This window comes from Chamaea fasciata, unplaced genomic scaffold, assembly GCF_029207755.1.
Source record: "Chamaea fasciata isolate MVZ Bird 193981 ecotype frontalis unplaced genomic scaffold, bChaFas1.0.hap1 SCAF_6, whole genome shotgun sequence".
Classification (NCBI taxonomy): domain Eukaryota; kingdom Metazoa; phylum Chordata; class Aves; order Passeriformes; family Sylviidae; genus Chamaea; species Chamaea fasciata.
Window position 1 is genome coordinate 63,144,139 of NW_027094091.1, and position 72,089 is coordinate 63,216,227.

Here is a 72,089-nt window from a genome sequence, read left to right on the forward strand (position 1 = left end):
ACAGACCTTTTTCATAAAATTCTAAACTACGTGTACTACATTAGTGTCAAAGTAGTTGTATATGTTGGCTTTTTTGTTAATGTACACATTTCTTGAGTTTGCAAACCAGGAGGTTCATACTTGAAGCTGCTTATGAGGTATTAAACAAAGCAGTAGACACTGCTGGAAAAAGCAAAACTGCCAGTGATCTCTTGCTAATAAAAAGGATAATCATTTATGAGAGGTTTGGGCAATTATTAATATAATTTTACGTTAGACTATCTATAGTTGACTGTTGAATCAAAAAAATGCACCTAGTTTTTCCACTGACCTCTCTGCCGAAATAAAGCTATTACTGTTATCAATCTGTTAGACTTCCTTCACAGATCTTGGTTATAACTTTGCATCACCTCATAAAGCACAGGGGGAAGCAGCAATCTCTGAGCCATGTTATGTTTGTCAGTTAACAGCTTTCCAATAAAATTTCCCATTTCTTCTGGAGAACTGTTCTACACATATCACCTTAGGAGCTAAGCAGCATTTAAACCTAACAGCCTTAACATTTACTGAAATTTAATATTGAAATGTGCACCCAGAAGCAGGGCTTTACCCAGAAGCAGAACTTTACACAAATACAATCTACAGAGCAAACTATTTTAAAAACAATAAACGAGCACACTGCAGATCAGCAGAGAGCATGCCCCAAAACAACCATTACCCTAAAAAGAATACATTTAGAAGCAGGTTTTTAGACTGTACCCAACACCAGACATTTGTCTGTTTGTTATTTTACCCTTACACTACCTCACATGCATTTACACATCATTCTATTTGAGCCAACGTTCTTATTTCTCCTCCAAAGACTCTCCTATGCTTTGTTGCAGCAGGCCTGAGGTATCAGTGACTATGGAATGCCAAAGGATCCTGCAGAAGGTAAGAGCAGAGACCTCAGGATGTAGTGGGAGAAGGTGAAACACAACAAAGGGTTCTGGGCCTTCACAAGTGCAGAACAGAGTGGAAACCACCCAGCCTCTTTACTGTGCTCTCCAGATGTGAGGTTTAATCTTCTCTAGTTCAAGTATTTCTAGCTACAACTAAAAAAGCCCCCAAAAGTCTTACTTCCTCTTGTGAGAGGTGTGGAACCAAAACTCTTAGTGACTGAAAACTTCTACCTGCTCAGACAAGAGGCAGACCAATGTCCTTCCCTGTTCTTCTCTAACCAACTTTATATGGGGAAAAAACTGAAAGGTAAAGCATTTGAAGCTCATAGTCTATAGGAGGAAAAAAATTCTTAGAGTTCCTTGAACAATACTGACAAAGATGACAGATAAATACCATTTGGCCACTCCTGTGTCTTAGGAAATTAAGCACTAATATTATCTGAGCAACATTATGTCCTTCCAAACCATTTGGGCTTTTTTTTGTCATACATTTGACTTCATAAATAATCATTTGAGGTATTCAGGTTTGGAAGCAGCATTGCAAGCACAAAGCAGAATTTGAGCACGTACATGGTTCAGTCTATTGAATTTGACAAGACCTGCTATACAAAACAAAACCATTATTCTTCCTCCACCTGACATTTTCATGTTTGTTTGTGGCCATACTGACCTACAATATTTTAAAATCAAATAATAGTTGGTTTTTCCTCCTGAAAGTAAAGCAAGATTATTATTAATATATAAAATATTTTCTATTTTCCTGAAAAAAATTACACAGCTGGGTATCTACTATACATAAGGTATACAAGGGAGTATATCTGTTTCTTGCACACAATACAAAGGTATTTTTAGACTTAAGGTTTTGTTAAAATTACCAATAATTTAAAAGGTAAGCTATTAGGACAATATAAAAAAAAAAGTCAAACAAATTAGTACATGAATAGAATATGAAAAACTAGTTAGGATTAATGTAAAATATTTCCAGACATGGAAGAACAGACATGAGAGGCATCAGCTTGCTCCTGTTACTGATTCTATGCATTAATCATGAAGACATGATAAAAGCTTTTTAGTGACCAAGGTACTGGCTTAGAGAAATGTGATTTTAGAAGATAAAGATTTCCTTTTTCCTCCTGGTGTCACTACAGGGCTGAGTTAGGGTTGGGTGGCTCGAGTCTCTGCTTCTGTAATTTAAATCCATTCCAAAACTTCTTTCTAAAACACATTTTAAATATATTAAAAACAAAAGATATCCTTGCCAATTTTTTAATATAAATTCTTTTGCCCAAGTTCAGTTTTGAAAGGTCTTATCTATTTTTTTCATTTTGAAGGACAACAAATACATCATTCTTCTCCTCCCACTCCAAATTCTGTATTTTCCACTTTATTTCTATTTATGTCTCATCTTTCCATGTATCTATTTTCATTAAAGATTAATTCAATCATTTGAAAGCTCATCAGTTAAGACATTAGTTCATTGCTCCTTTGGAGTATTCCATTGCCCTGTGTATGCACAGAAAGCTTCAGCTTTCTACAGCACCTTTTTACTGAGGAAATCACTACTTAAATATTTTGTTTCTACGTTGATGAAGTAGTGTAAAATATCCAATAGAAGTCATAAGGTTAAAATTTATCAAGTGTAATTTTGAAAGCAGTTAAGTGTTTTGATGCAACCTCAGTTCAACATGTTTAAAATGAAAAAAAACCAAACAAACTATATTCCCACCTACATGTTTGATAGCAGGCAATTGTAAGCATTTACAGTTACCTTAAGCAACCAGCTAATGGAACTTCAAAGCCTTCAGGAAGAAATCAAGGCATGTTTCTAACTCACTAACTTGTATAAAAAACATGAGAATAACAGCAAATTATAGTGATAGCTTGAATAATATTAGTTTTAGTTAGAAATGTACTGCATTAGTTAGACATGTACTGCATAAATAAATTATTCAAAGATTCTAATTAAAGACTATTAAGAATTAAAATATCTTTATTTTTCTTCTGAAAACTTCAAGTTTCCATCCTACCACTCATATTAATGCTTTTATCATTCCCACTAAGAGTTGAATACTGCAGTGTGAAAATGCACTTTTCATCAGAATACATAGTCAACTGTTCCACAGCTGCAAACCTGAGACTCAGAAGTCTCAGCTATAACACAATTACATATAAAAACCATAAAATATCCATATCTCAAAGATTTTCAATACCTGGCAACATGAAGTTAACGAAATTACAGTATTTATTACAGAAGTTGCAGGACTTCAAATATTGCTCATCATTTATTGTATTAAATGGACCTTTTTTATATATGTGCTTATACTGATAGTATTTAATTCTTAATTAATTGTACAATTAAAAATAGTTGTTATATTTTATCTAAGACTTTGGGTTTTTGTAACTGCAGTTTTAACTTTGTTTCTAGTTATCACTTTCTCCCAGAAACCTGTCTCTTGTCTACGGAAAGTTTTCAATAGGGGCTTCATCTAAGAAAATCAGCCTTTGCTCAGACAGGACTCAGTGCTGGTTTAACTTATGTTTACTTACTCCAGGTTACAGAAAATGAGACGATATGTAGAGAGGAAAAAAAATTGTCTGATGATGTTATTTTTTACAGCATGGATAAACAGAAAAAGCAGTAAGGTAGAAGTTCTGAGTATGAAGAGATTGAATAAATTTTGCTATTTTTTTAATGAACAAACAACAACTCCAGCAACAAAGAAGCATCATAATTTATGAAATTTGGATTGGTTTTTTTTTCCATTCTGATTAGTACAAAGAGGGCTAAACACTGCTGGTCAGTGAATTAATATGTCCAAGACTATATGAATTAGAAACTTTAGCTAGTGAAATGTTTTCCAGTTTCAAAAACAGTTATTGCCTGAACAGTCTACACTTCTCAATATCATACTCCATAATTTACATTAAAATCATAATTGGCAATTATACCATAGTTTATATATTTATGGGAGATACTTCCAATTGCACACCTTGAACATATTCACATTTCAAGTGATCAAAGAACAGCAAATGGTTACAACTTGCAAGCCCAAACATGTCAGCAATGTCATTCAAGGGAAGTGGCTTTTAAATGAAAAATTGCAGTAAATGTAACGCCATATCACTCAAGAAATCAGTCAGAACATCAGGTCTGGTACTACCCCAAAAATGACTGGTTAGCAAGCATCACATCCTGAAGACAGCCAGTAATGGAGTGCTTGTCTTAATCCCATTTTTGTGGCTGTATTGGGCGTGACTGGCAACGTCCACCCTTATGTGTAACAGAATTGTCAGAAATGCACAGAGCTGTTTCACTCTGATGCTGAACATTGTCCAGGCCTATTAAAAATCATGACACAGTTTTGGCTTGCCTGGTCGATAACCTACTTGGATAGATGACAGCTGCATCTACAAATGCCCAATGGATATTCATGCTTCCACTGCTGAGTGCAAAGAACTGTTGCAACTTATTTCTTGTAATTTTAAAGACTGACTTCTTACAAGAGAAGAGAGGAAGTAAACCCCCTTAATGAAAGATAAGCAAAGTATAGATTAAAAAGCGTGGATCCTCCAAACTTCAACTCCTTTCCATGGGGGAGACCTGACATCACAAGGTTAAAAAAAAAATAGAAAATAAGATGAAAATACAGGTTGGGTTTTCACGGTTCTCTATTTGTACCTATGTAAAGTTTTTCAAGTCCTTCCATTCTGCAATCTTGTGAAGGGGAAGTAAAACCCAACCAGACAACAAAAACCCAACCCCAACGCAACCTCAACGCAACCCCCCAAAAAAACCAACAAAAAACCACCCAAAAAAAAAAAAAAAAAAAAAAAAAAAAAAAAAAAAAGAACAAAAAAGATTTTTAATTCCTTAGCTACTTTTTAATTCTTTAGTTACTGTATGTTGAAGAAGCCTGAATTAAACATCTAACCTCATCCCAGTCTGTTCCTGAACTCAGTGGCTCAGGAGACTTGAGTTCAGAACTGGTTTGAACAGACATCAGAGGGTTTACATATTGAATATATACAAAGAATACACTGCTTGGGGTGTTGTAATGTGTTTGGATGTAAGGGACAGTCTGGGAAGTGAAACTTGCTGCAGTGACCAGAAATGCCACACCACAACACTGGGGAGTCCCTGAGTCCTGATCCTGAATGATTATTGTATTCATAGACATATGAAAATTCCTATGAGGATTTGGACATTGGAGTGATAGAGCACTGTTGTAAAGCTTATAGTTGTGTCAAAACACTACTACTTGGTCTTCATAACAAACATTTTTACATTCTTTGGGACCTCTTTAAGAGCCTCTCTGAATAACCTGGTAACTCAGAAGTTTGGCAAAACTGGTGCTTTTTTTGGCCTTTTCAAATAATCCAAGAATCTAGAAGCTCCTATAGGTGAGTCTTCATACCACCTGATAGTAACAAAACAGTTTCCTGTACAAGCAAAAATTACAGCATCTAATTGGTATGTCTGCTTTCCATAAAATAATAAAAAACCTTCTCAGAACACTAAAGGCAAAGTGGTTTATAATAATTAATCCTAGAATTTTTAAAGATAGAAACCTACATACTTTATATTTTGATGCTGAAATCCACTTGCCTGAGAATAAAGTTATCTTAAGTAATCTCAGTATTTCATTTTATGAGAGCTATCATGTTATTCAAACATAAGCACATAAACAACTTGCTAGCATAAACTGAGAGGAAACACAGCTAACACAGCTTGGAAAATCTTAATATTTCCTTTACTTTATACTGCCATTCAAACATTAACTTAAAATCCAAGTCCTCTGCAGAAAACTGGGTGTTTTACCTGATTCACTGTAATATTACTACTGCTATTAATCTGCCTTAATACATTGTTCATCAACATGAGGCATTTCCACTTCCAAAAAGTAACCCATTTTTCATCACAATATTACAGCATGTAGCAGTTCATTTCAAATATTTAAACTGGCAAATTGGCTTAAGTTTTGATTCTCTAGTAAATAAATATTTTAAAGCTCTGAGACTGTGTAACCAAAAATTAGGAAAAAAGAAGAGATAAGAAGAGAAGCCCATATGATGACTTTTTTTTGAAGATAGTTTTTTTTTCCTATTCCTCAAACTAAACTACACTACTTATATTTAAAGTTTGGAATAGCTGTTGTGAAAATTTTAATTTCCAGACTATAAACTTATCAATCTCTTTAAGACATATGGAGCCCTTGTTTAAGTTATGTAAGAGATGGTGAGTTCAAGCAATTTTCAGAGATAAACCTTAAGTGTTTGTCCACTAATATCTTCGATGACAGATTCAGTAGAGCTCCACTGTAAGGAAATATTTCTTTCTCAGATTTGGCAGAGGTGGCAAAAAAACGGACTGTACAAAGTATTGGAAAGGACACTGAGCTATTTTGCCTATATTAAAATAGACCTCTCTTGTCACCAATAATATTTCCTATTCCAAGGATAGGAAAAATTCCTGTTCTCAGTGCCTAGCAGGCATTCTTCAAGTCACGTCCCAGTCCTCATAGCAGTAAGACATCATGATTGGAGGGGCAGAAAGAAGGACAATTTCTTTGCCCTCCATGCTAGCCAAGGAACAAAAAAGCCAATGAGTACCTACCTTCTTTAATGACAAAATGCCCAGGCAAATTATAGTGAGAGTCCAATGTCACAGACACACTTCATGGTATACACTTCAATATTTCATAAGTAAGACACAGATGAACACTGAGATCAGAAGTCACTATGCTACTCCTTCACACATTGTTGCTATTTTCTCCTGGGGCACTAGTAACAGTCCAAAAGGTGTGAGGAGGTACCCTTAAAATAATATTTGTGTCTGCACTGAGCTCATCAGCGCAGATGCTGGAGGATATAGAATATCAGCTCACATGCCTGACTAGGTATGCAGTTTATGTGAGCAATAAATGGAATCATGGAATCATTAAGGGTGAAAAGGGAGTCCAAGATTATGAGTCCAACCATTAGCCCAGCACTGCCGTGTTCACCACTAAACCATGCCCTGACTGGGCATTAAACAAGGTGATATTGTGTAAAGGTATAAAATCCTACAACTCAGGAAAACTTGAGAGTCATAACTGACAATTATTTTGGCAGAAAAAGAAAATAATCTGAAAGTGCAAATAATAAAAAAATAGATATTATTACAATGTAAAAACTATAAAAGTTACCTTAGATACAGAAGACTAAAGCAGAAAAAAATATAAAATTAGCAAGCCATATATCACTATTTTCCAATGCTTACATAAATTAATCTATAAAACATCAGTGAAAATAATTTTTCTATGCACAACTTGCCAAAATAAATTAAAATTTCATTAATGCTTTGGGATTTTGCCAAAGAAGTACTAACTAGACAGCTTTATGTTTGTGGCATGAGCGTGAGATATTTAGGCCGACAAGGTATAGAGTGATGGGGCAAAACACAGTATGTTTTTCTTTTCACATGCATAGTACATATCCATTAAAATGGATGTGGACAAAGAAAGTGTTTTTGAGGAAGGGAAGAACATTTTCCCCATGTTTTACCTACTCAATGCTCAAGTACCTTCCTCCTGCATGTCTCCTCTAGGATACCTCCCCATCCTAACTGCATTGATCTCACTTCCCCAGCTCCACTTCACTTTTTAAGTACCCTCTTAAGTCCTCTTTAAAATGCCAGAAGTGTCTTTTCCTTTCTCATTTCCTTCCTTTCTGCTTTTATCATTACTTTCTCATCTTTGCAGTATTTTAAAGGGATTCTATCCCATCGTATAACCGGATATGCGAATTTTTGTGCTTGAAAATTTTGCCCCTTTCGTTCTTCATGTGGGTGTGACTGGGACAAGCCCCATGGAAAGGGGGGGCAGGAAAAATGCTCTCTTTTTGCTTTGAATATACTCCTTTAGCTTTCCTGATTTGAACAACTAATAAAACATTTTTAAGCTCACACGAATGAAATCAGATATTGTACAAAAGGACTGAATCATCTTCTCAAGCACAATCAATCTCCTACAGGAAAACCAGGTATTTATCAGCTACACTTCTTTTTACACTCTATTTATCAATCACATCTTCACACGGTTTCAGGTCTCAGCTTTGACTTAGAATTTTAGCTGTAGACTTGCAAAACTTTTTCATCTATCAACTTCCAGCCAGTGAATTGAAATTATGCGACTTCCCTGGATTTTCTGCCACCAGTTTTAAAACAGAGCTGCGGGATTGATGCTTGTTACAGTTTTAAAGCCAGTTTCCCAAAAACTTTTCTGGAATTGCATTCTGTGCTTATTGTCCTTAGGATGCTATGATTTATTGGTCAATTTTAACCCAGTTTGAGAGAAGGATAGAGATATCAAAAAGACCAAGTGCCTACACTTTGGCTGAAAAATCAGTAGGAGGCTGAAAAACTGATACAGGGAAAATACCCACATATTAAAAGTTGCCAACATGAAAATGCAAGCGTTAAACCAACAGCCAGCTGTGTCTTCTGGGCTCCCAGTGTCAACAACTATGCTTGCTAACCAGGCAAAGGATGTACCCTTAATTAAGGGACACAAGAACAAGCCTTGAAAAAGGCTGTGAAAGGATAACTGGGCAACTGGACTTCAAAGGGAATAAAGGAAGAGGTGGAACTACTGCAGTACAGGGATCAAGGAAAATAGGCTTTCCTTTCTATGTTTCCTGTTCATTACCACCTGATGCAATGTCTCACCTTGATTGAGATACCAGGCCTAACACCAGTGAGTGGCAACTCCTTTAACAAAGCAATTTCTCCACTGTCCTACGTTATAGATAAACAAACACAAAGGAAAATTTGGAGTTTTTTTGTCAAAAACGCTACAGGAAACCCATGTATGCTTATAATACAAGGAAATTCCCCATTTGTGGATGAAAAGTGTATTCTGCATTGGCAAGGTCTCTAATATAAACTTTATTTTCATTCACAAAACTTATTTCAAAGTTTTGCTTGTTGTCAACATTAGGCTAACTTGTTCTGAATTTTAACCTCATTTCTAAGCGCACCAGATGAATTCCATTCAAGTAGAGTACTATGGACCCATGATGATTTCCAATTACTAAGAATTCAGAGAATTTTTTTTTCAGGTAACTCCTCAGCCCACTCTGATTTTCTCCACATTATCTTGATCTAGATGTGTAGTTAATTTAAATATTCTAGACCTATTACTCTTATTGCCCTAACAGACATTTCTCTGTGATCATACCAATGACCACATCATCACCAATAATTTAAAAATTAGAAAGAACATAAAACATTTCAGCTTCATATTTTTCAACCACTATTTCCTTATTCACTTGGGTAGGCACTGGAACCATAGTTTCCTTTAGCTTTCCCTGTCTTTAAATATGATTTCAGAATATTTCCATAAATCTTATTCCTTATCCAAAAATTTTAATGCTATTTTTTTTATATTCATTCCCAAGAATACCTGCTTCCACATTTCTCTGCAATTATGTTTTGATGTTCAGGTCACCAAAAAACCCTGGTAAATGATAGATGTTGGGTATCTTTCTGTTCTTTTCAACACCAAACAGGCTGTTAGTTTGCTTTTAGGATGTTCTCTTTCCAAAACTGCCACATGACCCTGTGTTATTTTGTTCCAGGTAAGTTTTCCTCACAGAATTCTTCATACACCAAGTAAGAGATCCTAACTTCAACTAATAATACTAACTTCACAGGTTGTTTTCGTAATCCAAATTTTTTTATTGTTCTAAAGCTTTTATTTATCTAGCTATGCTGTCTAAGCTCTCACAGCCACTTCCAATCTTAACTATTAAAATGTTTAATGGTAGATAGTTCCTCAAGAAGTAAGTCTCAAAATTACTTCATCCTCAGTGTCATTCCCAAAAGCAGAAATGCTCACCCTCTGTATAGGCATGTTACTCAACTCTGTGACACTGAAGTTGTTTTTGTATATTCAGAGAGATTGCAGTAGCAGCAAAGTTCACCCATGGACAAGTTACCACTGAACACAGTGCAAAATTCTACATCAATACTTGTTTAGTGTGGAAGTGCCTTTTCTACAAACCAGAACTGTTCAAATCAAAACCCAAGATGTGATACAAAAACAAAGACCACAAGTGCTTCGAGTAATAAAGATGATTAATTCTCACAACATAAGGTGAGAAGTGAAAACAGAAATTACAGTACTGAGATAGGACAGCACCTGCACTTTTCTTGGTACAGTCTGTTCCTAAACAATCCTTTGGCAATGTGGAACTGTAACAGGGTCTGGGTGAACAAAAAAAAAAAAAAAGGTGATAATTAAGTAATTAAGCACCATCCTGCTCTCCAGGCTCTTATGTGCTTGATATATTCAGTGAGACTAACACATTACCTCCTGTGACACCCAGGATCTCACCACAACTACCAGTCCTGTTGACAGTAGAGCACTCAGGTAGCTCCATATGCACAAAGTGAAACAATATTAATTGTAAAGCATGACTGGAACATAACTGCAGAGCCAACTATCTGTAGCTGATGCAAACCAAGAAACAGTAAAAACTTTATTTCATTCTTTCTTTGTAATTTCCTTCAGCAGTTCCAATAAAGGCCCTAATTTTCAAATTTTACCCCACCGATGGCTGAAAAACTATAAACACTCTTTTCTTCACAAGCAAGACTGACACTCAAATTATGAATTGAGAGTTTACTACTTTGATGACCTCATTCTCAAGTTTTCCTCATGCAATCCACTCTTGGGAGAATGTTCTGGGGCTGACTGTGTAATTTAAAGCCAGGCAAAGTGTAAATGATAAACCTCTAGCCCTGTTTCACACGAGGAGATAATTACAATCTAACACTGGTTTGCATCCACTGTGAATAGATGTAAAAACTGAAGAAGTTATGAGCTTATGGAAAATATAGCAAATATCTTTTTCTTTTCCCCACAAGTCTTTAGTCTGATGTATTGAGAGGTTAAACAAACTGTATTTCATCAAGCCAAAAAAAAAATTAAGATGAAGACCTACTGCAAAAAAATCTAAAGGAACATTTTTTTATTCACACTTATAATCTTCTTTAGTATATTTACTAATAGGGATTGTATTTGTTTCATTAATAATGTTTTAAGAAGAATGATGGTAGTAACAACTTTCAACTGAACTCTGATGTTGCCACTTTTATCAATTATTTTTGTCTGCTGACTCATTCATTCTACATCACAAAAAGAAAGCATAGAATGGTTGGGGATGTAAAGGATCCTAAATATCATCTAGTTCCAGCCCGGTGCAATGGGCAGGGACCCCTTAAGATACTCCATTTCCTTGTTTGATCAAGGTGCAGAAAACCGTAAATAGTTTATTGTTAAGCCTTTGTTAGCATTTTTCACCCTACCACAGACATACCTTTTATTTAAAGAGCCCTGAAAGATGTGGTCTGTTGTCCTTTTGGCAGAGAAGAGCTCCCAGGGAGGGCTGTGCCTCCTGCCACAGCTCCTTCTCCTTCACACTTCCATGCACAGCTGTTTACCACCTCACACCAGCTGAGCAATTAAGGAATTAAATGGGCATGAGTACAGGACCATGGGAGAGCAGTACCCTCCTAACAGAGACAAGGTCTTTGAGAATGACTCCCTGTAAAACAGGGGGTCATGCAGGACTCAGCCTAATCAGATGGGTTTGTCTACTGGTGCATTTTATTTGTGCTCTGCCCATGTGCTGTGGTTTAACCCGAGTCAGCAGCCAAGCCCCAGGCAGCTACTCACTCACCGCCCCCCCCCCCCCCTCCCCCCAATCAGGATCTGGGAGAGAATCAGAATGGTAAAAGTGAGAAAAGTTCTGGATAAAGACAGTTAACAGGTAAAGTAAAAGTGACACACACAAGCAAACAAAACAAGGGATTTTTTCACTACTTCCCATGGGCAGGCAGGTGTTCAGACATCTCCAGGAGAGCAGGGCCCCACCACAATAAACGCTTACTTGGGAGGACAAATTTCCTGCCTCCTCCTCCTTCTTTCTCACATTTTATATAAAGGGCATGATATCATAAGGTATGACATATCCCTTTGGTCAGTTGGGGTCCCTTTAATTCTTTCAGAAAACATGGGACAGAATATATATTTTGAGATGTTTAGTCCTAAATTATTGCCCATGAAAGAATATTCCTATTTACCAATAAAGCCACAGGAATGAAGGGGACACAAACTCAATGAAGTGTTTGATGATGATGAGCTGCTAAAAAGATACCACAAGGAAATTCTGGACATGTAAAAGCAGCTGGAGGAAATATGTAATATGGAGGAAATAGGTAATGCTAAGAAAACTAATGTGCTATTCAACATCCAAAAACAAAAGGTTGTTAGTCAGTGTGGCTCAAGCAAGGGGCTTTCACGAAGGCAAACCCAGCTGAACTTCCTTTGACAGTCCCACCAGTAGCACAGCTGAGCAGGGGTATTAATTTCTGAGTTAATTGGACAGCAACTAATGAAAATTTTTCAGAAGTATGAAGCAAATCCACCAATGTGATTTTGCCTCACAGAGGCAGAAGCTGATCATGACAAAATCAGATAATAATCTAGTTTGGAAAGGATATCTGTATGCCCCCTGGATAGACCCTATGCTCAGAGCACCATCACTTCAGTCTGAGTGAGCATTACAGGGATGGACCGTGGAGATACCAATCACAGGGCCACACTTTATCCAGGCTCGGAGGAAAACTCTGGCACCGTCTCTGAGGAAGCACGTGGAGGAACTGTTCACCTTTGCCTCACTTTGTATTGTCCAAGCATGTGGTGGCAGTTTTAGCTAGCATACTTGGGTAATATTTGTCAAATCATCTCAACTTGTATCCACAATCTTTGGGAATGGACTCATGCTCTGTGATCTACTGGATGACTGGCCCAAGAACCTTTTTATGATTACATTTCTTGAGCAATTAAAGCTATCTTTTGAGATTGATATCAACAAAAACAATTACTGAAAATTCTTACAGATAGCACATTCTTTTTCTGCACACATTTTTCATATTTAGCTATTCATTAAAACAGCTGGAGCAAGCAGGGAAAGCATAGGCACAAGCATGTGCAATTTAGCATATTGTTTTCCTCAGTGTAAACACATGAGGGGTTTTTTTGAGGCATTTACTCAGATGTAATTATTCTAATCTTGTATTGAGAAAGCATGTGTAGGAAGTGTTTTTTCAATCAAATGATCAAGAAAGATAATCCAAAGTGCTCTACATCCAATGTTGCAATTAATTCTCTTAATCTTTAGCTTTATTCATGTTAAAAGCACTTTGTAATTCTGTGAACTATACTTCATCCTGCTGCAGGTATTTTTTTTTTTTGTATATCACTGCTGGAACATAAAGCAATGTATCAGTTCTGTGTAATACTGAAAATTATATGAACACAGTTAATAATTTCTTTTCATTTAAATAAGCTATATGGACCAAGATGCCGGTTTCCAGCAGACAGTACACCTATGAAAGCCTGTTGTGATGACTAAGTTTTGAAATAAAGAATGATACAACACGACAGACCAGCATTTGGAACAATCTCTTAAAAACATATGCAGTAAAAGTCAAAACATGCCTAGAGCAAAATTTTGCCACAATGTTTTTTAATTAGAAAAGCAAGGTCTTATATGTGATTTGGGTATATATGCCATGTGTCTTTCAATATGTCACAGCAGACAGAACATTTTATAACCAACGTACATGCCCCTGTGTACACTACTAGAGAATGATAAATGTGTTTAATCAAACTGATCAACTTTTATGACACTATTAACATTATAAGATGTCCATGTAAATGGATACATATGCAGATAAGTTCCTTCGAGGATGTCAATTTATGTTTTCAGATGCTCTATATACAGCCGAATGTTAGCCTCCTTTTCAAACATTAAATTTCATTTGGAACAAGCATACCACTCTGTTTTAAATTGTTGACCTTAAATAGCTGATCATTAAAGTGTCAGCCATTTGTCTGAAAATACTAAAATAGATTCTGGATGGCTTCCAGAATCTCAAAGAATTATGTGACAATGTAGAATGGATTATGTATTTTTTTCAATGATGAGTCCAGCCTGTCAATTTCATTATTTCTCTTCTCGCTGTGTACCCAGGACATACATTATGCTTTGGAAGCCTAAAGGTCAGCTTTAGGTGGTGCCAATTACACAGAAAACTCACAGTGCTGTATCGGCCCATTTGTTCTGTTATTTCTGCTGGCAATGTTGAAAATGAGTAACACTTAGTGCTCTGTCCAGTATTGAGTTTCTGATTCACTCTGACAGGATACCATTAGCAGTTATTCAGGCTTTGGCTGGATACTAAATTTTGTTATATCATCTTTTAAGGTAATACTGAATAATACTGAACAATTTTCCTGGAGTATTACATGCTGCTCGATTTCCTCTGATGTGAATGCAAGTCAACGTGCAATAAGCCTCAACAAGACAAAAAGCTTTTGTTCTGCTTTATTCTGTAAGAATATTTAAACAGGAACAATCCTTTAAAAATAATAATTAACAGCATCCTGTGCTATTAACTAATACAAATAACTATATAATTAATAGAATCTACACTAATAAAGATAGCTATGTATTCTTTTGTTGATTAGGGGAAGGAAGAAAAGGGTTTTAGCTCTCAAACCTTATATGCAGCTGAAAACGTTCAACAATCAGAAAGAAAAATTGGCCATGTAATCAACATAGCAAAAACATTGTACCAGACACAATATTATTGTCTCACATGCACTGCAATTTATAACATCCTAAATATTCTATTACATCATACAGCAACTATTTCACAAAGTAAAATTACAAAGCAAGAACCTTAACCTCAACTCTTGTCAGAAAGGCTTTGCAGTTACAGAAGAAAATGGGTGGGAGAATCTAAAGAGAAAGAAAAAAAAGAGAACGGTCTTTTAAACCTTTTTGCATTCTCCTATGGTTAGGTTGTACCAATATGAGAAGACTGTAAATACCTACATATGTATTTAAATACAACAACTTTTAAAAGGCCCAATATGCCCCTAAGTGTTGACATATTTTTAAAGAACTTACAATTTTTGTAGTATAGAAGTAAGAGACAGTATCAAAAAAAACAATAAGGAAAGTATGTCACACACTGAGGCATACAGTATAAAAAAAGGGTTTGAAAATTTTGTCAAGTCCAATCCCCGAAGACCTAAAATAATTTTCTTGACAGCTTGTTGATTTTGGGGAGGAAAAAAAAAACCACTGGAAACTATTTGAAATTGCTATTATTTACCAGTCATACAGAAATACCCAATTTATATAGAAATTAACATAAATTTAAGCTTCATAAGCTTTAAGGACTACTCCTGACTTCCAGATCCTGTAAGAGAAAAATTTTTGAGGAGTACCTGTCCATATAAACAACAACAAATAATATCATGCCTATCTGCAGTCTGAATGCATTATCTCAAAAAAAATTGCTTTCTTTTAAAGAAAGGGAACAAACAGTCCTTCTTCAGAAATGGGTTTAACAAAAGAACTGGTACATCCCACAGATCTCTCTCATCTCATGAAAAGAAATGTATGGTTTCTTTTCATTACACACTACCTTTGCAACCTATTAAGTTGGGGCATATTTACTAATCCATATGCACACATAAGTGTTTCCAGCCTCCCAAATATAGAGAGACTGTTGATCACCTGTTGGCACCAACAGTAAGACCTCAGTAATGCATTATCAGGTTACTAGCTATTAAAGTTTACAAGGATCAAAGCCTCTCCACTACTACCTCACTACTTTTAATCTCTTTTATTTCTGGTAAATCTGAAAAGGCAGGTTTATAGCTAACTACTCCTTTAATCTCCCACATTTTGTCCCAATAGCTAAACACCACATAATTTTGACCTCCAAATAAGAGTAATTTTCAAGCAGAGTTAAAAACAGTCAAGTGTATCTGAAGTTTCATTAAAAAATGGGCTTTCACCAGGATGTTTACTTCACTATAGGTTAACAGGACTAATTTGTGAAAAACAGTTAGCAAGAAATTCTGTAAACAAGAGTTAACTTTACAGACTTGTGATTAGAGGAGATGTGTGAACAAGGTGCAGAAAAGCCAGCTAGAGGCCCTAAACCGTGCAGTCACACTGATGAAATTAAAGCAATTTTGCAAGAAGTGCTTATTTATGCTGACACTTGGCAAAAAACAAACAAACAAACTTGGTAAGTGGTATGCAGAGAGAAAGCACATATTTCATTAGCATTGTGCATGCGTGTGCACCTGTACTGCTCCACACATGTGGAGTGTTTGCCAGCATATCAGGGTTTTTTTCCCCATGAATTACAACTCAGCTTGTAAAAAGGGCTAATAACTCAGAAGGAAGTATGCAACCACCACACCATAGCAGCTTTTATGTTTTAAGTAATGACTGCATTACACAAAGCCACAGCAAAACATTAGTACACTGACACCAGCTTCTCCACATTCCCCCAGTCAAGTACAGACCCATTCTGAACCTGCTGTATATTAATATGAAATTCTAAAGGCAAGACGTGGCTTACACAAAGGTGACAGAAAAACAATGTACTGTAAAACTGTGCCAGACCATTATTGATTTTTATCAGTTTTGCATTGCTGGAAGCAAGGTAGTGAGACTGCATCTAATCAGTAGGGAAAGAAACCTCTGCCATTCTTTAACACAATAGTTTCTAGGGTATTTGGGGAAGCAAATGGAATCAAAATACAACCAGGAGGTGGAGGGTAAGAAAAAACCCAACAATGTAATTTATAGAAATGTGCATTAAAACCATAGCTTAGAAAACCCAGTGGAAGAGACAGCACTGCTGACTCTGGTTCTGCAAAGACAAAGCCAAGCAGGATCAAGAAAAACCTGTTAGAAGTGAAATTGGATTCCTGGATGAGACACCACTGGCAAAGCAAAAACCTAAGGCCCCAACAATGGTCACATCATCTAAATATGCTGACGTCCAGGATCCAGCAAGACCTGGAAGAAGGCCATTACCTCTTTTTGGCAAAGGGAAGCTTATCTAAGTCTTTAATTCAGCAGAATAAAATTTTTCCTAAATCCTCACGGAAGCATAATAAAACTGTGCTTCTCTCAAACCAACTTTTTTTGGCTAGGAGAAGAGCAACGCAAATGTTTTCCTTAATTGAGAAAAATATATTTTATTACACGGCATGAAGATTTCTTCCTCAAGACTATTTTAAGAAGTGGTTTAATTTCTAGCTTGCTATAAAATCAAGATAATTTTTCTGTATGAAAATATGAAATTACTAGAAGCACCAGTGACATCTGTACCTCCCTCATCCTATCCCCCCATCCTGGAGAACGTATTTCCAAAACATTGCTGTAATCAAGTGCACACATGTGGTACTGATCTTTCTTATATTTAAATACATTCCTTCTTTACTATATATTTGCTACTTCAAAGACTTTTAAGTTGCAACAAAGGAAAGGGGGGAGTCGGGTGGTGCATGTAAGACCTTTCTTGGAGAACCTCCAAGGCAGTCAATATCAGAGGAAGATTATTTTAGTTACACTGATCAGATTGGAAATAGACATGGATTTCTCCAAAAATATTAATTGGACATGTTAAGCCTTGTCCAGAAAACAGGTATGAGAGACTTCATACATTTCATCATTTTTCTGATCTTTTAATCCATATTCATGCCAGCAGTCCCATTACAGAAAATGGGATCAGAGTGCTTAGGTGGGTAAAAAAGATTAAAAACGGTTTACTAGCTTGTACTAGGATTACTCACTCAAGAAATGAGTTCCATGATTATAATCATACCTAGTAACATTCCTCATGTGCTTGAGAATTTCTATGATCTAGCCTTGGACAACTGGATGAGCTAGGGATTTCCATAATCTTGTCATAAAAATCAATGCATAAAAGATTAGGAGATGATTTAGCTTTGATCAGTGAGGCACTCTGGCCACTACCCCCTCCCAGCGCCCTTCTAACAAATAAAATCATAATACCTTAAGACAGATTTACCTCTTTCTCTTGTCATATTGGCATTAAGATGGCTATCTTCATAATGCCTTGGAATAACTCTGAAATTAAAGATTAACTTTCTCTTTTCCTCTACAGGATCCTACCTTTCCAATTTACCAGAAGGACAGCACTAGTAGCTACAACTTTACCTTTTAAATGTGATATCAGCAGTAAGAGAAACAATTTTATATTCCTAATTATTAAATACATCCCCAGAAGTTAATTCCGGTTTAGCACAAAGTTTCTAGAAAAACGTTAGATCAAATTTTTTTGTCTCCCTCAATCCGCAAAGAAGAAATTATAGTTAGAAACACGTTGCTTCCATAAAATTAGGTGATCTCTTTGAGTAAGCACCTTTTTTTTATGTTTATAACCTTTTATGTTTGTAACTTTTCCCTTGTAACTAACAAAAAGGTACCAGTGTCAAGTAGTTGTAGCTACTGATAGACATAGTTGCTTTTTTCATCTCTTCACGAGAAGTTCTGCATTTTGACATTATACACTAGTGCCCAGAAGCTTCTTCCATTAGTCACTAACAAAGTGCTAAATTGATCAATAAACACATAGTAAATATTAAACCTTGAGCATTCAGCTTCAAAATTACTTGCAAAATAGTTAAGTCAAAAAAATTTCCTTTTCTCAAAAGCAGAAGCATTATAAAATACCTGAATCATAGACAGCACAAAATTCAGTATAATTATGCTACAGAAGGACACATAATAAAACCTCCTTACATTCTGGCCTATAACAGTTAATGTCTCCTTAAGCTTCCTCCATATTGGTTCCTGCTGTACAATGCCCCTGCTTTTCTTTCATATCATTCTTAATGAACTACTTAGCCATAAGTTGACTTTCCTTAGTTGATGGAGGAGGTACAACTGACACCAAAGAAAGCTTCCAGCACCTTGTTATCTAAAAGTCTCTCATACCTTTTCTCTGCAGCCTCCCATGGGCAGCTCCACACAGCTCTGGCTCTTTCTCTCCTCCTCCTCTCTTTCTTCTGCAATTCTAGCTAGCTCCTTCCTGTCCTTGGCAGGGTCACCTACCCCTGTCTGTCCCTCACATGACCTCCCATCCCTCTCTCCTCACAGCAGGGCCAGCAGACCCCAACCACCTCACTCACTCTTTTATCACACCCATGGCTGTGAGGGCAAGGCTGTTCCCACTCTTTGGTAATTAACACAGCTGCAATTTATCGCGGGCAAGATTGCATTCAGCACCATCTCTGTCTGTCCTCCCACAACTAGTGATTTTCAAGGGTCATCAGAACCATCAATCACTCTGAAAACTAAAAAGGAAATTAGACTGCAAGAAAAAAAAAGATAAAATTGAAATAATCTGATCTTGGATGTCATTCCAGGATATGCAAGGAGTTGGCTGACACAAACTCGGAGCTGCTGGGAGTGCTTGGAGAGCACACAGAATATGCATGACCTGTCAAACGACTGGGCAAGGGCAAAGACACGTCTTGTGCTAACTCATGAAATAAAATATCTCTACTGATAGAAATACTGATCAGAAGGTAAAAGGAGTTCTAAAAATCCCCAGAATAATACTGATTGATCAAAATGCATCAATCTAAACTACTTACTGTAGTTCTTAAATGTTGGTTTGGGTTTTTTCCTCTGAGATCCCTCAATTGTCCCAGTCACTTGTTCTCAGAAGCAAAGAAATGCAGATACTAAAATGTATTAGGGATGTGACTAGGAGCTAGAGATCTCACATCCTGCATAAACTGTTCAACTTCCCAGTTATCTTACTAGATCACAATAAATCTGTCACTCCTGCTAATAGTAAAAATATATCACACAACGTGGAAGAGACTTAAGTCAAAGACTGAACACACCACCCTACCTTGATGCAAAAGCAATGGTAAAACAGGATATGAAAGCAGGGAGGAAGTAATTTCTGGTGAGAAGAATGTCTAAGAACTCTACAGATCTAGAAGAAAAATAAAGAAAAAGTAATCTAAGTTTTGATATGGTAGAGCATCAACTGAAAAAGCAAAAAGTACAGAGAACCACCAAAATTTGCCTTTTAAAGTAGCAAGAATATCAAAACAGGAGAGGTATGTGGGCAGGAACGTGTTAAAAAAAAAAAAAAAGGTAGAACTTTGTTGTCTTTATAAGCTTTACTGACTTTTGATGACATCTCACATCTGGATTCCCTAGAGTCAAGATAACTCTTGATATACTTAGAGATTAAATTGTAGATCTAGTATTTTAGTTTTTTCTGTATCTCTCCATAACCTACAGAGCCCAACAGGCATGTCTCTATTTGGAATTCACTTATTTTCACAGTTTATGTACGAAGGTCCCAAAGAACAAAAGCAATGTGAACTAGCTTTTCTGTGCACTAGCCTGAAGGAAATTAAAAAAAAAAATAAAGCCTGAAGAGACGAGAGTCCTGAAGGGCCCCTTAAGCTGTTCTAGTAACAGAAAATAAAATTATTGTTAACTTCTGCTCTTTAGCACAAAAAGATGCACGCAAGAGAAGAGACTGCTAAACACTAAAGTATTATGTATGTACAGATGTATTTTTTCCCAATGAACGACTATTTTTGTAGCTTTTAGATCTGCTTCTTACTTTGGAAGCTCTTAGAGATAATTCATAAATGAGTTAAAGCTGGGTCTAGAAATGCTGATGGTTTATTTCAATAACCTGCTCCACACATAAAACACCTCACTTGATATCACAGGAGTCAGCACAACACTGGTTTTGTAGGAATTTTATGGGGGTTTTTTTAAATAAAAGTAAGATTTAAGTTCTGCCATGAGAGCCAACATTCTCAGTAGATCTCATTTTGCTTAAAATGGGAGCAGTACTAGACTGAAAAGTGGCCTTGCTCCATACACGGCCAGCAGGGTCATTAGGGAAGCAGGGCCAGCTTTGAAAGCCAGATGTTGGGTTTCTCATCCTTGGTGACTGCTGGAACCCTGGGCACTGAGAATTTTAGACTTTCTGTGCTCACAGGTACTAACTCCCAAGAAAACACTGCATTTGACCTGAGACCTTGGAGAAGGCTTCCAGAATTGACTGATAGCCCTGGGGTTATGGGTGTGTAGTTGAATAGAAGTGTGTAATATCACATGGTGGAAAACTTCGAGTTTAAGGATTTAGAATATAGTAACATATGTATGTTGGAATCCTAGAAACTTAGAATTTGGGGTTTTAGTGTATAGTGGTACATGTGGATCAGGATGGTGCTATCTTTGTCCTTCTTCTTTGCCTTCTTTTTCCTTCTTCTTTGTGGGTTTGGGTGGTTTTCTCTAATTGGGTGAAAAACGTTGTCGTTGTGGGTCTTTGGTGGTCATCATTGGGTCGAGGGTATGGATGGCATGGATGTCACCTTGTTATTGGGTAATTATCTCCTGGATAACCATGGTATGAGTTAGAAGCACACCATTTTACCTCATTTCTCTAACTTGCTAGTTAAGATCATGGCTTGCGAGCCTGTAAATACTGTGAATAGATAAGATACAATAAACATTCCAAGTCCTAACTTCAGCTTGGTGTTCCCTGAGTATTATTCATCCTGACTTTGGCAGAGAAGAAAAAAGCCAAAACCCTTACATATATAGAGAAAGATGGAGGTTTTAGGGTTTAGGCTAGTCCTCCTTTTTCACCTTCTTCTTCATGGGTCTAGGTGGTATTTTGTAATTGGATAGAAAAGTCTGCACTGTGGGCCATGGGTAGTTGGTTATTTGGTTAAAAGTAAAAATAATTTAGGTGTCATTTCATAATTGGACAGTTTATCCATAAAAGGCCTTGTAAAGAAAGAGATAGGGGCTATTTTTCACTTTGTTAGCCAGAACTTACAACTTGTGAGACTGTAACGTAGATAAGAATTAATAAACATCTGAATCAGAGCATTTAACCCTGACTCTAACAAAAAAAGAAGTTAAAAAGGAAAAGGTAACCCTTGGTTCACTTTATACCTTTCCAGGGACTTGTGTCTCCAGACCAGCCACAGCCTGATCTGCGCCGGGGATTCACAGCTGCTCCTGTCTGGGGATATGCTGCATGTCTTTCCACCAGACATGGGATGAGAAAGAAAAAAACAGATCAATAACACCAGCCATAGGTTAACGGTGCAGATTCTGCTTAGACGCCATTTTGAGTATTTTTTCTTCCTGTAAGAGATGCGACTTCTATGTGTCGTCTCACTTGACAGTTATAGGAATTTATTAATCACCAGCCAAACAACCCATTTCATTTTCCTTTCTTTGGTTACCATACCCACAGCCAGACAAGAGACAGCAGTTTCTCTGGCCAGCTTTGCTGGTGATCAATCTCCGCTGTTATTGTAGCCTCCTTGGTTGTAATGCTCAGCAGGGAGCATGTGTTCCTACATGCTCTCTGAAATATTAATACACAAAATTGTACTGAGGTTTCTGATAGCAGCAGATTGGTTTCTCTGAGGTTTTCTGATTAGAGGTGCATTGGTGATTCCGAGAAGCCAGTGGCGCCAAAATGGGTTAAACCTAATAAGGTTTTGAAAGCTGATAGCGTAATTTAAGAGGGCTCAGAGTCACAAAGCTACAGACCTATCTGACCCCAGCAAATTACAGTGTTTGTTAATGTTCTGTTACAGACATCTTCTAGTCAACCAGAAGCAGATATATTAAGTGAAAAATTGACTTGTGGCCCACAAAGATAGGTTACCCTTTCTTCCCTTTTTGTGCCAGTTGGTCGACTAAAATGTAAAGGGAGGGGCACCATGGTTTCTTTTTTTTTTTTTACCAGGGCTCTTGGGAATGCAGTCTTCAAAAACATTAACTTCAGCTTCCAAATAAAGAAACATAATTGCCTTAAAACCTTTATCGTCATAATCTTGTATGATATGTGCCCCTTGGGAAATCTAAAAACAATTTAAGGAATTGAAGACATGGGGAAAAAAAATCCTTTTACTTTGAGCATGATGATTATAATCGTACAAGCTTTAAAATCAGTGCAACTGGAATATAGAGTGATTAAAAAAAGCACTAAAATTTATATTGTGCTTTCAGAATCACTGTTAATTAAATGAAGTGTTGGCCAACTCACAGTGTTTTAAACTGAATCTTCTTACTAAATGTTTAATGACAATAAGTTGGCTTAGGAATATTTATTGCAGTCTTTCAAGGAGGGTTTTATTGAAATTCTGTTTCCAACCAGGGCAAGCTGACAGCTTTAAGAACCCAGTAACTGAACAGGGAAAAGGGATTTTCATCGTTACTAAGTCTAAATTAATGCAAACAATGAACAGAGGTAACAGTCTCATGACTCCTCTTATAATCTTGTTATGTTCTGAAGGAGGTGTCTGAATTCCCATGCCTCCCATATTCAATAATGAAAATACTCTCCCAGGCATAGACCAGCATGAACAGCAGCCAGCAGATGAAAAGGCGCAGCAAAGTAGGAATAAAGGTGCAAGATGTCACTGGTGCACACCTCTGGTTATACGTTAGCTGACATTCTTGAGACAGAAACTACAAGGCCTCTGCTCAGACTATTACATCAGCCCCACCATTTATTCACCAAGACTGTTTGCTGGAGTTCAGTTTATAACTTTTATTACAAAACAATAGTCTGAGTTCAGGCAAGGCGAAATACTCCATTTGGGCAGCTTTTTCAAGCCCAGAACCTTGCAGTCCTGACAGAACTCTCTGAGGTAGATAATCCCTCACAGCAGAGGCAATATTTTGAGGGGCAAAAGTGAGTAAGGGCTAAAGTCACTTCCTCCAGGTGTGCTGCCTCTGCTCTCCCTCCCCTCCTCCCTTCTGTTGCCTGGACTAATTGGACTTTCCCAATATTAGAGAGAAACCAGAGTTCACAGGGAAGCAGGGGATGTTCAAAACTGTCTTGGGAAATGTGCGGAGATGGGGGCCACCTGGCAGAGGAAGGGCCTCCAATGAGTTTAAAATGTGCCCTGCTGCTGTGTGATATGATAATGTCTCAATATGTATTCCCCTCAAGGTGTTGCTCCAGAGGCAATTGACTCAGATGTAAAACACCCTTCAGTAAGTAACTTTGTGACATGTCCCTTTTAGGAAATGAGAATTTAAGTACAGTAAGCAACATGAATCACCTGTGATGATCACAGACAGAATTTGCATGTAAATTTGGATTAAAATCTGTAAGTGTCTGACTGTCAGCGCTGCCTCTTCATAGAGCCCACCTGCTTTAAGAAAAGGGAAAATACAATGTGGCATCTGCATTCTACAAAAATAGCATACTTTGTGAGATTTTTATACCCATTTGCTTTAAAGTTTTAGCCCTCACCTGAATTCACTGCATTCATCTTCCATGCCAGCCACTACACTGTCACTGCTGTGACCACAGTGTCACAGTTCTTTTAATGGTCAAAATATTTTTCTCAGAGAATGCATCTAGGGATATCATAAAGATGCCACGCTTAGCCACAGTGGGGAAGCTTACAGCTCAGCTCTTAACGGTCTGACATTCCAAGGTAAATTTTAGGAGAAGGCACCTTGGTCCACAAGTACCCACAAACTCTCATACACTTCAGAGACCTAGGAAGTCAATTATCTTTCATGTTGTTACTTGTTGGTATAAAAGTTAAAAAAAAGAAAGAAAAGTTTTAAATAATCCGTAATTTTTCTCATCAGTATGTGGGGAGTATCTGTTGTATCTGTGTTTAGAGAACCCTCTAATACAGAAAAAAAAAAAAGAGCATTAAAAAAAAAAACCCCAAACAAAATAAGCCCAAACAATATCCCACCCCCTCAAATAAACCAAAAAATCCAACCAACAAACCAAACAAAAAACCTCATGCTACAAGTGAAGACTGAGTGCTGCCAATTGTCATTATGTAAAGATTTACAGAAAAACAAAACAATTACATAGAAAGCCTTTAAATCACAATGCCGTTATTAAATAATCCTAATTTTCATATAATGGCAAGTTTCAGTAGTAGGTCCACTTCTGAGATTGTAAAAACAGCAGGATAATGCCACAGTGAAAGATGAGATAGATGTGTTGACACACTATTCAATGACTGAATTCTCACTCCTCCAGGTTGCAAATTGTTGACTGAGCAGTGAGAGCAAAACCCTAATTATCTTCTTGAAGCCTTAACTTGGCACAGTATTTTTTCCCTTCATTTTTTTAAGTTTCCCCCTCTTCTCATAACACAGATGGAAAAATTAGCACTGTCCTGTTGGTGATGGAAGCTCAGAATTTAGTACCACATTGAGACAATGCAATACATTTCAGTGACTATCAAATGAAATATAAAATGTTAAATCAAGTTAAAGAGAAGTGTGCTTAAAGCTGTAAAAGCTTACTTTGTGTGAAATAAATTTAGAAGATAATATATAAACCAGTTAGTTGGGTTTTTTTTCTATTTCTGCCTGAAAATATGCACTGTCAGTGTGTGACTATAGATTTTTAGTCTCAATTCATAACCACAAGGGACCTTCTACTGTGAGCTAGAATAATGGCAACTTCAGTGATAAAAAAACCTACCAACAAAAACAAAAAAACCCCAGCCAGTCTGATTCCGAAGAATTTAGAGTGTGATAAAAAAAAGTCCCATGCTGTTCCTCTTAAGGCTTACTATAGGATTACATCAGGATTTTTCTTCTTCTTATCTTCATAAAAATTCACAGGCTTAACAGGGAAATCACGAATCAAGGATAGCTAGAAAGATAATGTCAGTGAATTAATACTTCAAGGAGAGGATAACTGGTGCTGTAATCCTGAATTCCAGAGTGAATGCCTGAACACCACCTGTGTAATCTGCATGATTTAGACACAGCCGCTTTCAGATGTAACTCCTGACTCGTGATAAAGTTTTCATTTGAGAGAAACTGAAGTTCAATAATTTAATGTATTTTTACATGAAATAGACATAATGTGAATAGATAAGGGCTGGACATCAAGACAGCTTTCTCAGGTTACACAGCCCAGCTAATGCTGGTAATCTTTGCCTGACAGGTCTTGACTTCTTTTAAGTAAAGTGGAACAACTTCAGCAAAATAAAGGCGGGATAGATCCCTCTGTTCTACAGATCAGCATAATTAGGGTTCTCTGGACAGTTGGGATAAACGGGATTAAGAGGTCTCAGACAGAGGAATGATGTGAATCCTGCTCTGGGTGATGGTTTCAGCATTAAGATGCTGCATGAAAAGCACCTCCACTCAGTGATGAGCTAACAGAAGAACAGTGGTTGTAGCTGTGGTCTGAGAACACCTGGTAAACCAAGATTTTTATAGCATCAACTAATTTATTTCTGCTAAAAAATATAATTCTGCAAGGTCTGGCTGCAATGCTGAAAAGTCTACAGGAAGAAGAATCTTGAAGCTCCCTGCACACTCCACCACAACAGCTAAATATGTATCTTTTAAAATATAAGTTTACACCACTTTCTCATAACTTTTGAAGCTGCCTATCTGCTGTGGAAAAAAAAGGAAAAAATTAGACTAGGAACTGAACATGTCCTTAGGCATCTTTCTAGGAGAATACACACATCTTGTTTAAGGTGAATGGATAATGCATTTTATTTTCATGGGGGAAAGAACAGAAAGAAAATAGATTTTTTAGGTTTACCATTTTCTCCACAAACATAAAGACAGGAAAGAATGTATTGACATTTCTTTGGGTTTCAAGATCTGTGAAGTTTTCATAAAGCATAGAAATTATTAGAAAATGTCTAGTAATAGCTTTTTCCATCATTCATTTTCTCTTCATTCTTCTGTGTCAGAACTTTACAAAGAGCAAGTCTGTTTCTTCTGCTGCAATAAGAGCTCCTATCAAAAAATTATTAGCTTAGCCAAAGGGAAAAAAAAAAAAATTAAAAAAGGGGAAATGCATATAGTCCAAAAAAAAGCATGAAAATTTGCACATGCAGCTGGTGCTCCCTAAATGGGCTGCAAAGGAAACTAGACTGTAAATCTTACTGTGTAAGAACAAGCAGCTTTAGAAAGATTCACCAAAGGGAATTTGTATTGCAAATGACAGTACAGATCAAAATAATGGGTTGGTTACTGTTGCCAGAAAGAGCTGCAGTGAACTGACTGGAATTTCACCTTGAGGTCACCTCTGGTCTCAATTGTCTTCCTTAGTAGTACACATACTATTCAATAATCACTGTGATGCCAGCGACATTATCCCATCAGTATTGCAAAATTCCCAGTGCACTCTCTGCTTCGTGTCTGAAAATGTGTGCATTCAGTGACAGGAAAAAAAATATTTTAAAGCATACAAGATTTATATAGCACCCTCTAACCTAAAAGATTTCAATAATTTTCAGGAACTACAGGCCTCTAGCAAAGTTAAAATATGACTTGTCACTTGGATGGGTTGCAACAACTCAGGAGCATGCAAAGCTCTTGCTGACAGGTTGATCATATTATGGGGATGGTAGTAATGGCTTACTTGGATGAAATATTTTTTACAAAAATTTTACCAATTTTTTCACTTCAGTACTACAGAGATGAACTAAAAGTTTCCCTCCCCATGATAAAGACACAAGTTTATTATTTCTTCCCGTAAGAACTCCAAGTTGTTTATCCAGTATTCAATTAATTTACCTTTGAAGGATGAATGTGACAGTCAAGTTTGTTCAAATGAGGATCCGGAGTTCCAGAAAGTCTGGAGATAAGACGTAGTATTCTGCTGCACAAATGCAATTCCACTCTATTAAATTAACTTCCCTCAATATTCATACTAATGTAAGAACACTGTCAGTATCATTCCTAAAATCTTCCCCATCCAGTTCTTTTAAGCTAACTGTTTAATTCTCTGGTGACTCTTGTTTTTGCTCCTTTTATAGTCAGCTACAAAGATGCCACCATCTTGAGTTCCGTGGAATAGTACCAAAACTGTAGGTGACCTGGCTTAGGATGCTTTATCCTAATTAAAAAAGCAGCTGTAAGTAATAGAGTTGTCCAATGCAGATCAGCTTTAAGTTTGCATTATTCTGTTGATATTATTGTTGCAGATAATAAGTGAGTACTAAATAGTGAAATCTGTGAGCGAAAAGGTCAGAAATTCGAAGTTAATGTGAGAACAGCACTATTAAATAGACATCAAGCAACAAAATCCCCCTGAAAATAAAAGTAGTAATTGGGATCGAAGGACTAAGTTGCCTTTGGATATTACTATTAATTAAATTCATCATTAGAATAAGGTCACATTTAACTGTTTGCTACATTAGACTCATCTTTTGGTGTTTTAAGTACATCTTTGGCTGGTCCTCAGCTAAAGTCAGAAAATAACCCAATTTCTTTATAAAGACCATTTTAAGCAATTTCTGTCCCAGCATTTAGGTGCAATGATTCACAGCTTTAAAAGCACAGAATTAAACTCCTTTAGTAGGATTACCTAGTTAGCCATGAAGCTAACTTTTTTTAAAAAAACCTCCATCATAGAATTGCATATGACAGGTGAAAAAGTGAAAATGCTTATACCTCTAAAGAAGATCAGTCATCTTCTACTGATTTGCAAAATGCGTCGTTTTAAACATTCAAACTCCTCCTTTGCTGCAATCCTAAGCCAGTGTTATAAGTAGACATGGTTCAATGAATTACATTTAATGCTGTTGTTCAGTTCTGCTAAGTCCAAGTTGCCAAAACACACAGTAAAATTTGTACATAGGCTTGATCAGGAGCCAGTGAAATGACTGACAAAGATGCAAAAAAAATCTACATGGATTGTCTCAAATATTCAACTCATAGAAGCTGTAGATGATAAATACTTCCGAGTAGTGATGGGAGGTAACATAATAGAATCATAAAAAAATTTAGGTTGGAAAATACTCATAATATGATTAAGTCTAACTGTAAAATGAGGCCATTTTACAGTAGGAGAATGGTAGAAGAATAGTTTGGAAAATTTAGGCTGGATGCTTGAAAAACATTCTTCCTGCGAGAGCTGTAAAATTTCTCCCCTGAAAAGCTGTGGAGACCACATTATCCCAAAAGGCTGCAGGCTTCCCACCCCCTGCAGTTTACCAAGACTGAGCTAAACAATGATACAGCTATCCCTTCACCTCTATCCTCCACTCAAATAGGACAGAACATCCTAAGATTTCTGCTTTAGTGGACCATATCCTTCCTGTGATGCTTAGATGTGTCCCTGCTTATCAAATAGCCAACTCTTTGGAATGATACAGGATTGTAGAAGAAACTCATGTCACCAAGCAGTTACTGGTTCCAGGACAAGACAGAGAAGAGAAGGAAAAGAAATAATTCAAGCTACTGCTGAAGTGAGTGCAAGTCTAAAATATATAGAATTTGCTTCTCTGTGCCTCCTTGCCTTATTATTTCACAGAGCTGAAGCAAAGCAACCAGCCAGACCTGCTTTCTTTTCTGGATAATGACAGGATGGCTTCGAGCAGCACTAAGAGATATTGTCACTCTCAGAATCACACATTACTGATTTCCCAGCAGGTGATCAAGTGCATCCTCCTGAGGAACATTTACGCTCTACTTGTAGGTTTCAGAAGTTTTCACACATCTGAAAAAGAGTGAAATTAACTCTTGTTCAACTTCAGAAGATAAACAAAAGCACTATTGACAAGCACTACTGCTATGTAGTGGTAACTGCACAGTACAGTGGTACTGTGGCAATTAATACACCAAGTTTTCTTTCCTACATCATACACTTCGAAAGCAAAAGAATGTGGCATTTTTAATGGACTGTGCTGTTTAAGATAACTGAGAGTCACTGATGGGTGAGGCTGTGAAGTTACAGAGCAGTTGTATGCTAATACACATGGCACCAAAAAGTAGCTAAATCACCAACTTCATAACGAGCCAAGGACTCTGAAGGTCAGAGTCTAGATAGATAGAAAAAGCACTCCAAGAACAACCTTAATCCTAAAACTCTCTCTGAAGTGTTGTTCAGCATTAGGGCTCTAGGTCTCTTATAGGAGATGAATTTTAAAGTACAGAAATTTCTCTTGTTACCAAGAAAATTGAAAACACTGTGTTGCAAAATCAGTAAGGCTGAATTAAGGAAATAAAAAGGAGTAGAATTGGTCTGTTCATCAGTTATCAGAAAGCAAAAATTTCTCTCACAGAGTTTATGTTCGTATAGTAAGAGCCTGCCAAAACTCACAGATGAAACATACAAATTGTGATATACAATTCTATGATATGCAATATAAATTAACCTATACTATTAATTTTGTTGCCAGCTATTCACATCTCTGCCTGTTCCATCTCAACTTCTGACAATCCACAGAAGTGCTTTAAAAAGGCCTGGGTTGCAAACACTATTTAAATTGTATTTTAGATTTAACCTCAGTAGTTCAGATAGATGAAAAGTCTGACTCTCACGGCCAAAATAAAGCAGGGCAATATTTTAGCCCTTCATAGAAAGCACTAAACCATTTTACTAAAATCAATACTAGAGTATACAGTACCAAGGTTTTGGTTTTATATCCCTTCCCTCCCCCATTCCCTTGAGAGTACTATACTGAATAGTTTACTATCTTGCTGTAGCACAATACTTTAATAGTAAGTAATATGTCAAAGGGATGTTTTTGAGCATGGTAATACTGGGATTTTATATCAGACCACAGGTTTCAGAATAATCAATGTATATTTATAATGACTTAATTACAGTGATGAGATATGTCTCTGTTTCCCTAAGGAAAACTGAAGAGAAGAGTATAGTTTCAATTATCTGTACCATAACCCAGCTAAATGCAGTTTTGCAAAGTTTGCTATTAGCAAAACCCATTCCACCTCAGTGAAAGTAGATTTTTCAATAAGAGGCTCTGGAGATATCCAATGGATTACAAGAGGCTTAGGAACAGAACCTGTTGAAGGAATCATCTCACCTGAGCAATTATCAAGGCTTTCACTAACAGCCATGTGGCTGAAATATTTACTTGGAATATGAGAAAAAAGTTAGTTCAAGTCTTTGTGATATGCTGCTGCTGCTACTACCTGAACCTCATGCTTTGCTTTTAATTCATGGAATGCCTAAACCAAAGTGATGGTAAAGGTCTAGCCTTAGACCATTATATTGATGGACCTTAGACCTGTAATATTGATACCCCTTACAAATTTCTTCATGGATGTTTTCTGAAGCTGAAAAACAAAGTCACACTTGAAAAATAGTCTTGTTTATTTTTTATTTTATTAATGTGACAGCAAGAGGGACAACAATGTTACATTTGCTGTCATTTGCTCAGGCAATTGTAACTTCAAGATCCACAAACTTTATGCCTGGAAACCTGAAATTTCTTAGCAGAGAAAGTGTTCATCGGAGATGTTTTGTGCAAATGGAGTTATCCAAATCAAGTAGCTGCATTAATCTACGTAGAAGTGAGTAGAAGGGATGAGGAGAAAACAGAAGGGGGTATTTTAATCTTTTTGGTGGTAGTCCTGTAAGAAAGGATAAATTCCAAGATTTTTCAGTGTTCCAAAATATAGCTTCTGGTTGCTTTTCAGTTCGCTGTTCCAAAGTTTAGCTTCTACTCAATGCAAATGAAAGGACCACAGAAAGAACCCTTTAAGACAGAAAGTAAACAAAAAAAGATCATGATGCTTTCCATGGCACTAGAGCAACTAGTCTACAATGAGTCTAATTGTAGACTGCAGTACTGGACAGAGAGATGTCTCCTGCACAAGGCTGGCAGCCAGTCATTCTTCCCCACGGATACCACTTTCCTTGTGCAGACAGGAATGCACTCAAAAAACAGTGGTTAAAAAAAACTTCCTGCAGTGTGGGTGGGTTGGGTTTTGTAGCAAGGGTTTGGTAGTGGGGGGCCACAGGGGTGGCTTCTGTGGGGAGCTGCCAGGAGCCTCCCCTTGGTGTGATGGAGACAGCGCCAGCCTGGCTCCAAGTCTGGCCAAGGCTGAGCCCATCAACAACAGTGGTGCTGCCTCCCAGAAAATGCACTTAAGAAGGGGGAAAAAAACCCTTTGTGGAGGGCTGCTCCATGTGGGAGGGAGGGTGAGGAGCCTTCTCTCTGAGGAGGAAAAGGACTAGCAGAGACAACGTGCAGTGAACCGATCGCAACCTCCATTCCCTGGTGCTGCTGGGGAGAAAGAGGGAGAGAAACCAGGAGTAAAGTCAAGTCCAGGAACAAAGGAAGGCTAGAATCAAATATCACTGCCAAACTGCTCATTTTTTTAAAGGCAACATTTCTGTTTTCTAATAAAACCAGGTGTTTTATTATTTATACCATATTGTTTTGCCAGAAACAGAGAATATACATGTCCTAGAAAATATTCTCACATCTCTTCACTTCTGTCTTCCAAAGGATAGAGTCTTATAAAGATTTACATTAACATAATGTTAAGGATTTCACTAAAACATCAACACCAATAAAATGTAGTAGTGAACTCAATGTTGTAAAACAAACATTTTACCTTGATGTGCAAATGTGACTGTCACATTATAAAATGTGACTGCCAAAGATCTGAGAAAGAAGGAAGCCCAAAACTAGACTGTCTCTGAAACTGGTCTGTAAACATCTGTATCATAATGGTTTTTCTCTCTCTCTCTTTTTTTTTTTTTTTTTTTTTTTAATCTTATTTTCTGCCACTTATATTACAGTCATCCTGGAGTTTGAAAGAGAAAGGTATATTTTATCCACTCTCTTATTTTTTTCAGCTTATGAACCTTTCATTATTTCAACAAGACCACCAGGCTAAAAGGAAGGACCCAAGTGCTTCTACGAAACTGAAGAAAAAACAGAACTGGCCTGTTAGAGGGTGTTTTAGGTGACTTTTGCAAGCAGTATCCAACCTGCTTTAAAGCACATCGCCTCTTTCTTGTCCTGTAATCTTTCTATTTACATAACTGTCATGAAAAAAGTATCGTATAGAATTGATGGAAAGAGATTTCCACCACATGTTTAAGAACCAGTCTCCTTGGACAAACTGAAATAAGGTCAGTCTTCTTTCCCCTTAAAGCAGAAATGAAAAAAAACAAACAAACAAACCCCAGAGAATTAATAAAAACATTATGTAATACTGTTTGCCCTTTTTTTTTTCCTGATATCTGCATTGAACTCTGATCAGCCACTGCTCAAGTGTAAGAAAATGTCATGCTTTAAAGTCTCTGTACTATGAAGTGAAGTATTCAAGCAACAGACTTGCTTGCTTTCGTATTTGCAACAGCTTATTAATACTTCTCTGCTCAGGGTGCTGAAAGTTTTGGAAAAGAGATGAATACCTGTAATGCCAGTCTGAATTCTTGAAAACTCAAGTGATTCTCCAGTTTTCTGGAGACCTGTTGTGTTCTTGTTTTATTTTTTAATTTGGAAAAAAAACCCCAAAAAACAAACAAACAAAAAACCCCCCAAAAACCCAAAAAAACCCCAAACAAACAAAGAAAAAAAACCCAAAAAAACCCCAAACCCACCCCCCCCCAAAAAGTACCTGAATCTAAGCTTATCTGATATTTGACACCTAAGTTTCAGAAATGTTCAAGAAAAAAAAAAGTATGGTAGGTAACTGTTCTACACAGATTTGAAATGTGTGCTTTAGGATTAGTTTTCATTCCTCTAAGGATTTTTCCACTCCTCTATTTAGGATAAAGTATGTTATTGAAAAGAAGACAAACTTTTTGTCCAATAGTTGCAGCGTTAGTCTGAAGCTTAGAAATCTCAGACAAATCCATGTGTTTTTGTAAACTTAGCGTATTACCTTGGAGAAGTAATTTTGTCTGTGTCTTTAAAATGAAAATAATAACAGTATTTCTCTATCGGGGGGTGTTTTAAGGGGTGAAGTTTTCATGGGAATGAAAATTACATTAGTGTCCTAAGCACATTTGTAATCATAGATTAATTTTAATCAGGAAAGGCCTTTTGGATTAATAATGAAAAGAGAGGATGACTTCTTATGGCTGAATTTATCAGCCTCGGATGGGGGCAGCACAAGTCCAGGTAGCATAGTGACACCTGAGAAATGAAAGGAGCGATGGGATTCAGGGAAGACCCACAATGAGGCATACATATTGGTATATAATGCAAACCAGTAATGCAATAAATATTGATGTCACACACAGAGCATTGGAGCAAACAAATGCAGCTTCAGTATTACGGAACTTTATCACAACAGTCTTTACTCATGTTAATGCATTTTGCATGCAGCTGAAATTATATTTCTTAGAAGAGTCACTTTTCCATGTTCTCTAAAGATTATTCCAATACTCAGTGTTGAATCATGCATATCCCTTCCTGAAATCATTTTAATCTTCCCTCTCAAGCTCAGCTACATTGAAATATACATTCTCTATGAATGGTGCCTTGGTGCAGCAGTTACTCCATTTTGATTAGAATGCGCTTGTGAACCTCCACAAACTAAAGCCCATTTTAAATAGAATTCACTTTTGTTACAGACTTGCCTTCTTGTGAGACAAACGTCTCCTGAGATTTCTGACATCTTTTACCTCTGATGAACTAGATACAAAACAGATCTTTGATCCCTGATCAAGACTGAAGGGGGAGAAAAAAGAAAGAAAAAAAATAGTTGATGAAACTTATTGTGGGATTATTTCTCCTAATAAATATGATTTGGAATGATGTATATGAATTTAATGCTGTGGGAAATATAAAGATGGTACTCAAGTATTTAAAGATCCCATTGAACAAAATAGGCTAAAATAAATGAGAAAAACGAGGGGTTCAAGCAACATGCAGAAAGAAAGGAGGTCTCTCCTCAGTATCAAAATTTTCTAGATGATCAAGTTCATTTTCCTATCACTGCAGCAAGGCTCTTTTTGCACATATAATCATCCAAACAACACGATTTGGTTCAGCCTTCCATTCTTTCTCGGGTTTTTTTTGTTGTTTGTTTGTTTTTGTTTTGTTTTGTGTTTTTTGGGGGTTTTTGGGTTTTTTGTTTTGTTTTGTTTTGTTTTTTGGTCAGAAATGAGAAGCATTAGTTTTAGAATATTAAATCAAATATCTGGGCTTCCTGCTCCTTAGAAAATTAGCCAAGAGGACAAAAGGAGTGAATAATGTGCAAGTTATAAAAAATACTATGAAGATTTTTCCTGCTTATGTACTTCTTTAAATGATCTCTGTTGGAAAGAGTTAAGTGAAAGGCAGTCTACATCCCATCAGAAAGGAAAGAAACAAAGATGAAACAGGTGTGCTCTTTTGTTTTTTACCTATCTACTAATTTCTCTCTTTTGTTGATACTGTCAGGTAGTGTCCAGTGAGCTGACAAATCTGAAAGAAACTGATAAAGCAAAAGAGATAACTGAATTAGAATTACACGTATGTTCTTGCCAAGAAAATGTCTTTTTACTGCGCGTGTTGTGACCAGTTACCTTTCACTACTGTCCAGTCATAAAGCATTTGATGGAGACGTGCTTTTTTTGCACAAATGTTTTTACAGGAGCAGAGCTGAGCACCCTTGCACAAAAAGCCTCCTGTTCAATGGTCCACCCATCATAAATTTGTTATCATTCGCATCTCCCACCAAAAATTTCTCAAAAATACGTTAGAGAATGAATGCTAAGTATAAAATGACCTCTTCTTTAGAATGAAAATAGTAAGATGAGTTATCTAAAAAGTACTATGAAGGTCTCACCGGAATAAAAAAGTTTCCTACATGCTTAACATTTCTCCTGACTAATAATATCTCAAAAAAAAAATCAACTGCAAACAAGTGCACATGAAAAAACAAAACCAATTCACAAATCATTTGTAAGCAGTCAAAAAGACCAAATTCATGGCATAAACAGATCTCTAGTAATAGCCTGTCTCTAATTTGGAATGATACCAGCTGTCGTCAATTTGCTGAGAATTCAGATTTTGGCATGGAAACTCTCTTTACTTCATCCATCACAGTCTGACTTAAGAGGTTTGGAAGATAAAGGGGGAAAAGTAAATAAATTCTGCTTGTTGCCCAAGGCAAAATTTAGTTTGTTACTCAGCTTTTTGCAGTATGCATCACTTTTAATGAACTTCTAAATTAAATCCACTTACTTTTTTTGTCTTTTATATCGCATGAAAGAACAAAAACATGTTTATGTGCCTCTGAGTTCAAGAAGTCCTAATATGAGAGGTGAAGAATGAGCCTGCCATGTGTTGTTAGTTCAGAGCTTAAGATGGATTTTGCCATGCGTGTCTGATCTTCATAAAGAATAATGAAGCAAAGATTAATATTCGTTTTACTATCAGTAAAGGAAACCAAAAAAATTTGTCCAAAGACTAAAAATAAACAAAAGGAAGGAAGGAAGGAAGGAAGGAAGGAAGGAAGGAAGGAAGGAAGGAAGGAAGGAAGGAAGGAAGGAAGGAAGGAAGGAAGGAAGGAAGGAAGGAAGGAAGGAAGGAAGGAAGGAAGGAAGGAAGGAAGGAAGGAAGGAAGGAAGGAAGGAAGGAAGGAAGGAAGGAAGGAAGGAAGGAAGGAAGGAAGGAAGGAAGGAAGGAAGGAAGGAAGGAAGGAAGGAAGGAAGGAAGGAAGGAAGGAAGGAAGGAAGGAAGGAAGGAAGGAAGGAAGGAAGGAAGGAAGGAAGGAAGGAAGGAAGGAAGGAAGGAAGGAAGGAAGGAAGGAAGGAAGGAAGGAAGGAAGGAAGGAAGGAAAAAAGAAAAAAGAAAAAAAGAAAAAAGAAAAAAAGAAAAAAGAAAAAAGAAAAAAGAAAAAAGAAAAAAGAAAAAAGAAAAAAGAAAAAAGAAAAAAGAAAAAAAGAAAAAAGAAAGAAAAAAGAAAAAAGAAAAAAGAAAAAAGAAAAAAAGAAAAAGAAAAAAGAAAGAAAAAAAGAAAAAAGAAAGAAAAAAGAAAAAAGAAAAAAGAAAGAAAAAAAGAAAAAATAAAAAAGAAAAAAGAAAAAACAAATAAAAATAAAAAAGAAAAAAGAAAAAAGAAAAAAAAGAAAAAAAGAAAAAAGACTAGGATTTAATTATCATTGTGTGAAAGAGTCAAAGGACATCACAGACCACAAGTAGAAAAACGTGAAACCTACAAACCCCCACATGGTTTCAGGGAAATCTCCACCTTCTGTAAGTAACTCACTTAGCCAGCTTTGTTTGACTGCTCAGGTAAGGGCAGCTAAGAGAATTTTGGACAGTTTTCACAGGTAAACACTAAAGTTGGGAAAGGGGGGTTGTTGGAACATCCGTGGACGGCCGGGAGAGGGAACTCTGCAAACCTGAAACACTTATAGAAACCATTGGTTTTATTACAAGGGTCGTGGGTAAAAGGGCCTTGCCTTCAGCCGCCAGCCTCTGCTGAAGGGAAATCCCAAGGAGAGAGAGAGATGTAAGGGTAAGAGAGGTAGCAGGGGTAAGGGAGGTGAGCGAGGTGAGGTAAGAGGGTAAGGTAAGAGAGAGTAAGGGGTAAGAGGTAAAAGCAAGAGAGTAGGATAAGAGAGAGAGGTCCTTGCTACAATACACTTATTCTACTTTACAGTGACCAACCGATGTGAGATACAAAACCCACAGCCTATGAGAACTGCTGTATTACCATATCATTCTGTATCCTAAACTCTAAAGACTACTTTTTCTTATCTACCTTTTTCCCTGATAACTTGGGGGGCTACTCCCTCGAGCCCCTTTGTTCGCTATCTATCACCCAATCCATCACCAGCTAATTGCTGTCTTCCTGCCTGCCACGCCTACATCTCAAAGCTAGCTTTCATTTCTATTTCACTCACAGGTTTTATATTTTCAGTGTTTCTTGCCAGGCAATCATATTTGTAAGCTTTTCCTGTCTCACCTTTCCCAACAGGGGCTGATAACCAACCTCCATGAAAAACTGCTTCCATGTGGCTGTTGCCCTGATGGTGGCACTCTTCACTCTTGGATCCACTCACTCACACCTGCCATACAGGGAAAACTGCACAGGATGGATGTAGCGTTCAGAAACAGGTAATCTAAAGAGAAGCCTTCCCCATTTTTACGTACACGCTTCAGAAAACAACTGTATAAATGTATTATTTTTATAAACAATGGATTTTAATAGCGAGAGAGTGAAATCATGTCATTCCAATCTCAAATGTTCTTTAGTCTAAAAGGACCTCTCTTCACTTTCTCTGCATTTTTCTCCTCCCAATGCGAATGGCTTACAGAACAGTTTTTGCTACTCTCTGCTTTTATTTGATTTTTTCACTCTTCTTTTTATCAAGCTAAAATGTTTCTGCAGTATTCATGAATTCAGCAGCAGCCCAGGAGTGGGTGTCAGGTGTTGTTTTGCTACTGTTTCTCCTGCTGGGTTCCCTGCTCCACTAGAGAGTACAATCACATTCTAGAATTTAACAGTCTTTAAGCTGGGGAGGGTTGCTGTTGGAGGTTTGGGTTTTTTTGTTTGTTTCGTTTTGTTTTTTGTTTTTTGGTGGTTTTTTTTTTTTTTTCAAGTGGGTGGAACACACTGGCTATTGTGGTGGTGTGCTTTGTATCTATGCCTGAAAGAAGAAATGTTCTGAACATAGTAGGGTTTTACTAGTTTTTGCATTGCTACGTTAACACTTTCTCATATTAGATTAAAATGACATCTGATATATATATATATATATATGTACATATATCTGAGATAGATATATAGATATATATATATATGTGTATATGTTTAAGTGTGTATGGGTCTGGAAGTTAGGATCCAAAAAATCTCTGAACAGTTAGAAGGATAGCCCCAAACTGCTGTCAGAAACTTGAAAACTGCACATTACTGTACATGTTTCTACTCACATGGTAGAAATGAGCATGCTGGAATTTACATACATATTGGAATTTCTCAGAGGAATTGATGCCATTCTCAGACAGCAGTTCAGTTTATTCCTCTACAAACTCTTGTGCAGATCAGCCAAACAATTTGTCTTGTCAAATGATTCAGATTAAACTCATACAACAAGCCCAACTATGACTAGACATGCATTTCAGAATGATATAAAAATGATAGCTTCTTCCTTCCCTTCCTTTCTCTAATTTTCCCTCTTCCTCCATCACAGCATTCAATTAAGGGGATAAGTAGAGTAGTTCTCAGCCTAATTGACAGCAGTGAGCTAGTGGAGAGATGTTGCCTTTACGTGATACCAGTATTCCACATCCTCCCTCAGGTTTAGAGATTGGTTGTGCTAGCTGTACAAACCACTGAGGGCAAGCAGACCTCGTGGTCTTGAAAGGTGCATTTAGATGGATGGGTAAGAAATACAGCTCTAATGTTGAAGTAAATAATGAAAAGAACTGATATAACTATTAATTATATGTTGTTGGGATTTTTTTTTTCCCACTTAGAGTGAGGGTAATGGAGAGTTTAATTAGAAAAAAGAAATAAGGAAGGCAATTACTGTTCCATCCCATCACTTTCCTCAACATGATTAACAGCTAGAATTGTGTAGGCCTTAGGGCAGAGCTGAGTCTTGAGTATTTGAAAGAGATATCATTTTTATAGATCACATCAGGGCAAAAAAAAAATCACATTTTTAAGTCATATCCTGCACAGATAATACAGTCAAAGAAAAATTACAATATTAGAGATTTTTATCAGTTGGAACAGTATTACATCTGTGAATTCTGTTGCCAGTGAGTCTGCTATCTGCAACCTTAGGGAATATAGGATATTTATGATAAAAACTGGTGAAAGTTAAAGGCAGTTGAATTTTAGCAAGTGCAAGTAAAGATTATGTTGCAACATTTTATAAGATGAATGACTAGTATGAGAAGAAAGAAAGTCAATGAAGAAACATGATTTGAAAAAAAATAGCTTGCGGGACTAAAAATAACAGAGAAGTCAATTTTAAATATACTAAAGGGGAAGAGAACATACAACTGTATCAGAAAGCAGCCAGTAAAGTGAGAAAAGTAAAATTCATTTTGGAGAAAGGAAAGTATGATATTCAAGACAGGGTGAGGTAGATGTCACAGCTGAGAAAGTAAAAAGACTGAATGGCCATCTGCATTTCCTTCAGCATCAGTAAAGGTTCCTAATTCTCAGGTTAGAGACAGAAAGAACTCATATCAAAGAACAAGAATGAAAACATGACGTTTAAAGCCAAAGGAAGGCTATGAAACAGAGAAGTGTGTTAATCATTGTGAAGTGGTGTGCTCTCCCTGTGTGATAGGGCACTGCAAAACAGGTGAAAATCCTGCAAGGATTACTCAAAGCATGTGAAAGACACTAGTGTGTTTGCTTATCTTGTTCCATCTTCCCCTTCAGATTACTTTTTTTTTTTTGACTGAGGGAGATTATTCTCTCTGAGTTCTGAGGTTGTTAAGGTGCCTTTGTGGAAAGCATTCAGTGATTCAGTCTGCATCGTTTTAGAAGAGCTGCATGCTGTGTTATTGGAAATAAGTTATCCCCGCTTTTAGAGACAAAATGAGCTGCTGGACTGATTTCTGATGATGCACAATGGGTCTTGTATGGCTTTCTAATAAGAGGCAAGGTTCCTTCTTCCCCTCACTGGTAGAAGGCAAAAGGTAAACTGCATCCCAGTGGTTGCAGGCTTGATCTAATGTTTCAAATGTATTTTTTAGTTTTCTCTGCGACCATTCTCGTTGTTTTACACGTGAAAATATGAAAAAAATGTCTGTTAAGAACAGTATACATTGTTATTAGTTCCTCATCTAAATGTTATGTGAAAAAAATATTATTTTATCTGTCCTTGATGTGCCTAAGAGCAACACAATGACCTTCTTTAAAGTAATTCCCTTGCAGTATTCTAAATACAATTTTAAATAGATGTACAGAGAACAGCCATTTCCTCACATCCAGAAAGTAGTAACACTGCTGCCATCCTCTGCTTTTCATTCATGTACACTTATTTTACACTGCTGCACATCTCTCCCTGTGTCTGCCTGGGCATGTTTTTGAAGACAAAAATGGGAAAGTCTGCCATCGGTATCAAATATTATTTAATTGCCTAGAAGTAGGCAACAGTGTGTGTGTGTTGGTGTGTATGGCCAGCTGCAGAAAGGATGCAATAGTCTAGGAGGCTGATAACATTCCAGTGAGCTGGGGATTGTTCCCTTGATGGTATCCAGATGTATTATTTGCAAAACTCCCGTGGTGTTTGCCTTTGTGTTTGTGTGTGTGTGTGTGTGTGTGTGAGCACAGCTGGTTAGTGAAGGGTGCAGGCACATGAAAAAGGAGTAACCCCATCCCCCTTCAGAGGATGCTTCTCCACCTTGCTAAACAAGAACAGAACTCGCCAGACTTGGCAGAGCTATTTCAGGATATCCTAGAAAGGCACAACAGCATTGTGAGAAAACATAGCTGGCAGCTGGAGTGCAGAATGCCAGAGAGTGGCGTGCACAGGACCTGCCTTTGCTGCGCTCTGCTGAGCGCTCTGTCTCCCTTACTCACCAGAGAACTGTAATTGTACACACAGACACCCTCCCTCTCCTCCCCCTGCTTAGCTCGGGAGAGAGAACTATTGATGTGCAGCCCCTTATCAAAAAAAGAGAAGGATAAAAATATCTCAGCTTTGGCTGGAATGTTTCTCTGTGGAAACTATCCAGCCTTGGTTCAACCCCATCTCTGCCAAAGATTAGCAATGAGCAATTTCTAGTGTCACTAAAACTTATAGTGCACACAAAGATGCAATTTTTTTTTGTGGGAGAAATGTATGGTTATTTTTACTTTTTTTTTTCTTTTTTTTTTTTCTTTTTTTTACTCTGGCTTCACCACCAGATAGGAGCAGTGATTGCTGATATATAGTTACTCACCTTTCCAGTAGATGGTAGTACAGATGTACTTAAAAGACTATTACATTTGGGACTGAAACAAACGGCATGTAGACATTTTCAAATACTGAATAAGGAAGATTTTTCAGCTGCATGAGTTTTAAGACTAAGCCATGTAAAATTGCCATTGGGAAAAAGAAATGAACATCAGGACCTCTCTTATTCTAGGCACTGATCTATAGCAAGCTACTGAAAGTTTTTTTTAATGGAAACCTAGGCTGAAATGCAAATACACATAATTGAAAGCATCTCTATAAATCATTGACACAGCTATTTATGTAGTGTTCTATAGTCTGTAGTGCATGATACTCCCACTGAATGCAAAAAGCTGTGGTTGTGTTAGTCTGTGTTATAAACTGCATGTATTCAGATTTTAACTAGGCTTGACTTAGTTATTTCATAGAGATAGAGAAAAAAATCCTTTGTGTGACCAGCTTGACAGATTTTCCGTCATCTGTATCTGTTATTCCTGTCTGTGCTGATTTAATGAGAAATGACTAAACAAATATATGATAACACGTGCAGATCACTAATGATTTAAATATAATTTCAAAAATAAGCCATAAAAGATACATCTCAGAAAAACAATTTAACTTGCATTTTCATAAGTCATGTCAATACATAAGATCCATGGGCTACTTTTTATTGCCATTATGGTTGCTACTGGTTCATTTCAGAGTCACATACACGTTATTACATGCTGCATGTTACTAGATACACTAAACCCTGCTTAGAATAAATCTCCATGAGCCCTCTGAACACCGACATCAGCAAGAGCTGATGTTAATCAATATGGCTGTCATATTACCTCCAGTCCTGAAGCATTAACATAAAATTCTAATTAGGCGATATATACATACATATACATACATATGTATATATATGTATATAAACATAAGCTTGCAAGAGAGATAGGAAGGAGTATAAAACCATTATTTGCTTTATTAGTGTTGTCTGATATGTTGTAATGACTGCCACTGAGGAGGCTCCTATGCAGGATTTACACTTGAGGGAAAAGCAGGGGGTTCATTTTAAATGACACACTCAAAAAATCAAGACTGGTAAGCAGCAAGGCAGAAGGCAAGTAATTATGTGGAAGACCATGGATTCTGCTCTGATAACCTGTTTCCAGCAAAAATAGTAGAGATATGGCAATAAGAGCCACTACCTTCTGGATGATGTCAAAAGAGAAATTGTCTTGACAAATGAGGGAGATTTTAAATGTGAGTTTTCTCTGACCTACAATACAAGGAAAGGTTATGCTAATATTTTAAGGCACAGGACTTTGCTAATGGCTGAGCAGTAGACGAGGCAGTGTAGCTCAAGATGAGAGTCAGGTCTTTGTACTTCTCTCTCCCTGAGTGACTGAGAAACAGTCATTATCCTGTCCTAGGTTATCCAATTATAAATGCTTTTAGCTTATTATAAATGTTCTCTGATATAAATGTTGGAAACAGTGATCTTGGAGAAGAAAGTGTGAAATTTCTGGCATGAGGAGGACAAACTACTTCTGTTTTAAAACTAAGAACAGCAGTTGTCTTGTTTGAGCCAAATTCTGTTTCATGAGTAGTCATCTATCAATCTATGCAATCAGCTATAAATATTTCTATTTTTTCCCCAAAATACATATTTTTCTGATTAAAGCCTAATTTGGCCCTGAATTGTTCTACATACACTTCTCCCTTCACTTTCAGTGAACTGAAAAAATACTAATCTATTTTAAGCACCTTGAAGCCCATTTCTCCCTTCAGCTAATGAACTATGCAAAGGAGCCTCAGTTGCCTTGGGGAAGCTTGTCAAAACCATCACAAGAAGCCTTTATAAAGCCTAAAGGACATGTATCATAATGTATAAAATTTGTCATAGCATATCATTATTACCTTTTGGGAGGCTTGTTACAACAATTATGGATGATTAAGCCATATTAAAAACAAAAGGCAGTTCCGTGACCAGTAGAACAAAGGAAACCGAGTTTAACATGTTTTGGGGTGGGTTTTGTTTTGGTTGTGTAGCTTAAGGTGATAGAAAATGAATCTTCATTAAAGATTTTCCTGACATAAAGACGTCTACAGGAGACCTCTGCAGGGAGGATTCTTTGCCAATACTGTATTTATGCAAGATTGTGTAGGTTGTCCACGGCTGCAAAACTCAGACCCGTGTAATTATATCTGAGACCTCTACCTTCCACAAATCTCGTGGCAATGAACTGTGCAGAAATCATCAAATGTTATTGGGGGATGTGGGAGGCACACAAATGCCTTTAGAAAGGTACATAATTGCAGTCTGATGATAACTGGGGAACAAGGCTGAAAAAATGCCTGACATTCAGCTTTCCCTGCTGCTTTTGCTGTCCTGAGTGCTTCCTTTCTCACTTAACTTTCATTTCAGGCTGAGAAACAGTGTGAACACGATTATGTAGAAGAATGCATGCAACTCTCACCTGGCAGAAGGATGGAAAGGGCAGTTTGGCCCAAGGGAGAAACTCATACTCAGCACATAAACTGCAATGTCAAGTACAGGTGTGCCCTTTTCTCTGCTCTCCACAAGCCTTGCGCAGTAAGTGGTGCCAGACTCAACAGGAACAGGTAGACTAGCCTCAGGCACACTCTAGAAAGATGAGATTTGAAATCTTTGTCATGAGGAGGGAACAGCACTCTGGTCCTTAGCTACTCAGCTAATGTGCAAAAAGCATTTTAGTTTTGTATCCTGCAGCCAACCTAGCTCAGTGTGTGTGCTGTTTTGAGTCTCAAACTCTCCCTCTGCACTGTGGGTTTCCTTCTGTGTGGTTTTGTTTTTGTTGTTGTTGTTGTTGTTATTGTTTTTTAATTGTATGTAAGCCAAAGATAAATCTGATGTCTGCCTACAGTGTGTTTTGGAGCACCAGGCAGCAATCTCTAAACCCATTGTGACTAAACCAATGGCAATAAAACTAAGCAGTGCAGCCACAATAAGCTGAGACAAAGTACTGCACTATTAGAGCTGTGATGCTATCAGGACAAACCAGTAGCTGTCGCACAGGAATGCTCTGCACAGCACCATGTGAAGATATTCCTGGTAGTTTGTATAACCTTGTATTTCTAGGAGGATTTCATAGACCTGCATTGCTTGGCACTGTGAGGGATAAGTTTGGCAACAATGGGTAGAAGAAGCCCTAAGCACCACCACTGCTAGTGGAGACCTTTGTGTCAGTTTGCAGGTTCTTGTGCAGGCTGGCTAAACTTCAGCTAACCATCCATACCAGAACAGATTACAACTCACTAAATTACTAAAGTAATTTTAATTACTTGGATTTTTTTTTATTTTATTGAAAAATAAATCAAGATGCTTCCTAAAATTCTGATCACTTCTGGTAACCTGATGGTGTACATAAATTTGGCTAGATAAGCCTTCACAGTGAAACTTTGAAGGAGACTAGGTTGTCTAGAAGTTATCGGTGTAAATTAGTTCTCCTAATAGACACTGCAATTAACTTCTGATATAATTATAGGCCACCTTTTTAACTCTGCCAATTCTTTTGATCTTCAGGAATAACCATGCCAGCTAGCAATCTCTAATACAATAGAACAGAAAGTATACAAGCCATGTATCACAAACAAAATATTTTTAATGTGTTTATGCAAAACAAATCACTTCTCTGCTCCATCTTTTCTACCTTTTTGTAATGAAAACCACTGCCTACAGTTATTTACTGAAATCTCATCTTTTATTATCTATGTTTTATGCCAAATTTCCCTTTTTTCTGATAGCTATTTATCACAGCAAAAGCAAAACAGAAGCACATCAATGTGGGAGTTTTATGGGAGGAAGCTTTGGTGAAGATGGGATTGATACATCAAAGTCTTATCCCTTGATAACAGATGTATTTAAATATTTACCTTCATTTTTGTCCTCTACAGTTAATATTTCCTTAGCATACGCTGTTAAATGTATTTTTCCCTTTTTTATTCTTATTAAAATTGTGATTTGATTATATATTTGTAAAGCTGTGAATAGCTATTAACATTTCTTTAAAGGCTTCAATATTTGAATGGCCAAATTCCAGCTTAAGAAATTTGATTCTCCCTACTTAAATTGCCCTCACAGTTTCAATTAGATAACTTATTCTTCAATTCTTTATTCCCTAAAACTGTTCTGCAGCATTGCTGCCACTATTAAACAGCTGCTCAATTTTGCCCCAGAGGTGGCTTAACTGATCCCTACAAACAAAACAAAATACATAAAACAAACTTTTTTTTTTTTTCTGGATGAAAGTTGGTAAATATAAGTTTTATGTTGGGTAAGTGTTATTTTTGAATGCCCATGTTTCTGCTCATTTTTAAGGGTAATGATATAGAAACCTTTCCCACAGTGTCCTATTAAGAGTGCTCTGGAAGGAACAGGAGGATTCATATTCCATACCTGTTCAGAGTGTTTCCAAGGACAATCATCAAGGATATTGCCTTTAAATTGTAGGTGTCTTGCCATATGGGTACGAGAATGACCCCACCAAAGAGATAAAAGAAATGTAGATTAAATATGAGTATCCAAGGTGCTTCAGAATGGCACGTCAGGCACACTGTGGAGGACTCCTCCTCACACGCTTTTGGAAATCCTGTCAGGGCCTTTAAAAAGAAATGCAACCCCAGATATCTTTAGAAGACTTTTCCATATACTAGAATTTCAGCCTGAAGCTATGCAGTTGCTACACAGTAATTTTACTATACCAAGAAAATCCCATTCTTTCTACCTGCATTAAACCTGTGAGCTTCTCTTCCCTGGAAGATCAGAAGTAGCAAAGACCACTATCTGCATCATTTAAGAGCAGTTTTAGTGGGGCCACAGACTGACAGTGTGCAATGCATTAAAGATTTTTCTTTTCCCCTATCCAGACCTATATTTCTGCTCTTTACAAGGGACCTGCTCAGATAACAGTGGTTACTGCAACTTCAAGGTAATGTGATGCTACTGGGAGGTCGCGTGGGAAATCCCTGTGTAACTGCACATCAATAATTAAGCAAAATTTCAGAGCAGGCTTTTGGATTTAGGCCTTTGTAAATTAAATCCTCCCTCCTTTCTTCATACAAAATTTCTTAAGATAAATCGTCAAATAGGCCTAGAACAGGTAGGCCCCGGGCTTATAAAAGCTATATATAAACTGAAATTATTTCTGGGATCAATTAAAAAGGCATGTTAAAATATAGAACCTGTGAAAGTTGAAGGAATACTTAAACATTTATAATTTTGAGTGCTACTGTGGCTGAACAAGACCTCTTCTTTTTTTCCCTTCCTCCTGTTTCCTGGAGTGGATGACATACACTTGGCGAGTACCTTAGAACAGACATTCCTCTGGGTCTTTTGTTTTTTGGGGGTTTTTTTTGCTACTCTGTCTTGAAGAAGACAACTCGCACTTTTGGAGAAAGATAAATACTCTTCTGCAATATTTCTTTCTCTTTGGGGGATAAAAGGCTTTTCACTTTTCTTGATGAACTGATGAGGTTTAGATCATCACCTCAAAGACTTTCTGCACTTTGAGATTTCTCATCTTCTTTCTTGCCTGTTTCTTCCCAATTCTGCTTTATTTCTTTTCCTTAAGTTTAATCTTCATCCACATATTTTTCATATCTGTGAATCTTCACGCGTCCAATCTTTTTCTATATATTCTATTTCAGACAGTGAATCTCTTCACTTCCTTTTCCATCCCCATTCTGTGCCCCTTTCAGTTCTCTCTCAGCCCCAGGCTTTTCCCTGCCTCAGCATAAAGGGGAAAATGCTGCCTACCAATCTCTCCGATTATATTCAGCTGCACTTCAGGATACAGATCTGAGCTTTGGCATTACTTTCTGCCTCCTGCTTGTGCTGAAGGGCTGAGACAAATGAGACAACAATACTCAGCCCTGGATGTTGAAAATAGCATTGCAGAAAATGTCAGGGCTGCAGAGTCTTAATGCAACGTAAGAACCTGGAGCAAATCAGGCCAAGCAAGGGCAGGGCAGTTTATGAATCAGCACAATTTCCACCTAGTAGTGTAAATCCACAACAAAATTAGGAGTTTACTAAACTGTGTCAACTACAAAGGGTCAATATTTTAAATAAAACTCTCACCAAAGCATACCAGGATTCCTCTTAAAAATCAAGGTTGCCACAGCACTAAGGGAGTCTCCGTCTTTAATAATAAAATGCTTGTGGCTTTTTATCACTTCCTCTCACCAGGGGCTGAGCAAAGACAGCATGAAACGTACCTTGGTGTTGTTGCTGCAAAGGCTCAACACATCAGTCTCATGTGCCTTGTGTTCTGTGATCCAGAAAGTGCTCTGTCATGGATGTGGGCTTTTCTTGAAACAGCAGCTCTTCCCAGGATTTCTTGAATAAATTTCTTAGTCTCAAAGAAGACATGCTCAAATTTTACAAATTTGCCTCATTTCCACAGTTTAGCCACTGTTTTTAGGCAAAAAACTTTTGTCTGTAAGGAAGAGAAGACATATAGTAAATATTAGTGCTAAAGAATGGTGGTTTTGTGGCTGTCTCATTGTGTATCACATTTCCTAAAACAATATCAAAGTAACACTGTGCAGTTAATCCAGCTGAAAAAAACCAATGCTTTCATAGAAAGATATCATACTTTATGGACAGATTTCCTTATAGATCACATCTGCCCAACTTGAATTTGGAATGAAAATTTTCATAAAGCAGGGTGTGTAAATGATTCAGCTTTTTTTCTTGGCCTCCACAGTTCCACCATACTTGAGTTCGGGTCGTTATATTTGGTGATTTAGCACCAGCAGGAAATTAACCTCCCAATAAACCACTCCCCTTCCCCCACCTGTTTTGCAGGGAGGGACAAAAGCAGACACTGTGGGTTGAGACAACAAATTACTGGGAGCAAAAAGCAATGAAAAAAGAAAGGCACAGTAGCAACAGCAGCATTAAGAGCACAAGTATCTAAAAAGAAGGTGTTTTACCCACAAAGAAGGTGTTCATTTACCACCTTGTCTTAATTGCACATGGCCACCAGGACCAAAACCAAGATGGTGCCTGCTGCCTGTAGGATGTGTCCATGTGGCTTCCCCAGATAACAGCAAGATCTACGCTTTCTAGTAAGCATAATAAACGCCATAATTTTAAAGCCAAAATTTCAAAGAAAACTCTCAACATTGCAGAAAGATTCAAACTGAAAAACCTGTATTTTTTTCCTGTGTTGATAGACAATGAAATGCATTAGTTCTTATTGAGCACTATATTTGCATTACGTATTCAATTTGATTTTTAAAAATGAGAATACTTCAGCACATTTACCATGTTACTTAAGAAACCATTATCTTTGGTTTGAAATAATAGAGAAGACTGGATCTTTGTGTAGAATTTGCCGTGTATTCTGTATTTTTCTGAAGGCCTATAAAATAAAGCCTTTCCAATTAAAGATTAAAAGGAGGATAGCATTCTACTCATGATTGTAATAAAAAGAAAGGAAATTTCAATTTTTAAAGAAAAGTTTCCACAGTCATAGTTTATCTATTTATTTAAATTTTAATTTCATGGTTCTCCAAATGTGCCAGATACATAAGAAAATGGGAATTGTAACTATTCATATATTTCTACCGTGTATCCATTGATAAAAGGCATACACTTTTGTATACAAGACATCACTGAATGTTAAAAGTAAACAAAACCACTGTTTAATACTCTGAGTTTGGGTCATGGTATTGAAGGTTACACTGTCATAGTGCTTGTCAGTTTATTTCCTATATTTTAAATGTAAATTTATTTTTAAACTCTTTTTTCCACACAGACAAATTTTATCACATCGATATCAAAAAATAAGCAATTATTGCTCAGAACATATATAATTTACAGTTTTAAGACTGACTATGGTTAAAAAGGATCCTAAACATTTCCTGAACAGAGTTATTTAGGGTGAAATTCAAATTGTAGTTCAATGCTACGTTCAATGCTGCGTTCTCTGTAGTTTTCCATCGTGGCATATTCTTTCTATTGTGTTATATTTGGGTTTTGGCAGGTCACTGTAACAATATGAGCACAGTATAATGTAACCTTATTGCCTAGCTACACATGAACTCGTGGCACTGCATGACATGCAATAGGGAGGCCCAGACTGTGGAATCTAATAATGGACAAAATTAAATTCTTCCTTTACTTAGACATTGCAATTACCATTTTCTAGTTAACATTTATATGTTGCCGCATATATACATATACACATATGTGTGTGCATATATATACATATCCAAACAGTTCTTCTTCATAAGCAGGCCTTGGATTAAATAAAATACAAGAACCTAGCACTGAAATCCTTCAAAGTTTGAGCAAACCTCAGACTTTGATCTTGTCTGTGAGTCTTGTGATGATGAATCCATTGCTTGCTTTTTGCACCTGCACGAGAACTCCTGCTTGTTTATTTAGTCTCACTTCCCAAACATAAGGCACCTGCTTGTTTCCCATAAAGGTAAATACTGTCATATGATTACTGACCTGGATGCTTAGTAACCTATTTCTGCACTCTTGCTATTAACTAATAACTGCAAGAAATGTTTCCGGCCCACAGAACATTTCTTATCATTTAGGTGGCCTGAATGCATCATGCTGATAAGCTTAGTTTCACTGGGTTTTGTCGCGATCCTACATTACTTAAAGACACAGATCCAGAGAATCCCTGAATTTATTCACTTAATCTTGTGGGGCCCTCAGATCCATGCGGGAAGATTTGAAAATGATACACTAAACAGAAAAAAATGTCATTACAGCAAGAGTCAAGCCTAAGCTGTAAATTGGAGCCCTAAGCTTCTTTGGGGTTTCTGGTTGGCAGTTCTCCAGCACCGGACAGTTCTGGCCACATTTAGCATTTTGCATGTATTCTTCTTGTGATTAAGTTGTATCCAGATATGAATTTCAAAACTGGTTAAGATAATCATGTCACATTAAATAGTGTAAAGGCACAGAAGGTTCAAGTGGGAGGCTTTGGCAGTTTGAGCAGACATCCTTAAATCAACAACATAAATTTTAGGATAGTAATTGTATTACACCAAATGTCTGTGTTAACAGGATGCTGGTTCCAGACTATTTACAGAGAATGCAAGAGAGAAGTAAAATAATATTAACACATTCATATTTTTTTCTAACATCTTTGTTTTTTTAAATCTTCTGCAAACAATCCAGCCCAAACAAATCTTTGTTTTTATAATCTACTCAATTTCTAAAAGCCCTGCTGGGTTAGACTTTCCAATTAATAAATTATTTTTATGGGTTTTTTTTCATAGGAAGTGTTTACTCAGACTTTGCAGTGTTTTCTTCAATATATGACTTTAACACTGCAAGAAATTAAAATTTCCAGAGTGTTGTTTAAGCTTATTTCTAATAACAATTCACAGACAAGTATCCATTAATTTATCACATCAGTCAGGGGCACCAACACATTGGGACACTTTTTGGGGATGTCAGCACACTAAAAATTGTTAACATCTTCCCAGTTCTGTGTTTGGTTTTTTGGTTTTTGGGGTTTTTTGGGTTGTTTGTTTGTTTGCTTTAATAGGCTTGTGATGAGGAGAAGGGAATCAGAAAATTCCCTGGTGTTTACACAAGAAGTCCCAAGACCACGTTCTCTCCTAATCTTGGTCCTGGCACCATTCCACAAGCCATAAGCAATGGCTACCAGGGAAAATTCTGCAGTACACCTGAAGCACACAAGTAACACAAAATATTTGGTGCCAAGCATTCCCTTTGTGCTTTGCAGGGGCTATTTCATACTCACCCTGGGTAGTCTTTGATGGGTGAAGTGCAGCAGGCAAACTCTTGGAGTTAGATCCTTCCAGTTTTGCTTCCTCCAAAAAGAAGTTCCTTCTCAATATCCGAGGCTTTTCCACAGCTGAACCAATTTATTCTTAAGTAGAGGTGAGTCTTAGTAGATTAGTTTTGTGTAATCCCAAAGCCACTGGCCATACCAGGGCTGCTCAGAGATGGTGGGTAGTCCACTGGAATTCTCAACACCTTGAAACACTATTTGAGTTTAATGTGGATGAGAATCTGGAAAGAATGTGTGGAACACATGAAAATAACTCATTCCAAGCAGGGTTCATGAATAGTCAGTGAGATCTGCCCAATGCACATTAAGGTCTAACACCATGCTGGTCACACCCCCTTCCCTTTCTCTCCCCTTCTCCTTCCCTCTCACCTCCCAGAGCCAGTAAAACCACGTAAAGAAGAGAGATAATGGTGTCTAAGTAACCATCTCAAAGTCAGAAAGTCACAATGATACAAAAATTGTTCTAATTTTAATAAGCAGTTAAAGAGATTTCTTATTGTGTGAAACCCTCAGACTGGGTCCCTACTGCTACAATATGTACAAACACCAATAAATGTTCCAAATCAATTTTTTGTATTAACATTAAACCAGATAACCCAAAAGGAAGGTAATTGCTTTTTAATTCTATCATCTTTACAAGTGTCCATTTTAGCTATTATCTCATGTTACTGAGATTTATGCTTAGCTTTGTAAGTATGTATATTCTGTGTTACAGAATTAGTATAGAGTGAGACTAATTGAGATCACCATGGGAGTTAAGATTACATATTGATAAATGCCAGGATGATATTGTGCTTCAATAATCCTCATGAGTGCAGCCATGAAAATTAATGCTATTTCTGTACTGCACTATTTTCTTCTAACAGTTTGAATGAAAAACATCTGATCTGGAATTGTTTGCAGTGGATAAAAGCAGACTGCATATTCAAGGATCTGACATATTTGTAAACCAGCAATTATGGCATATACCCAGCAATTTGATATATTTCTGAATTGTTCAGCACATCCCCAAATTGCTCATGTAATGAAAGCACATGAAAATGTTATTATCATTGTTTCTAGTTGTCTTTCATTTCCCACTGGAAACTTTTTTGTCAGCTTAATACATTTTTGTTTGTTTTCAGCTCTAGCTTTATTTGGTTTTGGTCCTGGAATGAAAATGAGCTAATGACACCTTTTCTCAGTCTGGAGAGGCTTGCTCTGTCTAGCAAGAGCAGATTAGTTGCTCAGTGAATGATCTCAGAGTGAGATTGAGTGATGCTGCTTTATTTGTTTATTCATATTTTTTTTTAGAGGAGGGGGATCCAGGATGTATCTATACAGGACAGTGTGATCTACACCATCTGGATACTATTAATATGTATACATATAAATATATAAATGCATTATATATAGTTTTATTTAAATGTATTTTATAAAACTATATTTTTAATTATTAAATTAAAAGAAGAAATTAAATAGAAATCTGAAGAACCTCTTGCCAATGGCCCGATTTTACAACTCATAGTATTTTTAAGAGTTTTAAACAGAAGTGACCCAGGGATTAGGAATGGTAGTTGTATCATTTTACCTTTGGATTTTCAGTCTGAAACTAGTCAGTTGGTGACAAGTCTTAACAGAAGCATTACTTAACAGCTTGGAACAGGATACAAAAGAAGAGTCATAATCCCCCCTACCCCATGCTCCAAATGTGCTACAGACACTTTCCATGCTGGAAGCATAGTACAGCTGTAGCCCCCTCCAAAAAATAGCTCTCAGATGACTTTCCTGCCTAATCCTTAAGTGGAGCCGAGTTGCTTTATTCGCTGCAGCATGGCCACACAGCCAGGGACAAGCAGGGATGGCTGCAGCCTCTCCATCCTCAGCTGCTGCCAAGGGAGCACCTCGGGAGCTCAGGCAGGCTCTCAGAAAATGGAGTGGTTCTCTGGATGCTCTGAGCCACAGGGGACCCGGTTGGCACATACTCAAAAGGAGTGGTGAATAGGGGAGGCTTACCTCAAAAGCAAATCAGCTAGTACAGAGAATTTGGATGATAATGCCCCAATGAAAGCTTATAAAGAATTAAAATACGACAACTGTTGTAGCAACAGAAAGCATTGTTAAAATATGAGATTGTTTCGCTAATTTGTCCTGGCATCCCTGAGGATGAGCAGGCACTTTGGTTCTCCGTTTTTTCATTTTGTTTGTGATATCAACCTCAGCACCTAGACTGCAGTGCTTTAAAACACAAACCTTGTAGAAGATTATCAAGTTGTGTGCAAACATACTGGAGATAGATTTGCCAGTATATTTGCAACATATTGTCTCTGGTACAATCACTCAATTACTAATAAAACCTCTGCAAACAAATGTGTCTTCAGTTTAAACAAGAATGTAATAATACATATACTCTAAAACTGCAGAGCCTTCATAAACTAAATAAATCATCAAGCCACAGCAAAGAAAAGGATTACTCAAACTTCAAACCTAACGATAAAAGCAGTTTTTAAAGATGTCCTTAACAAAGGACAGAAGAAAGTGTGGACAAAATCAGATTATTTGGATCCCCAATAATATCTTCTGGGCTTGTGCAACCTTCCCAGCCCAAAGAGATCTCATCCATGACTTAGTCTCCTGACCATTATTACACTACCACCACATGAAGAAAATACGAAATTATTAGCACAGACTTAAAACCAATCTGAACAAATCATTTCCATGGCTAACACACAGGGAAAAGCATAGGTATGTTTGTAGTGAAAATAAATTTATAAGCACAAGAGAAATATAAGTTCCTGTTCTCTTTCCACATAAATTCACAGACACCCTGCTGGCATTCATAAATGTTTTGAGAAGAAATTGTCTTCACTTTCCATTACTCAATTAAAAACTACTGTCAAAGGAACTATGTTTCAGAAGCTATGAGTCCACATAATGTCAACTTCAGACTCTTTAAAGAGATTTCAGAGTTGCTATATAAAAAAGAGTAATAAAAATTAAACTTGATAAGCACCTCTAGCTGTCATTTGTTACAGTTTTTGCTATATAGTTTTTAATTTATCCATTGTATCAGGCCTTTTTTATTTGTCCGCACAGATGCTAAACGGACAATGTCTGTGTAAATTTCTTTATTTTGCTGCAACAAGGATCTCTTGACACTTGTGGTTTTCCATTATATAGTCTGAAACTTCAGCAGCTAAGAAGTTTACAATATAAAATGGTGAAAATTCTCAGCAGAATCTGTTTTAATAGTAACTGGTGTTTGGTGTAGTCATGGCTTCGAAAAAAAATTATTTGGTTTTCCATTCACAACTTTTGACAAGAAGAAATTGCTTTCATGCTATTTCTCAGATTTACAGGAGAAAGAGTTGCAAATATTAAATACAGACTTTAACTGTATAAGGAATACAGAAAAACTGAAAACACAGCTAGAAAAAAAATAGCATTTTAGACATACGTCTGTACTTAATTTCGCCTAGGACTTCCTTCTCTTTATATAACTCTCTTCTCCTCCAGTTTTCTTCTGGATCTCAATATTTTCTTGATATTATTACTGAGTTTCTCCATTCTTCTCCTCTTTCTCCAAGATTATTTTGCTCAGTAAAAATTAATCTCTTTGTACTCTATTAGTCTTTAATCTGTTTGTGTCTTTTCTATTTACTTCTTTTTAACTATTTCTCCTCTTATTTTGTGTCCCAACAGTTAAAAAAAAAAATGAATAGAAGAAGAAAAAGTTTCATAATTCTCCAGTTGAAGATAAAAGGAAAGGAGGGTGAGTACTGCAGATATCAATTGTGAAAATTACCTTGTGTCCATGATCAGGCAAACCTTGGATTTATTGAACTACAGGGCACTCTACATGGTCTATTTAGTTTCTCACATTTGTTTCACAGCACTGAACTGAAGGAGCCAAAATGATTTGAGCACGGTTATTGATTAATATTTTTTATTGCAGATATTGTTCCGGGCAATTCAGGAAAAATATAGGTATGTTTAAAAGAAAATAAATACATAAATAAGATGGCACTCTGGACTCTTGCTCTCTCTCTCTCTCCCACCACATGTGTAGCCATTAGTCCAGCTCTGGAAAGCTCCCTGAACAATTCATAACGATAGCAGGCACTTAGGAAAAAAGTAAAGGGATATTTAAAATGAAAACATATAGATAAATAAGACAGTAAGGCAGGCTATATGCATATGTCAGCGGAGATGTGAAAGCTGTCTGAAGAATTCTGTCAGCAGTAAGTGTGCCACAGGGCAACTACGTGAACACTCAAATGAGATGGACCAAAATAATTCCTTCCCTGAGCAGTACCCTGCAAGAGTATGACTTAGCCACACAAAGGACATTGGCAGGGTATGTGAAAGCTCTGCCTAGAGCAGCACTGGCTGCTATTTTAATAAGACTTTTTTAAATTTTAGTTTTTAGTATTAAATCATACTTGAAATGCTAAGGAACAATTTAAAATTTCAAAATTTCAGAGTCACACCTTATGTTGTGTACTTAGAAGTACAGCACTTTGCCATGTTTTCATGGTCTTGTCAGTTTAATTCACGGCAAGAGAAAAAAAAAATCTCCTTAAACTCTGTTTTCTGGAGTGTCCTGGGTCATGGGTATATTCTAGGCCCTGGTGTGCCTGTTACTTCTTATTAAAAACATTTTCAAAATGCCTTTGGCTAAATCACAGAGAGGCTGTAAGCACCTTTTAGGACTTCTCAAAAAGAGAGTGAGTCTGCAACAGTTACTGTTTCTCAATCCACACACCCCAGTTTCTCACTAGTGCCTTCGTGTAGACAAACCCTTCCTAGTGACTGAAGCAGATTTTCTGCATCAAAAATGTCTCTTCTTTGTGTTGCAACGAGGAGATTTCATGCTTCAGTATCAAACCATGTCACTACAAGACAAACAGAAAACACTTTAATCTCCAAACTATGTCTACACAGTGCACTGAAAGTGTGATGACAGTACAGACATCCCTTCTAGTTTGAATTTAGCTAGCATGGGAAATGAGAAGAGCCGTGTGTGTAAGTGTAAGTCAGCAAAAACCTGATGGGGACACACCCTTGGGCTGCTAAGGAATAAAAAGGAGCCACTCTTTGGGGTAACAGATTCCTGACAGAAGAATCATCCTGTTTCTGGCACTGGTATGCAAATAGTCAGATTTTCAGCCAACTGATCCATTACCTTCCTTCTTTTCTCTGACCCTACAATGAATAACCCAGTCTTTTCCTGAATTATACTACTGTCAAGATTTTATATCTGCTTATAATTTATTAATTAATAAATTTATAATTAATTCCTAGCTTATTTCAGCATGCCCCTTTAAAAAAAAATGACCTGGTTTTAACTTAGAAAATATAAAATATTCCTGACAAGTGGCAAACAATCAGTGACAGATGCAAAAAATAAAGTATATTTTAGAGCACCTAAGATGTTGCCTCATGTCAGAGTTTCAAAGTCTGTAACCATTGTACATTTTATACATGGTTCCTGCTTCTGCAACATAATCAAATATAAAAAAAAAAAGACTAAAGATTAAACATAAGACTCAGAAGAAAATGCTGAAATTCTTAAACAAAATCTGAACATCTGCAAAAAAATTTTAAAGTGATACACTGATTAGAACGAAAGTGTTTCCCCACTGTAGAAAGAATGAGATTTAATCTTGTTATGAATTAGAATAGAAACATCTAGAAATATAATTTCTGGTAAAATGGCAAATCACATTTTTGAGCAGGGCTATTAATCCTTATGCTAAGTGTGGCCTGCATGACATGAAAAAGAGTCAGATTCAGCCACCACAGGAGCTGGAAGCTCCACTTGTTTGATAATGAAGAAACAAGTAGACGTTCTCTTTTGTTACAGTTCTAATTCACAGACTGTTCCATCTAACAGAATACTAATTACCTTAAGTGGATTTCACAGTTGACAGAGACCTTTGCCGGGAAGACAAGCTTGACAAAGGCAATTGAAACTTAGCTAATGAAGAATACGAGATCCACCTTTGAGGAATGTTAAGTAAGTGCTTTGCTTTTCATGAAAGGTACCTCTTTTATATGTAAAGTAACCATAGAAATGTCAACATTTCATTTTTAGACACCTTGCTAAGTTCTGCAGAGGGTTATCAAATTACCTTTAGGTTTTCCTTTACTGTAATTACATTTATTCATAGAGCATTTCCTCGCAGTGAAGCTGTGTGAACCAGCCCTGGAAAAGGCACACTTAATGTTTGCTTAGCACAGCTTAATCAAACCCGTCTTCATATTGACAATCACAGGATGGCAGATTTTTTTTTTTCCTTGCAAATGAGGGCTGTGCAGATGTGTGTTCAGTTTTTACACAGTTACTTGAAACGCACAAAAGTGCAGGTGAGCCAGCACTGAAAAAAGAAAAAAGTTCTTTTGGGATCATCTTACCTTGGGTAGCTCAAAATATGCAAATAACTGCTGCCTTTGGTGCTGCTTGAGCTCATGACAGCTTGGAAATTATATGAATTTGGGATGCTTTAGAAGCTGCTGAGAAAGGTGAGCAAAAACTTGCTTGTTTAGTTGGCCAGGGTTCAGTCAGTATCGAAACCACCCATTCCAAGAGCTTAAAGATTAAACACCCTCCCTTTTTATACAAAAAGTTTCTTCCTCATTGTAGAAGATCTACAATGTTCTTACCCACTGAAGGGTGCACCAATGTGGTCCTGTGCTACTGTATTTCATGGCTCACCTGCATTTTCCAGGGAATTATGTCTTTAGGTTTCAGCACCAGGAAGATGTTTGATATGCACATAAGTTAAAGTTGTTCACGTAGTGGAAAGTTTCAAAGACTTCTTAAAGGCAGAATGCAGTTGATTTTCCAGTTATTCCAGGTTTTACTGGAGAAGCCAATCAGAGAAAGATTCCTTTGAAAATGATCTAGTTCAGAGTTGTTGCTCTCCCTTTTCTGAATCATGTCCTACATGATAGTTTCAATTATTTATTACAAGGCAATGATAAAAAAAGTGTTAATTAGCAAAGATGAAAAAGACCGACTCAATGGGAGCTCCTGTAAAGGAGCTCTTATTTCTAATGCCTGAGGTGACCACTAATTTACAGCTTTTGATAGCTTGCATGCATGGTTCACAGAATAAATTGGTCTTGGGGAAAATACACTGTATACCTTATTCACTGTGGTTAATAAAGAAGATCTAGTTTTTGCTGTTTTGATTTTTTTTTTTTTTTTAGTGTGTGAAATTTAGTTTTGATAAAATGGATTAACTTGGCAGTGTTAGAAATTAAAATATGCAAAGAGAGAAAGAATGACACTGGAACTGCAAGATTTTCTCCATTCAGCTGAAATGCCCATACCCAGACCAAGAGGCCAGCTCTAAAAAAAAAATCATGGTTTTTTTTTTCTTCCCATTTCTGTGTCAGTGTCAGCTAGTCTTTTGCATCTTATTAAAAGCTCTTTTAAAAGTACTAACATCCCAAGATCTTTGCTTACTTTGTTTATCTTAGTAACAATAAGAAATAGGAAAAATAACATGACTAGATGAATATGCTAATAATGGAAATCATACAGAAGGCTAAAACTAAAATCTCTCTTAATCATAATGAATCAAAAATATTTTCATATTTTAGTTTTTACATTTAATCACAGCTAGTCCTACACAACAATGTGCAACAAGTTTCTTAACAAAATTGACTATTTCAAGTGATTAGAATACTGAAAAAGGGTAAACAATTCAGTGATCAGAGGTCTAGTTTGACTCTTTGTTTGCCTGTAATCTCCAATGGAGATATCAGATTGTTTCTTGAAAGTTAGTACACAGGAATTCATATTTATCACTGGCTGTCCTAGCTGGATTTTATATAGATGTGGCTGATATGTGACTTGCATGTGAAGTATACTGCCCCTCCTTTATGCCCAACTCTCCTAGTCATTACCAAACAAACAAACAAACAAAAAACCTACTAGAACCCCCAGAAAGCCAAAAAAAAAAAAAAAACACCACCAAAAAAATCAACTAAATTAGGTCTACTACTTTTGTTCATTAATTTTGGCATTTAACATTGTTAGGTCAAGAGAACTACATAAAATGTTTAGTGACCACTGTGGGAGACTAGGAGTTCCAAGGATCCAAGATGTGCCACACATCACTCAGAGCAAATCCTTCAATGAAAGCAGGAATCTTGAATTCTGAGGATTTTTTTCTATACCTCAAGTCATTGGCTTGCTGTTAAGCTGGTAGAAATTGCTGGAATACTTTTTTTCCAATGATGTCTGAAAATGTGAGGATTTTTGACCAAATGCCTGTTCCTTCAGAACTAACCCAGAATACAGACTGTCTATTTACTTCTTTCCAATCCTGCTGCTCCTGCTCATGCCTGTGTTCTTCATGTTGTTTCCCAACATCACAGACATGAAGGACCAATTCAAACCTCCAAGCAGATGAATTCACAAGAAAAACTCACTCTTTTCCAAACCCTTTATGTTTAGATCTTTCAAGCCTTTCAGATCTTTCTCAATTAACACCTCTCCACTTAGCCTATTTTCCTTGTTTATTTGTTCATTTAGTTGTTGTTTTCTTTATTAATGAGATATTAATTGACAGTCTGTGATGTCTCTCATGCTTCAAGGTTTTTTCATCCCCTGATGAGCCTTGCTGAACATAAAATGAGAACAATGAACAAAGTCATTGTGAGAGTTAAACTAAAAAGGACTATGGAATGGTAGAGTCCAGAATCAACAGCAGCAGAGAAATATTAACATGATGTTGCTGTTGTGATGAGTTCATTATCACCGTGTTCTAGTCAGAACAAAGGTGTGAAAGGAGATGAAGGTTTAACAAATTTAGTGTGTGATATGAAAATAAATGAGATAATCACAGTCTATGGTAAAATGCTATGGGCTGCAGGACATTTAAAATCCAGGAACAACTGAAATTCAAATACTTCCAAACTAATTTAAATATTTCAATTGTATAGACAGAGAGGTTATCTGAGGTGCATTTCCTCACCTGGAGGGGAGGTCTTGGAGCTCAGGTTTTTGAAAAAATGTGCTAATACTTGATTTTACTGTTTTAATGACAGAAAGTAATGATCTTCATTTAACTGGCATTTTGTTCTTCAGCTTTTTAACGTTCTGGAAAATATTTTGGATATTTGGCATTACTGAAGATAGACAGAGTTTTACAAACAGTGATTGTCCCCACTGTCTTACAGAGGCTTCCAGCCTTATTTCATTACCCTTTGTTACCCTCTCTGCACTGATCAGAAAGCCCATTAAGAGCAGATGCATAGTTCTTACATAGCTGAGGCTGGATGCCATAAATTTCATACCTGTTGCCAGGTGGCACGGTATCACCTGTGAAAATTCATGCCTCCTTAAATTCCCCTCCTCTGTTTAAAACCAAAAAAGCATATGCTTTTTTTTTTTTTTTTTTAACACATTTGCATGTCTTCCCATGCAAAGTCTTTATTTTATCAAAAAGGGAAAGAATTTTTAGATTATTTCAGAGATTGTGCTCAGACAATTCTTTCAGCCAGGGCCAGTGCCAACACCAAACAGGAAAAAAAAATAATTAAAAAAAATAAAAAAAAATAAAAAAAATAAAACCCAAACAAAAAAACCACCTTGAAAGTACAGAGAGCAGAGGGCATAATCTGCTTGTGTTGAGGTGGGAGCATTTTTAATATTGATTCTTCTCTCTTTCACTTTCTGGTGGCATAAAAAAAAGTGTCACTCAGATTTAGAGATTCATTCTGGGAGTAGGCAGTAGGCTTAACCAATCAGGAAATTAGAGTCCCTATCATGCAGCTTCTCCAGTGAATCACAGAAGGGAGTGAAACAAAGCAAAAGGGGATTTATTAAAGATAAAATTTAATTAAAAGGACAGAATATGAAATATAATAAATATTAAAATAAAGAAATGTCTTCTGGGGCAGGTAGTAACATGAACATGGGATTAGTTTTAATAAGGTGAATAACCCTTCACTAATATGAGTATTGGGGTCAGAGTCTAGCCTAAGCATTTGAATATTTTCTTGAGTTCAAATTATTCTTTTCCAGATATGAAACAGTCAGCTTTTTTTCTCTTCCAACTGCACATGATTTTGAAAATTGTTTGGTGGACAAAAAAGAAATAAGAGTGGAAAACTACAACTTTTGGTTTCATAAGGAGGGGGAATTAAAGCCTCTTCTGTTTTAATTAAATTCTTCAAGTTTCAGTTGAGATACCAGAAGTACCATTGGTGCACCAGAAGACACAAAAAAATGAGTTAACTCATGTTCCTGTACAAAAGTGGATGACAAGTAAAACTAAAATGGCAAGGCACATTATGCAGATTTCTTGTGACTGGCAGCTAAAGATTTACATAAAATTAAAATAACCTTTAAAATTAGGACAACCAGGTCACTCTAATGTGATCTGAATTACTGAGCTAATGATATTCTTATCCTTCCACATTTTATAGCCACTGCTGCTGAAAATCCAAACCTGTGCAAGAAAAGTTAAGTTGGAAGAGCTACCCTGAGAAAACTACCCCATACTTCATTGATGGTACATCTGAAAGAAAAATATAGTTCTTATCAAAGACAGAAATGTCTACAAGTAAAAATAATAATAATAAAAAAACCCAGTTATTATTTCATATTACTCTTTCCTTCTACATTTCAGGCCAGTGTTTTTTTGGGGTTGTTTGTTTGTTTTTTAATGCAGACAGAGATTTGATTTTGGTGCATATTCTTAATATACTATAAAGAACAAGACTGCAAAGTCATCAGCTAAACAACAGTAATGAAATTAGCAAATAATAGTTAATTGATTTTTTGAAAAGTATAGTCAGGATCCAGCTGCATAACAGGTACTTTTATGCTGTACTACTAGTAAAAACAAACCCAAAACTGGATTAAGTGGCCAGCTGGGGATACTGACCCCATAATTGAAGACCTGAGTGGTAAACAAGTATTTTAATTATCTCAATGAAAAGACTGTCCGGGGGGAGAGGGGAGGAGTGACCAGCGTACACAGAATTCTGGCAGTCTTCTAAAGATCCAATCATTGCTCAAGACTATAAATTAGAGGAATCATAAAGAATATGTAATCTTTGGGGTTTTATAATCTCATGTTTTCCATTTCAGGCTCTCCAATGGATGGCAGAATCCAGGCTACTAGTTGTAAATAACCAGGTATGCAGACTTCCTTGCCTTCAGGACAGGAATTTTAGCTCTGTTTTATGAGTGTGTCTCTTTGTCCTTTGTGTGGGAGGCTGTTTTCCACAGTCATGTAATGATAAAAATGGTGACACTTTTTTTTTTTTTTTTGTATGGCTTCAATAGAGTTCTTAGATGTGGTTTGTTTTAATTTATCATCAAGCAGATTATATATAGTTGTCTATGAGCTTCTCTTCCTATTAGAGAATGCTTCCAACTCTATATAAATATATATATATGCTTGCAACCTCTATGCAGCTATAGGTACATGATTTTTAAGTAACTTCGTTCATTCACCCCAAACACTGGGCAGTGCTCACAGTGATGGCTGTGCAGCTCAGTATTTGGTGCAGTGATTTGCATGTAAGCACAAAATCACTGCTGCTAAAACGTATGGCTGATGCAGGGGTTGGTCGGGGGGCAAATAATTATAAAGGTGCCTTGCATGGGTGTGGAATGATGTGGATGACAATAGTGATATTTATATGGCTTGTGCTGGCTCCGTCTGTGCTCTGAGGCAGCTCCAGCTCAAAGGCAGGCAGCCTAACTAGGGTGTTTGAACTCTCAGCACTGTTCATTAGCTCCCTGAGCTCACTGCTCCTCACTGCACAGCCCCTGTTTTGCTGCTGTCTGCGTTTGGAGTGCTGGAAGAAAGCATTTGTGTCTTCCTTAAAATCCCTTCACCCTTGATACTCTGGGCTCATTACAGCAAAATCAGTTCTAAGGGAAGAAAATGCAACTCTTTTCATCTTAATAAAACGGAATTGAAGTCCTACCTGTAGTACAGGGGCTCAGCTAAGGTTCCCAAGGACAGACAGCTGTTGTGGGGTTTATATTGGATAAACAAACTTAGGTATGGGAAAACTTTATATAAAATAAAGCTATCTTACAGTCTTCTAAACTCAGAAATAATGGACATGGTCAGTTAGGTGGTGATAATCCTTTTAGGTGGCAATGAAGGTATGGATGCTTGAATGTTTTATTCTGATCTCATGTGCACACTGAAAAAGAAAAGCTGAAAAATTATGAAAAAATCAAGTCAAAAATACTAGAAAAAATTTTATAGTGAAAAAAAGTCTCAGTCTCTTTGGCATTTTCAGCAAAAGCATGGGGCAAAACCTGATTGCAGACTTTATGAGAAAGGCAAGAAAATACTGGATTTTGAAAGGTTCTTTTTAATTTCTTGGAGAAAGGTCTATCAAACACCTGAGCACCAGGCAAACTAATGCATGACTGCTTCACACAGGGGCACTATCTGGTGTGATTTTAACCTAATGACTTCAGATCGGGTTGTTGGAGACTGCAATCATATACTTGTGTATGTGTATATTTGTAAGCAGTGAAGATTAACTGAGAGACAAGTGAAAATCAAGATCTTTGGGCAAAAGACCTGGGAGAAGGTGGAATGTAATATCTCTGGTGCTGACGAGCTCAAACTAAATTAGCTAACACTCCTTTTGACATTTAATATCCATGGATCTATGTTTTCTTATGCTTCAAGAGCATATTAATGGATCATTTACAACTAGAAGAATTTTTATGTATTAATGACACATTTGTCTCCAATATGTGTGGTGTGTGACCACACAATAACATGTGTGTTATTGTGATATATTAAATATATGTGATATAGTAAAACTGCAGCAATATTGTGTCTCTCAAATGCAGTATTGCAACCTGTATTTGCATCAGCACTTCAGCTATAGGATATTGTACATTTCCTTCTCTTATCAGCTCAGATTTGCAGATTTCACTTACATGCAAGTCTGTAGGGAATAAAAGAGTACTTCAGGTTCCATAAAACTTATGCTTAATTACTATTTTGATTTCTGTGGTTTTCACCTCAAATTTTATCTTTAAGTATTCAGTTCATTTCTTCCAAATCTATCGCAGGAGAATTTTACCTGAAATGATTCAATAATCAAACTGGAAGTTTTTTACTTTTCAGTTTTTCATCCTGAGTGTAACTAGCTTATTATTAATTAGCCTATTAGTAGTACTGCTTGTTGATTACCGTTTGTTAATTGTTTTTTAACTGGATTACTAGTAAACCCTCCAACAGTCCTGTTAAAAAGAGAATCTTAAAAAGAACACTTTTCAGTTGCTTTAAAAATCAAATCTAAAAGGAAAGGACTTTCTCACAGGTTCATTTAGAAATAGAAGTATACTGATAAATAAATGTACTGGGCTACATACAAAATTAGATTTTTAATTTAAAAACCACATATTTTCTTTGCTCAGCCTAGGGGAAAATCTCAAAAGGTCTGACGTATTAAAAAAACACCCCTGCCACTCACCCAGTGAAAGTCATCTCTTTTGAAGTTGCTGAAGTTAAGGCATTCTTAAACTTGAGTATCAAAAAAAAAAAAAAAGGAAAAAAAAGAAAAGAAAAAGTAGCTAAATTTTAAAATATTTTCTGTTATATAAAAAAGTTCTTATTAGCTAAGTCTGACATCGACACACAATGTGATAAATATTAATAAGCTGCTTAGAGGATAAATATTTAAGAAAGTTAGTAAATACAGTTTCTAGCAACTCAAGTCATTGTGTTCCTCCCCAGGTTTCCATTATAAATCTGTGTTCCACAGTCCCTCTCCTTACTAGCACATTTTGACATTGACTGTTCAGCAGTGATATTTGAATTGAGTTTTTTGCCTAGGAGCCAGGAGTTCAGACACTATATACTCATTTTTAGTACAATCTGTGACCACAAAAGGCACACAAGAAACTGTTTTTCATTTCCATTTTGACTATGCAGTACAATTACCACAGTTCAGTCACCTTGGACATTTCATGCCACATTTCTGTCTTACATTTTCCCTATTTCCTTAACTCTTCTTACAATTCCCTTCTTCATAAAATATTCTATGAAGGCTTTAAATGAAAGGTGAAATATGGAATTATTTAAATCAGGAGAAAGGCTAAAAACCTGCAGGGTAAAGCTGCCACTCAAAGGGAGCTTGGCAAACTGGAAAAACCTCATGAAGCTCAACAGAGGAAAGCACGGAGCCTTGCACTCAGTATTCCTTGCACTCGGGGGCTCAGTATTCCACACACCTCTGCAGTCTGTCTGCTGATGAGCCATTGGGTTGTCTAGAGAGGCTGGGATACGCATCAGAGATTTGGACTGGGCCAGGCCCTGAGCAAACTCGACTCCAGAGTGGAGTCAGGGTAGAAGTTGCTTTTGAGTCAGGTGCTGGACGAAGCATCTCCAACAACCTTTCCTGAAAAAAAAGAAAACAAAATCAAAAAATTCCATGTCTCTATCTCTGCATGGTTTCTTGCAGTGTTGTACCTGAAAGAGCTACAGTGAATCTCAGAATTCGAACACACACAACAGAGTTGCACATTCTCCCTCTTATATTCCCCTCCAAAAAGTATATGGTATTTTAGAGTGCAAAAGAAAGGCGTTGTCTCCTCATTTAATTGATTTTTCATCTCTTTAAAATACAACTGAAGAGAATGTCTTTCTTCCATGATTAGATCTGAAATGCCACGAGACTACACAGCAGGTTGCTCTTTCTCAAGTATAAATTTTATTGCTGCTACTTCCCAAGTTCTCTACGAGACATGGACAGCTTGAGAAATACTTCAACCTGTCTGGCTTCTGACAGGTCTTCCTACAAAATTCTGAGTTATCCAAGAACACTCTGTAGCTGTCATGACTATAACTCCACATATTTTTCTTCTACAGAAAAATCCAGTGGGAATCATAGAATAATAGCAACATTAGCCAAAGTCCCTCTTTCTGTGGAACAGCCACAAGCAGAATTTAATTTTGTGTCATAACTCTAAATTTGAGAGGAGTGCTGCTCCCAATTTTATATGACTGATCAGACCACTGCAATCATTAGAATAAATACATCTTTTCAGAAAAACACAGGTAAAGATGAGACACTGTCTAAAAAAAACAAAACATAGAAGAACCTTTCTGATAAGTATTTTTTTTAATATCTATTCATAATGGCATAAATTGAGTATATGGGGGTTTTAATCTACTGCTAATAGGAATAATAATATTGATGATGCTGAAGGCAAATAGTTTAATACTCTTCTATGTAGCTTTGCACTGGACATGCTCTATCACTTGGACACCATTATGGAAAATCCAGGTTGCACAAAAAATATTGAATTTGTGTCAAGAAAACTGCTTACATAGTAATACACTTATTGACTTAATCAAAAAATGCAAAATGACTGTACTTTATAACAATTAGATGATCATTAGACTTAGTATCTCTCTTCTGACATATTAACCTTTCTACAACCATGGCAATATATACTTGTCAAGGGTGATTTTCTTTGGCTTTTTGGTCTTTTTGTAAATATAAAGTTAAACAACATGACTTTGACTTTCAAACATCAGATATATTGGGATTGTTGGATATGATTTTAAGGCTATGAAGATTTAAATGTGTTCCAATATTTCTAAATTGCTGAAACCATAGAAATTAAATGTATTTTTTTTCATGGCTTCCCCACAGTTTTCTCCATCTGTTTTGGGTTGTTTTGTTTTTTTTAAGTGTTCCAACTTCCATTAGGTAAAGGATTTTACAGCCCAGAAAGATTTTCTAGAGTTTCTGATGTCTAATTTCTCTGGAGTCACAGTAACAAATTATATATATATGTGTAATATGCTTTCAAAACACATAAACCTGGCATTCCTTGAGAGAATTTCCTTTCCAGTACATTGATTAGGAAAATGTTCCTTAATACCCTCTATTTAAATGACCACTGTTTAACCAGGTATTATTGCTGAATTAGGGATTGATTTCTTATGTCAGGATTTTTTGGTCCAGACTCTCACCCACTGTAGCCAAGTTTTCTCAGAATAAAAGTGAAGTACAGTGAGCTTGGAACCTGGCAATGCTGGATGCCAGTTGATCCAACGGTTAAAAGTCAGAGGAATTCAGAAGTTATTCCTATTCATTTTAGCTGCCAACAGCAGGTTGAGATTGTCCAGGTAGACCTACCAGCTTTGTGGAGAAAGACTTTTCCTTCTTAGTAGTTATCAAAAAAGTTCTATGTAATCAAACTTCCTCCAAAAAATACTCTTGCTGCAGAGCCGTTGAGCTGGAAGTGTCTTTGTTTTAGGGGAGATTAAGCACTGCTAGTGTAATCCACTGTTGCATCCACTGACTTCTGCTCTAAAAGCATGGGCCCTATTTTGAATAGTCACTTCTCTATTGAATTAACTACACTTCTAGGAAACGTTTGGACATACTTTTTGTTTATTTGGAATGAAAACCGAATTGATCTATTGGCAAGATAATCCATATCTCTAGGGTTATGAAATAACAAAAACTGCACCACAAGAATTTCTGAAAACTATTAAAGAAGATGCAGTGAAGAAATAGACGTATTGGAAGCATCATCAGTCTTTTGGTTCTCATGCTCAAGTTAAAATTTATGAGAGGAATTGACTACAGTAGAGTAAGGGCGAAATCTACAGAATGAAGACGAAAGGTCTCAGTTTCTAAAACATACCAATGAACATACAACAAAATCATATTATTCTCCTGAGCTTCCAAATTCACAGGGTTAGATTTTACTGCCATTAACTTGAGCAATTATTGAAGGAATTTTTATGGTGCAAACTCTCAATTTCATAGTCATCCTGCTTTCACCAAATTTTTGGTTTAGACATGATTAAGAAATAAAGCTAAAAAACAACAGAAAATGGCCTGCTACCGTAACATTTCTTGCCAAGAGGAAATAAAAAAATGCAAAATAGCATTCAAAGACATGCAGATGTTTGAGTCTGTGCTTTGGACTCCTATGAATTGAAGAAGGACAGATGCTTAAGAAAAAAAAAAAGGAAAAGAAAATGAAAATAACAAAATTAATTTCTAAGTACTTACCCAAGGTGATTGATATGCAAGTAATGAATGCATTGTTGAATGACTTTCTGTCCTAGCGCCATCAGAAAAAAAGAGCCTTCCATTTCCTGCTAAGAAAATAAAATTAGTTCCACCCAATACTGACCTTTTACTAGTTTAACTTTCCCAGAACCCCTTGGTATAATTATTTTAAGAAGGTGATAATTAATGGCAGTTTCTAATACAATGATGTCTATAAGGCATCATCTCCTATACCAACAAAATGATAATCGTTACAAAAGACTTGCCTGCGGTGTTCTCTATTCCCATGGCAGAAGGTAATGACTGAAGAAATTCAATATTGGGTCTAAGTTACCGCTTCTTCGGAAAGAAAAGGGATGAACATCTTGGAGAGCTGAAAGAGCTGCATAATCAAAGGCCCCTCTCTTAAGGTGCATGTGGTGAATGGAAAATAATAAAACAATAGATGTGGCTGATGTTTGAATTCAGGATCTGTCATTTCACAGGTTCACACTCATTATTTGATCTACATAATTATGCTGAACATTTAAATTAAACTAAGAATAATTAAATAAGAAAATGAGCTGAAACTCATTTCAAAAGAAGACCTGGCTACAGTTAGAAAATATTTTTGCATGTATAACTTAAGTTTGTACAACAATGGAAATACTGTTACATCCAAGAATAGGAAGCAACATATGCATCCATTATTTTCAGATGTTATATCAGAGAATAAAGAAGTAGTGAAAAAATGGCAAGTGATCCCCGACCTAAAAAACCAAAAAAAGACCTTTTTGATTTTTTTAAGGAATCAGATTCCCTGTCCAGTTCTCTGCTAAGCTGTGGATACAGTGGTACCAGCACAGCACCAAGAGGGGCAGGGGGCAGCAGCTAGAGATAAAGATATTTAAGCCAGGATTGCCTTCAAAGAAATTCACGTGGCACCCTTCTCCAGGGGGAGGATTCAGTCGTTGGGAAGAGCTGTGCTCCTCATCTAAACGAGGCAGCAGCTCAAAACCTGCCATGCGTGGGCTGCACCGTGACCCCAATGCCTGTGAAAGCACTCTGGCTGTGACCACTCTCACCCCTAATCTGATCCCTGAAAATCAAGCCTTAGAAGATGTATAAAGTACTTACTTACTTCTGAACATGCTTTAAAGCTATCCCTTGGAGCAGATGGACTTTATTTTGTAATCTCTGTACAGCAGCTGAGTGACAAAAAATGTACTGCAGTGCAGTCCAGAGTCAGTGTTTCCCTTCAAATTATTTGAAATATTATAAAAACTGCTTTGTCTCATCGAGGCACCATTTCCTGTCCAAAGGGAAAGGTTAAGTTATTGTCAATGACATTTGATTAAATGTTTGCTAATTATATATTGGCAAATTAAAAATTTGCTAAATATTTTATTAATAGATGTATTTGTTAGTCCCTGAGATAGCCTCAAGAACTCAGCATTAAAAAATTTTTGTCCATCTTTTTATGGATTTATACATGTTTTTGTGATCTAATCAAAGTAAAGGAACAATGAAGTACGACTTAAGTAAACATTATAAAAAGAACTAGTGAACAGCTAGTCTATCTTTGCACAGTCTATTTTTTGAGTAATTTTGAATAAGAATTAATTCCTTATTTTCAGTCTGTTTGAAAATAATTTATGAACAGAATTAGGACAGACATTCTTGAATATGTTAATTTTTTAAAGTTGTTTCCCCAGTTCTAATAAATGTTAAAAATTATTTTTTAATAAAATATATCCCCATTACAGCCTGAATTTCTCATGAAGAATGTGACACAATCTGGAAGCCCATTTTTGTTTTTCTTGTTTTACCAAAAATTGGGACAACTGAAAGGGGAGAGTGAGAGGGAAAGAGGCTCTGTACTAAGAACATATTATTATATTATGATATAAATTCTTCATCTATGTATTATAATAAAAGCTCTATAGTATTGTCCTGGGTTGAAGTATATTCTATCACCATCTTCATGAACTGTTGAAACCAGGTGAGGCAGTGCTCCCTGCCTCCTCCACTCTGGCTTATCTTCTGTTAATGGGCCATCAGCACCTTTGCTACACAGCTCACAGATAATCCCCTCCTGGACTATCTCCTGTTAATGGGCCCATCAGGCCTTATCACATGACTCACCATCCCATTGTGAGATGCTCCACCCAGAGGGAGGAACCAAGCATTCCAGCCTGGATAGAAGCTGAGACTCTGAACACCAGAGCAGCCCTTACCTACTGGACTCCCAGAGGACAAGAGCTACTGCTGGATCTTCAGACCCATTATTTCTACAGGATCACCGCTTCAACAGAATCACTCTGCTTGGACTGCTACCACCATAGGGTGTCAGGCTGTATTCTGTCTTTGTCAGTGTTCTTGTACTACTGCATTTATTTATTTATTGTAATTTTTTCCCTGTAAAATTATAATTCTGACTTACGATCTCCCACTGGTTTGATTTTAAACTAGTACAGCATCATTTCATAATGACTTTATATTTTTTATATTTAGTACATACTTGAAAAGATGAACAGAAGACTTGATGGTGTACTTCAGTTACCGCTTACTTATTTCCACATAATATATGCCTTAGCTGATTTTACTTGCATTTTAGCTTTTTATGGTAATTGCCTACTTATCCTGTTCTCATCAACTAATTGTGAGTAATTATTACATCTCTAATTGACCAACAATAACTACTGTATCTTCTTTTACTAATTAAAGGCTTATTTAGGAGAATATTTAATTTGTAATAACTTTTTCTTCTTGGCCAGCAAGACAATGTAATTATTATTTTTTTTTCTGCTTATACGAGGCAGTGCATGCAAACCTCCCTAAGAAGATTATGTATAACACCTTATATCTGCCATAAAAGGGCTCAGCTGAAGCTTATGTTATTGTTAAATGTCTTGTAAAAGAAATCTGTGACAAAGTTTCAGTTACGATATGGAAAGCATTCTGGCAGTCAAGAAAAGCTCAAGGAAATAAAACAGGGTTTTTTTTTTTTCCCCATGGACAATTTGTTAGGGATCTTATTTTCAGGTGACTCCTAGCTTACACAGTCTCTAATGAGATCTCAAAGATAGCATTGTATTGATGAAATCAACGCTCTTTGTTCATAATGCAAGGGTGGCAGTCACCATCAGGCAGAGCTGTCCTTAGGCCTCTAAAATTAAGTCATGTTGGAAGCTGGACTGAAGCAGAGAAGGGAAAAATGAGAACCCCCAGTGGCTACTCTTCCACCATAGAAGCTCTGCAAGAGCACTGGTGCTGCTGCCATGCAGAGAAGTAGGAGAGGTATAGGAATCTCTGAAGATGCTCATATTGGGGAGTCTTCACACCTACATCAAAGCAGTGTCTTGGAAGTCAGGTGGCAATCTCAGGTACACAACCAGAAAATGACATGATTTCACATCCAGTTCCTACTGTTTTCACTTCCTGCCAAAGACACAGCACTAATTTGCTGTTACCTCGTCCTCACATTTAGCAAATCTGTGTGTAGAGATGAGCAAAATATGTTTAACCTCATCTTAGTGTATTTTATTTCCATGAGCCACACCGCAACTCACAAGTTGTGTAAAACCCAAGAAACCACACTTCACATAGTGCTGACTCAGAAACTGGGGGCTGCAGAGTTTCTTTGCTCAAGTGTTAAAGTCCCACAGTTGCTTCAGCCAGAGATCCTAAAAAAGAGCACGCTTGTCATACTCCAATGCAGTACAATTTATGTACGCTCATGAACCAAGACAATGTAGGCAAACTTGTTTTGTTGACAAAGAGGAAGAGGTCAATTGAGACTCCATAAAGCATCATCTG